The sequence below is a fragment of the Malus sylvestris genome, chromosome 3, assembly GCF_916048215.2.
Source record: "Malus sylvestris chromosome 3, drMalSylv7.2, whole genome shotgun sequence".
NCBI lineage: Eukaryota > Viridiplantae > Streptophyta > Magnoliopsida > Rosales > Rosaceae > Malus > Malus sylvestris.
In genome coordinates this window covers 10,882,075-10,953,593 of record NC_062262.1, presented here as the reverse complement: position 1 = coordinate 10,953,593, position 71,519 = coordinate 10,882,075, and the positions used below count along the sequence as shown (strand labels likewise).

Genomic DNA, 71,519 nt, shown 5'->3' with positions numbered 1-71,519 from the left:
TTTTCCAAAGTTGGATTACTCGGCGGACCCGCCGGTGCAGACGGTGATCGCGAAGGACGTCCACGGCGAGGTATGGAAGTTCAGGCACATTTACAGAGGGACGCCGCGGCGGCATTTGTTGACTACTGGGTGGAGCACATTTGTGAACCAGAAGAAATTGGTGGCTGGGGACTCCATTGTGTTTCTGAGAGCCGAAAATGGCGATCTCTGTGTTGGGATTCGGAGAGCGAAGAGGGGATTAGACGGCGGTGGAGGAAATGAAGTGGCTTCTGGATGGAACAACAGCCACAGCAGCGGCGGCGGCTCTGGAGGTTGTGTTCTGCCTTACGGCAGTTTCTGTGTGTTTCTGAGAGAGGAGGATAACAAGATGAGAAATGGGGGTGGGAATTTGAGCCCCAATGGGAATATGAGAGGGAAGGGGAGAGTGAGGCCTGAGAGTGTAGTTGAGGCGGCGACTATGGCGGCGAAAGGCCAGCCGTTTGAGGTGGTTTATTATCCGAGGGCGAGTACGCCCGAGTTTTGCGTGAAGGCATCGGCGGTGAGGGCGGCAATGAGGGAGCAGTGGTGCTCGGGAATGAGGTTTAAGATGGCTTTCGAGACTGAGGACTCTTCGAGGATCAGCTGGTTCATGGGGACCGTTTCTTCTGTTCAGGTTGCTAACCCGATTTGTTGGCCTAATTCGCCTTGGAGGCTTCTGCAGGTATTTTGTTCTTCTGTGATTTTGTTGCTCAACTTGTATTTCTTTTTCGAGTTTTGTTTGTTAATTTTGTTCTCTTATTCTGATGTTTGTAATGTTCCTTTAGCTTTTTTGGAATCTTGGTAGGACTAACACAAAACTGATTCATAGCATGTCAAATCACAGTGTCGTTGGATCACGAACCGATTAGAGTTTTAGTCGGCTCATCTGCCTTAGATTTTCGTCTCCCCAGCTTACTTTTGTGAGTTTCTACATTCTTGTCTTCCGGTATGTTTCACTGACCACCCTCCTCGTGTTATTTGGCGGTGAATGTGGTCTGAAGCACCAACTTTTGTGGTTGTTAGTGGAATATATCCCCTTCTGCTGATGTTCCTGAATATTATAACACACTACTATGTCCAATTCACCTGCCTAATAGCCAGGATCTCATCGTTCGTAATTGAAACACAGACATGGCATTGTCGTCCTTACGGTCTAAAATTGGCACTTTGGGAGTTGAGAACTCACTTGGTAGTTCATATTTTGCTCGGGCACAGTATGAAGTATGAACTCTATATGGAAGGAGACTTTTAACTCTGATCTCAAGTAGAATAATTTACTTCAGTATGAACTCCAATGTCTACAATGTCTGAATAATTTATGTGTTCTAGACTCCGTTCTTTTATACGTTCCTCACTATTGTTGATTTGTTGCAGCTATCTCCGTTCTGTTGTATATTTAAACAGTGTAACCTTGTTGAAATCCTGCCATTTAATCATCTGGCTTGACATTGATTGACAAACCACAATCTTACAGGTGACATGGGACGAGCCAGATTTGTTACAGAATGTGAAGTGTATCAGCCCATGGTTGATTGAGCTAGTATCAAATTTTCCCATGATCCACATGTCACCCTTCTCACCACCAAGAAAGAAGTTGCGTCTCCCGCAACACCCAGATTTTTCTCTTGACGGGCAATTAACATTGCCATCATTTTCAGGCAACCCACTCGGGCCCAGCAGCCCCTTGTGTTGTTTACCCAACAATACTCCTTCAGGCATACAGGGAGCCAGGCATGCTCAATTTAGAATATCTTTATCAGATCTCCACCTTAACAACAAACTGCGGTCGGGGCTGTTCTCATCCAGTTTCCAGCGGTTCGATCAGAGTTCTAGAATCTCCAATGGCATTAGAGCAGGCCATACAAGCAGCAATGAGAACCTATCTTGCTTGCTAACAATGGGGAATTCTAGTCAGAACTCGGAGAAGCCTGATAATGTTAAGAAACACAAGTTTTTACTCTTCGGTCAACCAATACTTACAGAGCAGCAGATTTCTCGGAGTTGTTCAAGCGAAGCAGTTTCACAACTTCTTCCTGGGAAAAATTCAAAAGACGGAAGTCAAGACAAAACTAAGTTTTTCTTTAACGGTTCAGAATCAGTACTTGGGCGACAGGTTTCGCTAGAAAAATCCACCAGTGCTGGGTTCTCATGGAACAAGGATTTTCAAGCTACTGACTTAGACCTAGAAACTGGTCATTGCAAGGTGTTTATGGAGTCAGAGGATGTGGGACGGACTCTTGACCTCTCGGCCCTTTGTTCCTATGAAGAGCTATACAGGCGGCTGGCCAACATGTTTGAAATAGAAAAACCAGAGATGATGAGCCATGTTCTTTACCGAGATGTAACAGGTGCTGTTAAACAAACTGGAGTTGAACCATTCAGGTACCAATTTTTATCTCCTTGTCTTAAAGATCATCGTATGCTTTTGAACTCCGCCTAAATTGGTTTTATATGCTATTGTATTAATTCGGTTTTTTTTCCTTCTACTTTTGAACAATGCAGCGATTTTATGAAAACGGCAAAAAGACTGACTATTTTAACACATCCAGCCAGTGAAAGTATTGGAAGGTAAGCAATTTTATGAAAAATGATCTCGCTTTATATCTACGGATCTTTATTCCAACGCATTCCTTCCTTTCGAACATCGCGAAACTTTTCAAACTAATTTGAACTACATAAGATTAGCTTCTTATGTTTATCATACATGAACAACCGATAAACTGAAAGTTGGAAAACTATTTTGCAGGACGTGGATTCGAGGAATGCAAAATGCAGAAAATGGACTGGGAGCAACAAATAAGACCGGTCCTTTGAGCATATTTGCTTAGTATAGACTCTAGTATGGCATCTGAGACTAGATGCTTGAGAATACTGAATGAATGTTAGGAGAAATGGGATATCGAACTCCTCTCAATTTTATTACAGTGTTATCTTAATTATATTTCTTGTGTTAAGTGTACATGCTCTTCTCAATATCAATAATATTGCCTAATGTTTTGGTGAAAATTATCTACTTATGAAGATCTTAGCAATTATATGCATTTAGGAAAGCCAACTAAATGCTTTTTAAACGAGATAATGCATCCACAATAGAATTACTCGTGCTTGCATCTTTTTGAGTCGAACCATTATAAGGATTAGAATTCTCTCTTCTCCCCTCACATTCTTTATTTTGTCTTTCTTTTTCTATAAAAAAAATTAATATAAGATGTTGACGTGATAATCCTTTAAACAGAAGGGAGGGATAAAAATTTAAAAGAAAAGATGTACTATGACTTTATCTTTATATAATACCAATTAAATAAGTTATTATTAAAGAACAATTGGGGTTATTTGGCCTGCAATGTGATTAGGTTTCTCATGTGGATTCGAGGTAAAGCATTATGTGGCTGTTGGGATTCTTGAAGACAAATGATGAAGGCACAGCGGCTGCTTGTTGGGATTCGTTTTGAGGAAAGCCAGGTGCTGGGCTGGCTTCCATGATATTATTATGCATGTTGTTAAAGCTTGAAGCCAAGTACTACATGCATGTGAAGTTGTGAACTGGATTCCAACAAATGGTGCATGGACAGATAGACTGTCTACACATTACTTCTAACAAAAAAATCAAGTTATTTAAGATTAAGATGCTCCATTTTCCAAAACAAAAACCGATAAAACAATGTGTTTATATCTCTCTTTATTTAGGTTTTAACATTTTTCACTTTCGGACATGACTCATTAGCAAGCCAAGCACTTATGTTTAGATTTACCCATTTGTATCTGTATTGTGTTCATATCAATTCACAGACATATCAATACGCATAAAGATATTAAAATGAGAAAATTTATCATTCTATTAATATAATTTTGGTTGAACAGTGCTAATGTGAACACATTAGGTCCTATATTCATGCGAATTTCGAACCGATCCAAAATTGTAAACCCTATTCCAAGCCACTTCCAATGGTTACAAACTTACAATGTTCGACGTACTGATTTGGTGGGACGGAATGATTGAAAAGGGTGAAAGGCCTTTAGACTTGACGAATTGGCATTTAGTTTTTGCCTTTATAGAATTGACTTTTGCTGTTAACATTTGCGTTGACAAGATTAATACGGAACAGATCCTCTCCAGATCTCCTCCATCAAGATTTCTGAATTAAATGATCCAGACATTCCAAATTTCATCCAACAGCCTACCTGTTTTGACTCTTTAAAAGTTGTGATAATTTTTTGCCGTTGAATGAAATTTGAAAATCCGGATCATTTGATCTAGAACCTTGATGAAAAAGATCCGGAGATGATCTATTTCCGATTAATACAGCCACTTTCCTACACTTTTGGTGTTTCTTTTAGTCAAAAGTGTCTACATTTTTGCCTTATTATTTGGTCCAAAGAATAAAACTAAACTTAATAAAATATCACAAATCATTAACAAGTTATAATCTTTCTTTTCTTCTAGTGGTTCAAATATAATAAGTATTTTTATATAAAATTCAATTATTCTGTTTGTTGCGTATAGTTTGCTTCTGTGACTTTTATCCGCTGTACTTTGTGTGAATTTTTTTTTCTTGTAAACATTTTTTGATGTGATATTGAAGTATATCTAATTAAGGGTGTAGTTCGTTTGGTAACTGAATTGAACGACTATTGAGCGACAATGATTGCTACAGTAAAAATTTGAACTGATACTGCACCGCCAGAGTGACCAATGTTTCTAACCAAGCAAATGAGTAAGCAACATGTCACTTAAATCGTATAGTTTAATTATACCTAGCTGCTTGATTTATAAGAAAAACATAAATTGGAAAAATCACTTTGATACGAGCTTAGTAAAAAGCTAATTGAAAAAAGAAAAAAATTGAACACTCAATGGATTTTTTATTGTAAATTATAATCTCGAGCAGAAATAAATATTTCATTCAAACCACAGAAAATAAAAGTTTCTACACGTTAAGTTTCAATTTATGCACAAGTAAGATAGATCGCATTAGCAAGTCCGACGGTAATAATATAACCACTCAATGATACGAATTTTATTCAATATCTAATCGTGGCAAAATGAATTTTAACATTGGAGCTAATTTTTTTTTCATCAAAATGAATTTACCTAGCGTATTGAAATGCTGTGAGGGCATGGGGATCTGAAACCCCAGAAACATGACATGCTGCCTGTAATTTGCGTCTGGTCAAATGTCATTGCCAATACTCAGTCTCAGTATTCACGGGTTGAATTTATTTATTATTTTATTAATCCCAACAAAAAAAGGTACAAAAACCAAAACTATTAAAAAAAAAAAAGGGAAAATGCACGAGCCCAAAGCAACGTACACGTGCAGTGGACCCAAATGACAATTAAGGTTGGGGATGATGACATCAGAGGCACGTGCGGTCCAACACTTGTGTCGCCTTTTTGATGGCCGGGCCTCCTTTTCGGCTAATGGAATGATTTGAATATGGTGGGATTGTGGATTGTGGGTTGGGATTGGGATTGGGGTTGGACTCCACCCAGCCCTCTTCCTCCTCTTTTTGCTTGTGAATTCACTGAAAACGATATCATTGGTTTAAACTTATACATGCACACCCAAAAACTCAATGCCCCTATGTGTTTAATTAATTTGAGGTTAATTACTCTAGTTAAGTAGGGAGTGTGAGCAAGTGTTGAATTATTTTGGTGGATATAATATTCAACTATTATGCTTCTTGGGTTTAATTATCATCTTTCTCCATTTGATTTAGTATACTGTAACTTAATTAGAGTAACAATATCACTTGATATAATAGCTTTTTATAATATCGCTTATAATAAATAAATAAATAAAATAGTAGAGAATGTGAAGGATATACCCTGGAAAAAGTTCGTGGGATACCAATATGGTGAGATCATATAAGAATCACACTCCTACAGTGGGCTAGAAAATTTGAGTATGATACCAATATCTTGAACTCATGAGTTCACTATATTAAGCTTACGAGTTGTCTTATATTGAACTCATGACTTTCGCAATTATAAACTCACACTAGTGTAGTATTAGTAGTGTTATAAGTATGAAACACAAGTTGCCTCTCAAAATTATTGTTAAAGGCCTTGTTGAAAATTTCTCAACTTAATTAGAGTAGTAATAACAACAAAGGAGTGTAATTTAAGTAACCAATCACTTGTATTATGATACTTAATGTACTGAATCCTGTTCACAACATAATGAGAAATCTATCGAAAGTAAGAGTCAAAAAGTCAAATGGTCAAAGGTTGGCTTGGAGGAAGAGCCAATTCGTGAATTATACGTGCAAAGACATAAACATGTTTAGAAAGTGTTGATGCACAAAACTTGGAGGTTTTGGAACAACGTAAATCCGACCGTGAATCTGCAAGAAAGTAACGAACACAAGATGTATCGTGGTTCATCCCAATGTTTGGGCTACGTCCACACTGATATTGATATTGTTTCACTATAACTGTATGTATGGATTACAGAGTGTTGTTGTGTTTGTGAGGGTATTGCCCTCTGTTGGGTTCACAGAGGAAGATAGTTGAGAGAGGGATGCTCTGAATATGAGAGCCTCTGTTTGGTGATATGAGGCTTGAGGATTGTAAGGGTGAGGAGTCCCTTTTATAGACTAAGGGCTCCTCACTTATTACATATTTGCCCCTTCATTTATTACATAATTACACTTGAGTCCCCCGAGTATTTATACGAGGTCTAAATACGGATGCCCCAAGTATGGTACAAACAATAGTCTCCCAAGTCTTCAGTCAAGAGAATCTTTTGGCTAGAGACTTGAAATTCAATCCATGTATGGGCCGAAGTAACTAGATGTCGTCTAAAACTGATACTCGATATGAGGCGGTGCCCAATCTGAAATGATGCTCAACTAGAAGTAGCACATGTTGCGAGACTGCTCTGCTTGTGGCTTATGTTGCCTTGGTTGGCTCGGCTTGTGGCGTTGAAGGTGAGGGAGTCCCTTTTATAGAATAAGGGCTCGCTTCTCAATACATAAATGATGGGCTAGAGTTGATGCTCGCGGTGAGGCGGTTGCTCAGCAAGCGGCAATGCTCTCTAATGATGGTGAGGGAGTCCCTTTTATAAAATAAGGGTTCGCTCCTCAGTACATAAATAATGGGCTAAGTCTCCCAAGTATTTTTCATAAGGCCCAGTTGCGAAAGCCAATATATGGTACATAGTGTAGTCCCCCAAGTCTTCAGTCAATATAGTCTGTTGGCTGGAGACTTCAAATTTAATCCATGTATGAGCTGAAGTGGCCGTTGTTCAGGGCGGTCTTTGTATACCATGCACTGAAACTTTGTAGGTGAAGCTTTGAAGCTGGAGCTTTTGTAAATGAAACTTTTAAAGTTAGAGCTCTCGAAGCTGAAGCTCTGTAAATGAAGTTTTCGAAGCTGATTGACATGAGTGATGCTCATGGATGTTGACATGAGTGATGCTCATGAATGTTGACATGAATGATGGTCATGAATGTTTATGTATGATTAACATGAGTGATGGTCATGAATGTTTATGTATGATTGACATGAGTGATGCTCATGTATAATTTTTGGAGTACTGGACGTACTTTTGATCACCTAGTTGGTGATAATAGCAGCAGGCTGCTGAATAATTTTAGAGTACTAGACGTACTTTTGATCACCTGGTTGGTGATAATAGTGGCAAGCTACCGAATAATTTTGGAGTACTGGACGTACTTTTGATCACCTGGTGGGTGATAATAGCGGCAGGTGGCCGAATAATTTTGGAGTACTGGACGTACTTTTGATTACTTGGTTGGTGATAATAGCGGCAGGTTGCCGAATAATTTTAGAGTACTGGACGTACTTTTGATCACCTAGTGGGTGATAATAGCGGGTGAACCTTAAGTGGAGGGATAGAAGTTGGAGTTTGAAGCCATAGGGCCTGGCTTTTTTGGGCATATGGGCCTTCGCCCTCCACATAACATTTCAGCCCACTATTTTGGGCTCGCCTTTTTTTTAAATTTTTTTTTTATGATTGCCCTCTGGTGGGTTTATACAGATGTCTACAAAAGATAAGAAAAGTAAATCACATCATTTAAAAAAAAAACTGCTGCAGAAGGTGGGTATGGCATATGGTTGGATAGTGGGATAGCATGTGCAGCTGGCAGTTGCGGGGGGGGGGGGGGGGGGGGGCAGGACCTGCTCGATGGGTCGCGCCCATAATTCCTTTCTCTCCAATCATGCCATCACCACTGCAATTATGTCTGCTTCTTTTTATCTTTTTTTGCTTTCTGCTTGTGCTTTTGTTTTTGTTTCTTTTTTTCTCTTTTCTTTTCTGCTTTGTTTTTGCTTTTGTTTCTACTTCTTCTTTTCTCTTTTCTTTTCTGTTTTTCTTTTGCTTTTGTTTCTGTTTTCTGCTTTTGCGACATGTGAGCACATGACTGCACCCCTCGGGGTTTGATCATTGGTCGGTGCTTGGTCTCCCATGCCCGGTGGCGGGTCTGTAATCGGATCCGTACAAATGACCTTGATGTAGCGGAGCATGTCGAAGATGTAGTGGAGAAGAGCGAATAGGAAAAAGCCCTGGCGGCGGATTAGAATGGAGAGGAGGTTCCAGACGATGCGCTGTATTAGGGTCTGACTCGGCTGGTTGAACCGACCATCTGTTTTGGAGCGACCGTCCACTAGCTCCCTTTATCCCTAATTGAATCAACATCCCGATTGTCCACCAGCTCGTATCGATCAATGAAAATGGTGGCCTTATCGGGCTTGTGCCTTAAACAGAGCAGCAAATGCGCTTTCTCCAACTCTGACCTCGAACACCCCCGTCGCAACCCAATCAAAGCATAGTAATCCACATTTCCTGTTTCCCCCGAAGCCACCCTTTGCTTCAATTGCTGTATCTTGGTCGTCAACAAACACAGCTTTCCTGGAATCTCCCTGTACCTCACGTTGTGCTGCTTCCACGCCGGCCCCAGCAGCTTCCGATCCTTCAAGATGGAGTTGTACAAAAGCTTCAAGTGCTCCAGGTCATGTAGGCAATCCGCCCCGCTGCCCGGAAAGCAGAGGTGCGCTGCATGTAGCACTCTGCCAGGAATCCCTGTGGAGCTCCGCGACGGCAGTCCACAATTTTAGAGAAGTGGCAGATGGCCTCAGAGTAAAGGCCTACGTTGAGGGTAGCGATTGCGATGGTTTGGCGGTGGATGAGGATCTTAATGTGGGTGAGGAGATGGGTAACGGTTTCAGACTCGGATAGCATTCGAAGAGGCAAGGCGAGTGTGTTGGCGAAAGAGAGCATGTCGTTGGAGAGATTGAAGCTGGACAGAGAAAGCATTTCGTTGACGGAAGAGACCTGGTTCTAGGATTGCTGATTTTTTAGGGGTTTTTTTTTTTTATTGGATTAGGGAATTTCCTCTCCTCCTTCTCTGTCACAAAAAGAGTGATTGTAACTGACAAATGATGGTAGAGAGAGAGAGTATATGGTCTCTTGTTTGAAGAGGTCAAAGAGATCAAAAGCAAGAGCGAGGCAGATAGAGTTTTGGTTGTCTCTTGGGTTTGCAAATTCACGGTGGTGTGTGGTGAGGTCTCACGGTGGTGAGATGAAAAAATGAAAGAGAACCAACATAGTTTTTCGTGTCGATTCCCACAGACGGCGCCAAATATTGATGCACAAAATCGGGAGGTCTTAGAACAACGTAAATCCGATCGTGAATCTGCAAGAAAGTAAAGAACACAAGATGTATCGTGGTTCACCCCAATATTTGGGCTACGTCCGCACTGATGTTGATATTGTTTCACTATAACTATATGTATGGATTACAGAGTGTTGTTGTGTTTGTGAGGGTATTGCCCTCTGTTGGGTTCACAGAGGAAGAAAGTTGAGAGAGGGATGCTCTGAATATGAGAGCCTCTGTTTGGGGATGTGAGGCTTGAGGATTGTGAGGGTGAGGAGTCCCTTTTATAGACTAAGGGTTCCTCACTTATTACATATTTGCCAATTCATTTATTACATAATTACACTTGAGTTCCCCGAGTATTTATACAAGGTCTAAATACGGAGGCCCTGAGTATTTATACGAGGTCTAAATACGGAGGCCCTAAGTATGGTACAAACATAAAGCATTCAAATATCTAAGTTTTTGGTCTAATAAGTTTTTAGTTCCAAAACCCGTATATTATGGGATCCCAGTTTCATGCATTGGGATATGAAACTGTCTTAATGGATCATTAACGTGTGAATAATATAAATCAAAATACAATCCTACAAATCACTTAGAACACTCCTAGCAAGAAATATTTCTCATAAAATATCATTTCATAGAAAAATAAATCAAAAACAATCGAACAAACCCCACGGCTATGATTTGTGACATTATGCGTTTGTTTGAAAATACTTTTAAAATGACTAAAGCACTTTTATATCAACAAAAGCGCCTCTAATTTTGAAGTGCTTAATAAAAGAAGCACACATGCTTTTCTAAGAAGCACTTCAGTTTATTAATAGTTTCAATGTGTTTTTATAAAAGCTATTTTATTGAAAAAACATATCCAAACGAGTTATAATTTTTTCAACCGTATTTAATTGGCGTCATTCAAAGAATAGGGTTTTATGACATTTTATTCTTCGCATTCTTTTATAATAATTATTATATGTATTTCAAGTTTTCGGATAGATCCGGAATCATTTTGAGAGAGTAATCTGAACCATTTTATTGGGGCTTTGCTCAAGTCTTACGGTTTAAGATTTCATACGTCGTGTTGTAAAAACTGACAGTAATGCTCTTTGTAAAAATATGTATTTCAAGTTTTGGGATTGAACTAGAATTATTTTGAGAGTGGTTTCATTAGTTTTCAGTTTTCAATTATTTGGGACTAGGTGAATAAAAAAAAAATTGACAGTTCATCAAGAGGTTGTTACTTGTTATCATAACCGTCGATTTCTTCGACACATATAGATAACTAAACGGTCACCAAATCAAATAAATTTTTCAAGAGTTGATTTTAAATGTTGATGAAGAGAATTTGTGGTTCCTATCATGAACGGAGCTAGAAATTTTCTTTAGTGAATGAATCCTTAACCTCTAGCTATACAATGGATGTAGACACAAACGTAGAGTTGATGTAGAGGCATAATTGTGTAATATGTATTGATCCATCCTTTTCACGTTTAGTACATACATAATGTTAAAGTAAATGTAAAAATATAGAGAATAAATTGAATGATGACTTTGAGGTACGACTTGAATCGTTTCCTTAAAATGTTATTTGCCCCCACTCGAATGAGTTTGCTAAAGGGTTCTTGGCAAATCACTTCCAGGATACAACAAAGTATGAAATGTTCGATTAGCAAAACCGAATCGTATTCCCTTAGAAATAACTAGAAAGAAATTGTATGAATGTGATGGAGAGAGAAGAGAGAGCAAAGAAATTGTGTACACAACAAATTTTTGAATGATTCCTCTTCTACTAATGTTGCCAATATATACAGAGAGAGAATTACACCCTTTAGGCACATCCTTTGATTTGAGTATGCCTTTTCACCATGAGATACAACTCATTGCAGTAGTATGTCCAATGGACATATCTGATACAAAACACCTATTACCCAAAGATCATATTTGCTAGGAGAAGGATTACACTTGTTGACCATGAATCATGTCTTTTCGGCAATAATCAAAAGATCCAGTGTTCAAATTGAAGAGATGTGATTGTTGGGTCAATAACACAATCCCATCCACTGTCAAACAACAATATATATTACAACAATTCTTTCTTTATAATTATCACAAGCATACCGATATAATCATGCGTACAATAAAGGTGTCTTTCGAATTAAACCTTTAATTAGTGTAAGTAATTCAAAGTTATAACGAATGCGATGGTGACCTAAGTTTTAAACCAACTATTCTTATGTTAAAATGTGAATCACTACACACATGACTATGTCTTATTTCCTTAAAGAAATTTCTGAACTCATTAAGCACTATTATGACCTTGTGTTTCATCTTGGTTTCATGAACATTTACAAGAGAAAACCCAACTCTTGGTAGAAGCGGCACCACTTCTTATGTTCATATAGATGAGGTTCATTCCCATGTCCCTGCTACTATAGACATAACTACAAATAACCTCATTAAGAGATAAAATTCATCCTCCTAAACGTAGCAGTCTTGCACTGATCATCCTGAAATGAGCTATACATTAATTTTCAGTGCTTTCACAACCATTTATCAATAACTTGTTATTACTCATTAAACTTTTGAACTAGTGATGTTCTAGAAAAAATCGGGTTACCATTATTGGTGGCTAATTTTCAGTAAAAGGGTTTTAGCCCCATTCCACTAGATGTACTAACTACCAAATCTCTTGAAAATGATTTCGTTAACGGATCCGCCAAGTTATTACTTGATTTAACATAAATAATATTAATAACTCCACCATTTATTAATTGCTTGACATATTCATGTCTCAAGCTAATATGTCTACACTTTCGATTGTATTCCTTATCGTATGCTCTAGACAAAGTAGCCTCACTATCACAGTATAAAGAAATAGATGGCATTGGTTGTGGCCACAACTCTATTTCCAATAACAAATTTCTAATCCATTTCGCTTCTTTACCTGCTGCCGCTAATGCTATAAATTCAGATTCCATAGTTGAATGTGCTATACATGTTTGCTTCTTTGAAGCCCAAGAAATTGATCATCTGGTAATTGTAAAAATCCACCCTGATGTAGACTTATTATCATTAGCATTAGCACTTGTTATCCAACTTGCATTTGAATATCCTTCAAGTACTGCTGGAAACTCAGAGTATGTTAAACCCAGGTTAATAGTTCTTTTAAGATAACCAAAAATTCTATTTATTGCTTTCCAATGAGCAGTACCTGGATGACTAGTGTATCTAGAAAGTTTTCTTACTGCAAATGCAATATCTGGCCTGGTACAATGAATGTCATACATTAAACTTCCGATTACACTAGCATACTTAAGCTGTGCAACGAACTTACCAGAATTATTAAGCAAAGTTTCACTAGGATCATAAGGGGTATTTGCTTCTTTTATTTGTATATGCTTAAACTTAAGAAGCAATTTTTCTATATAATGTGACTGACACAAAGCGTAACCCCTACTATGCTTCTTTACTTCAATTCCCAAGATAATATCTACTTCATTCAAGTCCTTCATCTTAAATTTTGAATTTAGATACTCTTTAGTTTTAGATACACCTTTCATGTTTGTACCAAAAATTAGCAAGTTGTCAACATATAAACATATAACAACACCATAATCATTTGTGAATTTAGAGTACATGCATTTATCAGCATTGTTATGTCTAAATCCATATGATAAAATGACAAAATCAAACTTTTCATACCATTGTTTTGGTGCTTGCTTCAATTCATATAACGACTTTACTAATTTATAAACTTTCTTTTCATTCCTAGGGAGAACAAACCCTTCTGGTTGTTTCATGTAAACTTCGTCATTCAAATCACCATTTAAAATTGTTGTTTTCACAACCATTTGATGCACATGCAAATTATACAAAGATGCCAATGCAAACAATATTTTAATTGATGTGAGCCTAGCTACTGGTGCATATGTATCGAAATAGTCTATTCTCTTTTTCTGCTTAAAGCCCTTGGTAACTAGCCTGGCTTTAAATGTCTGAATATATAGACTCGTCTGTATTGTATTTTCTTCTAAACACCCACTTACAACCTATTGCTTTTGATCCTAGGGGCAAGTTTACTAAAACCCATGTTTGATTAGATATTAATGATTCAAACTCATCATCTATAGCCTTTTTCCAAAAGGTTGCATCTCTTGAAGTCATTGCTTCGCTTAGACTTTTAGGATCATCCTCAACATTAAACAATATGGGTATTTTCTTGAGAACCTTTGTTCTATTTCCTTCGACTAAAAATACAATAGATTCAGATGAAATAAAATCAGAGTCTAGAGTCTTTTCTTTTCTTACCCTTTGGCTTTTCCTTGGTTCATTAACAGTTTCAGACTGTTTTCCTTTCTCACCTTGAGAATGATTAGTAGCCGGATTAGAGAAAGGTGTTTGATCATTCTCTTTTCCAGACACTAAGTAGTCGTTATAAAATTTATTTTCTATAAATTCAACATCTTTAGATTCAACTATTGTATTTGAGTCTAAATTAAGCAACCTATATGGCTTTGAATTTTCTACATATCCTACAAATATGATTTTAATTCCTCTTGGACCCAACTTGGATCTCTTAGGATCGAGTGCCTTATAAAAAGCTACCCCATACTCTCAAATATGACAAATTTGGTTTTCTTCCCTACCAAATTTCATATGGTGACACATGTGTCTTTGTAAATGTACTTCTATTGTGTATATAGCATGCAGTAAACAATGCTTCACCCAATAAATATTTTGGAGTATTAGCATTAATCATTTCAATGAGTGTCCTATTTTTTTTTTCTGCCAAACCATTTTGTTGTGGTGTATAGGGTGCAATTCTTTGATGTATAACACCACGCTTTTCACAAAAAATATCAAATTCATGTGAAAAATATTCATCACCTCTATCACTACGAAGACATTTAATTTTCATTCCTTTTTAGTTTTCAACTTCATCTTTATAGCACTTAAAACACTCAAAAGCTTCATCTTTATTAGACAATAAATACACATAAGTGAACTTGGAACAATCATCTATAAATGTGATAAAATATCTTTTTCCTCCTTTTGTTAAAACACCATTAAATTCACATATGTCAGAATGTATTAAGTCTAATAATTTTGTATTTCCTTCAATAGTTGGAAAATGTTTCTTAGCCATTTTCGCTTGAATACATGTTTCACATTTATCATTGTAATCATCATTGCAAGCAATTAAACCAAGTGGGCACATGTATTTTAAAGATCTAAAATTTACATGAGCTAATGTAAATGCCATAAATGAGAGGAAAATTCAACAATATAAGCAGAAGAATTCACTTTATTATTAATACGCAGTTTAAAAATCCCATCACAAGAATACCCCTTCCCAACAAACATTCCATTTTTCGATATTATTAATTTGTTGGACTCTAGAATAGTCTTTATACCATTCTTACATAATAAATTTGCAGACACAAGATTCTTTCTAATTTCTGGAACATGTAGTACATTAAGCAACCTCAATTTCTTCCCAGAAGTAAACTGAAGTTCAACGGTTGCTTTTCCTAGAATTTTGGCAGAATTATGATTCCCCATTAAAACCTCTTGATTGTCCGTTGATGCTTCGTATGTTTTGAATTGTGCCTTGTCATTGCACTCATGTATAGTAGCCCCTGAGTCGAACCACCAATCGGATGATTTTATTGCCCATACCATATTCAATTTGGTAATCATGCCAATATGCATAATTGATACCAGTGCAACTATGTTATCAATTCCAGAATTTTCCACCATATTTGCGCTATTGGTCTTATTGGCATATTCTTCACTTGCTTTCTGTGTCTACAATCACGAATGTAATGACATTTCTTTCCACAATGGTAGCAGACACCATTTGCATTCTTTTGATTGTTATTGGAATTGGTCTTCTTAAACTTCCATTTGTCAATTTTGACTTTGAAGTTCTTTTTGTAATTGTTTCCTTCGACAATGTGAACTTTGAAGGAATCTTGGTTTGCAAAATTCTTATCACGATTTCGAGTTTCCTCTTCAATTTGAATATCCTTTTGCAAATCCTCTAAACTAATATCTTCCACCATGTGTATAAGTTTCTTTCTATAATTACTCCATGTTTGGTGTAATTTTGCCATAATAGCCCCAACTATCATAGGATCTGGAATAACTATTTTAAGTTCACGAAGCTTTGAGACCAAGACCAATAATTCATGAACTTGGTCTAGGATGGGTTTGTTATCAAACATAGTGAACTCATAATATTTGAACATTAAAAACTTATCGGTAACTCTTTTCTCTGTTGTGTACTTATGTTCAAGTGCTTCTCAAATTTCCTTTGGAGATTGAACGTGTGCGTACAATTCATATAAGCGATCAGATAATGTGTCCAAGATGTGTCCTCGACATACCAATTCATCTTCTTCATGCATCTTTCAATCGACAACTAATTTGTCCATGTCTGTCACTTGGTTCACGAATAAACTCCAACTTCGGGTCCAACACATATATGACATTTAGATCACTATGCATAAAACGCATCTTGTCCTTTCATCGGATGAAATTTGATCCATCAAATTTGTCTAGCTTGTAGAGATTTTGATTGATAATCTTCAAAGCCATGTTATCGGACTTGTTCTCCATGACGAAAATAACACTTTAAGATTGTTAGAGTAAATGTAGAAATATAGAGAATAAACTGAATGATGACTTTGAGGTACGACTGTAATTGTTTCCATAAAGTGTTATTTGCCCCAACTCGGATGAGTTTACTAAAGGGTTTTGGCAAATCACTTCCAGGATACAACAAAATATGAAATATTCGATTAGCAAAACCAAATTGTATTCCCTTAGAAATAACTAGAAAGAAATTGTATGAATGTGATGGAGAGAAGAGAGAGCAAAGAAATTGTGTAGACAACAAATTTCTGAATGATTCCTCTTCTACTAATGTTACCAATATATATATATATATAGACAATTACACCCGTTAGGCACATCGTTTGATTCGAGTATGCCTTTTCACCAAGTGATACAACTTATTGCAGCAGTATGTCCAATGGACATATCTGATACAAAACACCAATTAACCAAAGGTCATATTTGCTAGGAGAAGGATTACACTTGTTGGCCATGAATCATGTCTTTTCGGCAACAATCAAAAGATGTAGTGTTCAAATTGAAGAGATGTGATTATTGGGTCAATAACCCAATCCCATCCTTTGTCAAACATATATATATATAGATAGATAATGTATTCTTAAAATATTCAACACATTACAAATACGTGATTTGGTATTCAAGAACTAATTGTGCTTGGACAATGTTGTGTTAGGCTGGGTTAGCCCGAATACCTATTTGATTGAGAGATACATATAATTTTAGTATTGAACTAATTGTCAGTAATAGTCAAACAATTTAAGTTCACAAAGTAGAATACATTTTGGATTATGAGATTGATGTCACCAATTTGAGATGTGAAGATACCATAGATTGTACAGGCAACGGGAGAACCCCAGTAGTATCACCTTCACCAGATAGAAATTAGATGTAGTATTAAGACACATATTAGGTATACAGTAGTAATAAAGATGATCCGTAGCATGGTAAATAACATATAAAAAACTTGAAATGAGAAGAACAATTCAAATGACATACCGGCATGGGAATGAGGAAGCCCGAGAACAAGTTCCGGAAACTCAAGAAGAATGACATAACAATTGCAGCAATTTGATGGCCAGCAGGAGTCAGGGCAACAACCATCATTCCGTATATAGAGTAGTGAAGCACAAGAAGATGAAGTAGTAGAAGTACAAAATCTTCTCCACCTTGAAATTGTACCCGATCATGAAAAATAGAAGGCAGGAATAGACAAAGGTTTGGATTGCAGCGGAAATTGTCTCAATAGCCACCTATAACACCAATATATATATATGTCAATAAACAAAGATATAAAATTACAATGACTATACAAAAACAAGCACATAAACGAGTATGGATGTCAATATCTTACCTGAACAAATGCATAAGGCAACTTTGGATACATTCTAGTTGCCCTTTCATGATAGAAAACAGTTCGTGCTCCAGCAACCACATATTGCACAACGGAAGCATTGGTAGCTCCAAGGAAGATAATGGCGGAATAGGTAGCTCCCAAAAGATTGATTAGGTCTTGTTGTTTGTGTCTGTTCACAAGAATATATAAAGTTAAACATTGCATAAGTAGCAATGTATGCAACTAAATCACATTTCAAAGAAAATGTGTACGAAAGATGTAGATGATAATAAAGTTCTTAAACTTACATTTGGTCTCCTTTGCCCCAGAATATGACACCAAATAATACTACGATGCAGATTGTCATGAAAAACCTAATGGCATTGTGTCATGAGTTCCTCCAGTATGACCAGTGTTGTTTCCAAAAGCATGTGTTGCATTGTGTTGCAAAGCTTTGGAGTATTGGGTGGGGAAGTAAAGATCACTGGAGCCTGGTTATGGAGTGCTTAGCTCCTTGATAAGTTCTTGATTTCTCCTAAACAAACGAAACAAAAAGGATGAAAAAAAATAATTAGCACACACAGACGAGTGGAATATTGTAAATGAATAATGAAAATTTTCTCACAGTACGCATAATAATGGAAACTACTCTAGCATCAAGACCTGATGTCAGCTCATCAATGAAAATGATGGAAAGTTTGGCAACCAATTCTTCAGCAATAGTGAGCCTCTTTCTCTGCTCAGTTGAAAGTCACAATTGTGCTTGTACAATATCGTGTTGGGTTGGGTTAGCCCGTATACCTATTTAATTTGATTGAGAAAATACATATAGTTTTAATATTTAGCTAACTGTCAGTAAAAGGTGGACCAAAGAAAGCTGAGTTTGCCAACGTGAAAGAGGCGACAAGTGCCTCATTTTTTTGGAAAAAGTAAAAAATGGGAAATGATTTCTTGAGATTTAGAGGGATTATGAGAAAACAAGATAATTTTTATTTTTTTTACCAACCAGCGGTGTGTGTGAAAAAAAAAATACCTTCGCTTTTTTATTTCTCCTTGATAAGCTCTTGGTTAAACCTGAACAAACAAGACAAAAAGGACAAAAGAAAAATTAGTATGCACAGACAAGTGGTTGACAACAATAGAAATGAAGAGAAAACGCATGCCTTACCTATAGAGATCAGAGTTTGCAAATATTTAGGCAAAGTCCACGCCATTTTGAGCATCAATGGCGGCCGAGTTGACCTCCAACATCCAGGTAGTTGGATTGTAACCCTTCTTTGATCTTTGCAACCCCTAAAATACCCTGCAAGATAATTTGTATTAGTCAAACAATTTGAGTTCACAGAGTGGAATACATTTTGGATTACATGAGATCGACCGAAGTGATTCAAGTATAAACTTACCTCAAAGTATTCAACAAGTTTGTAAGACTGGTAACCTAGAGGATGGCATAAATCAACTTCCTCCTTTTTTCGAAAAGCTGCAAGGCTAAATGAAATCAATGTGAAATATTGTACATGAATAATGAAAAATTCTACCTATTAAACGGATTAAAAAGTTAGTTTGTAACTTATCAAAAGCTTAAAAAATGAGAATGCTAGGCTAGTGAATTGTGCAAACAACAGTTCATCATGTATCCACAGTGTTTCTCACAGACACATAATAATGGAAACTGCTCTAGCATCAAGACCTAATGTTAGCTCATCCATGAAGATGATAGAAGGTTTGGCAACCAATTCCATAGCAATAGTGAGCTCTTTCTCTACTCAGTTGAAAGTCACAATTGTGCTTGTACAGTTTCGTGTTGGGCTGGGTTAGCTTGTATACCTATTCGATTTGATTGGGAAAATACATATAGTTTTAATACTTAACTATCAGTAAAAGGTGGACCAGAGAAAGCTGAGTTCACCAAAGTGAAAGGAGCGACGAATGCCTCATTTTTTGTAAAAAGTAAAAACAATTGAAATGATTTCTTGAGGTTTAGAGGGATTATTAGTAAACAAGATAATTTCTATTTTTCTTACTAGTCAGCGGTGTGTGTGAAAAAAAAAAAACAAGTATCTTCAGTTTTACTGGTGTACATAGAAAATAGCATTCTTTCAACTATTTGATTTTGTAGTCGTGATGATTGCGAAACCCACAATCAGTCAAATAATTTTACAATAAAACCCTTGATTATACATGTGGAAAAATAACATGTTTCGGCATCTTGCATGGCGGAGCATGTTTTTATCCCAATTTAATATCGCATCACACATCGTATGCGATAAATTTGACTACCACATGCATGGTAGGACCTGCGAGTCATGTGACTTTGGGGAAATTAGTGTGGTAGTACATGAAAACCCTAGTTTCATGGGATCTACCCCTCGACATGGGAGCCGGCTTTGCATCCACCTCTGCTTCCACTTTCACCGCATCTCCAAGAGGTTATGAAGTACGTTCGGGCTGTTTTTTGTAGTATTATCGTGGGTCTAATAACCTCATTTATTCTTTCGTTTGTAAGAAGATTTTATTAAGAAAAATTGTACAACGGATGTAGATGCAAAAGTAGATACATAACAAGTACATGTTATTTTACTCCCCCCAAAAAAAGTACATGTTATTGGTATTCAACAACTAATTGTGCTTGTACAGTGTTGTGTTGGGCTAGGTTAGCATGTACATCTGTTGCATTTGATTGAGAAAATACAGATAATATAATATTTAACTATCAGTAAAATGTTGGCCAGAGAATTCTGAATTTGTCAAAGTGAAAGGGACAAGTGCCTTGTTTTTTTGTGAAAAGTAAAAAAGCTGAAATGATTTCTCAGGATTTAGCGGGATTATGAGAAAACAAGGTTTTTTTATTCTTTAATAACTGGTGGTCTGTGCGGAAAAAAAAAAAGTATCTTAAGTTTTCCTAGTATAAATAGAAATAACATTCTTCTAACTGGGACAGAGATCCAGCCGGATCTCACCCCACCAAATCTTAAGGACACGGAGATCTGGACCGTTGAAATTTGATCCAACGGCTACAAACATGGGGCTCTTCTAAAAGTGATAATAATTATAGACAATGAATCAAATTTCAAGAGTCTGAATCTTTGGATCCTTAGGTTAGGACTTGGTGGGGGAAATCAGGCTGGGATCTCTGTCCTTCTAACTGTTTGATTTTGCAGTCGTGAGTCACCCCGACACCCACAATCAATCAAACAATTTTACTACAAATTCTTGATTATATTTTTTATTAGACAGTTCATAGAAACAGTGATTCACCAAATGAGAGTTAAACGTGCATTTGTCATTGGATCACTACGCATCTGAATGCCACTTTAGTTCCCTAAGACATATACGTTTAAACAGAAAAATGAATAACCTAAGAAATTTTTAAGATGCGTCCAAATGTGATAAAGAAAATACCATAATACATAAAATCTTTTTTCTTTAAGAAAAAAAAAATTGGCTAAAATACTTATTATTAGTTAATTTCAATTGAAAATACTTACATTAAGAGTTTTAGAGGATTGATGTTCAACAATTAGTGAGTATTTTTGCTAATTCTTTGAGGGGAAGACACAACAGAATCTAAGAGCACCAAATATGTACAAGGACAAGAAAAGATGATACATACTGATGTCGTGGTCACAATTGAAGAGACTAGAAACCAAACTTTGTTCACAAGTAACTTCTGATTTTCTCATGAGAACCCATTACAATGCCTTTTTTTCTAGGGAACTTTAACGAAAAGCACCCGATACTATTCACTTTAACGAAAAACCACATTTTTACACTAAAAAGTCAATCCTGGTACTATTCACTTTACTCTTTATTTTGTCCTTATCATTAAAACTCAAAGTTTTCAAGCCCTTTTCATTAGTTTTCCTTTTTTTCTATGGGTAATTTAATAGTGCAGCCAAGAATTATACCGTTAGGGTTCAATCTTAAATATCTATATGGTTAAACGGAAAAGGAAAAAAATTACAAAAACTTATATAATAACGCAAAATCATAGAATGAAAGGCCATTGAAGACATTTGCACATGTATTACTTATATTAACCACTATATTTTTAATATGACATAGGGAAAAAAAAGTCACTAATAAAAGACCCCACCAACATACAATAAGTCACCAAAGTAACATGATTAGACATATAACTCGTTTAGAAGTACTTTTAAAATAACTAAAATTGTTTTTACTTTGTACCACAAAATTCTAGAGAACAACTGTTTTTGTTTCTTAAAAAAAAAAAATCTATTTTTCCATCCATAACATATAGAAAAAAATATTAATTAATCTTATATATAAAGCCAACAGCCCAATGAATAGTGTCTTTTGAGGTCACAAGTTTCATAAAAATTAATTGGACAAAAATACCCCTCAAGCAAAAAACTTCAAAAGCAATCCAAAATAATGTAGGGATATTTTAGTCATATAAACAATATTTTTTTAATAATTAATTCTTTTTGTACAGTTTGTTTTTTATTTTTTATTTATAATTAGTGCTTCACAATAGGCCAGAATTAATGTGATTCAATCAGTTACTTATTAAATATTATTTTCTTGTTGCAGTCCTATTAGATTAGGAACGTGATTGTGTAAATCCTAGTGTATCCAGGGATATCTTGGAATATTCTCTAGGGTTAGATTTTATCCTATTAGAGTTGTAATCCTATTGGGATAAGGAATTTACCTTCCCTACTACTATAATAAAGACACAATGGGGTGGAATAGAACACACCTCACAATTAAACATCTCTCACTTCTCTCTCTCTATGTGCATCACCCCATCTCTCTGGCCTCCATAATTGTTCAGTAAATTATGCATACAACACGTTATCAGCACATTACTAAAGAGAGTTTGATCTTCAATTAGGGGAGTATTACGTTTAAATCGTTCTTTTTATGATTAATTTATTATTTTATTAATTTGATCTACATGCTATTGATTCAATTTAATTTTTCTATGTTGAACATAATACAACGCATTGGAGATGCAATTCTGACTTTTCGAGAAAGATCTTCTACAAATTCAAAGGCTTTTATTGTTTTCTGCCAATTAGGTACACTTAAAATAAGGAAGATATTTGAAACGACCATGAAGCATGAAAATATTCCCCATAATGCATGAGCCCCCTACATTTATATTTTTCTTCCGATATATATATATATATATATTGTATATGTTCATATATTTGTCAATATATATACGTTCATGCATTACACAATTATAAAATTGCTATGTGGAATTTGTGAGTCAAAGAATCAAAATAAAATAGAAGCAATTTTGGGTATTTTTAAACCCTAACCGAAAAAAAAGGGAACAAAGCAGCCCTTATGGGCTTGCCCCTGATCCCCTTTGGGTTCTGAAAACCCTAAACATCGACAAAAAAAAAGAAAAAAAAACCCCCAAAGATGTGGCTTGAAGCTGCGTTCGCACCAAGCCAAACCAGACAACTCAGCTTCTGAGCCAAGTCCAACATAAAAAAAACACATACGACGTCGTTTTTGGTGTCGTCTTCTTCATCACCACTTGGGCTTCAACCTTTTTTTTTTTGGGTCTATTGCCCTCTCGACCCACAGCCAGCCTGGAGCTGGGTTGATTTTTCCTAACAGTCGACTTAGGCTTCTTTTTGTTTAGGCCTGCACCCAACTGTTGTTGGGATGCCTTTTTGTCTCGTCAGCCCATCTCGTTGCAGCTTGCAGATTGCACAATACACATGGGCTGCCCATGTAACCTGCCTAAGCCCAATATGGGCTTTGTTTTGTTAAGGCCCTCAACACAGTTTCTTGGGCCTATTTTCCCATATGGCTTGCAGCCCACATTAAAATCACATATGGGCCTAGACAATTTTCATTATTTTTCTTTTACAATCGACCTGAATGGTCCCGATCTATTAAATTGCTTAAAAGTAACCAGCAGTCCATTAATCTGACTAGACATCCAAAATTATTGGCATGAAGCCCACTTTTAGACATTAACGATTCAATATTTTACTTCTTTTCTTTGAACCGTTGACTCCCTTTCGTAGTCTCAAAGCACTCACACTTGAGTTCATGAAACAACCCAAATCCACTACACTTAGTCGTATATTGTATTATGTGTTCTTACATGTACCTCTTTTTATAAACCAGAAGTTCATAACTAAACTTGAAACTGTAGTTTCGAATTTAGTGCCTTTAAAACCTCGATACCTCTCAGCCGAATTGCTGGGGTACCTTTCTCTCGCAAGTGTAGTAGTAATCAGATTCGAGAATTTGGTAAACTTCTGTTCTTCACACTGCTGTTTTGAAAACGAGTTAGAAACAAGGAAGGACGAGAAACGAATTCTCCAGTCAAAATTCGATCAGATTTATAAACTTCATAATCATATTCATTCATGACGTAATCATGGTGTGCTTCAAGCAATATCTCGCATGATCAGACTGTCCGTATGAGCGAGCCAAAGAGCTATGAAATCCTTGTTCGGAAGGTACTTCCGTTTGTAATGCTTTGGGCATAATGTTTCGAATGAAGAGCGTGGTGAAGACTTATTCAGCTATTCCATGGCATTGTTGGCTTCAATTATTTCTTGACTTCTTGATAGTCAAGTGGAGATTCACGTCTTGTACCTACATAAAGTGGTTTCAGTCAAGAAACATCGTGAAATCGAACTTGTTACGGTTCGACAATCCACTGAATGGAGGGAACAAGATTGTGATTGGTGCTATGGAAAATAAAATATCTATAAGCATCAAAGTTAGAACATTCGGGTTCTAAGACATGGTTTTACATGAAAAACGTCAAGTTTTCATGGGTGTATTGTTTTATGAAAACTATAGACCCAGTTTCGGCTGAAGTTTACTGAATGGTGGTGCCCTGCTTCAGTAGGGATGCACCGAAGGGCATGCTTTGTTTCGGTAGAGGTGCACCGAACGAAATTGCTCTGCTTTGGAAAAGGCCTACCGAACAGACTTATCCAGCTTTGGTTAGAGCCTACCGAACCCAAATCTGGGTTTGTCTCTCTCACGATCCAATTTTGAGTTTGTTTTTACAACATATTGTAGAATCAGGGTCTGCCAAGGTGTGGCATCATGCCTAAAGTATGATCATTGGCACCAAAGACCTAAAACTTCAAGAATATGGATAATATTCCCAAACCTTAACTTTGCATAATCTACATCCGTCTTGATGGAATAGATCATTGATTATGCGCTTGTTCTTGCCCCTACCAATGTCGTTGAGGAGTACCATTTTAATAGTCAATATGTGAGACTAATTTTGCTCCACCAAACACCGTTGGAAAAGTAGAATTTTGACGCCTTGTTGGCTGAATCCCCTTAGTAAACCATTTGCTTTGTGAACACTTTTTTTATGTTCTTGGATTCACATTTGGTGTTTGTTTAAGTTATGAATAATGTTATCAATATTGTCCTCGAATATGAGTTATTTGAATCATGTTTCTTGTATACATGTGACCGAATTCAATTAAATACGTGATTAGGTATGAATGTGGGAAAGTTAGTTGTCTGGATGAATGCGATACTACACACGCTAACATTACACCTAAACTATATCTCTAGCAACGACTTAAGGTCTATCCAACCTGATTAAGAGCATTGGCATGCTCCTCATTTTATGAATGGTATTACATTACCATTTAAGAGACCTTATATTCTCTTTGTTCCGGACAAACGTCGTTGAGTTTTAAGGATATTCGAGATGACAATGATCATAAATGAAACCACTGAAGAAAATAGAGTTGCATATCTTTGCACTACCTCCAAAAATGAGCTTGAAGTTTTTCTTTGGGGCCAATGGGCTATCTCACAACTGGTAACATGCCACATGTGGCCGACCTGAAACCGAGTGATACGAGCAGTTTACTTGCTTTGGCACGACCATTTGGGACACTTAGGTTGAATAATGCTCTGACGCATCTCCTTACCCGAAGTAAGGGTCTTATGCCTACAAACACACTTTGCCAAGCTTACTCATTAGGGAAATTGATTTTCTAAATCATCCATAGCAAAGATACGAAACAACCCTCTTTTCACAATGGATTCAAAGGAATATATGTGGACTAATCCAACCAAGATGGAGACCATATAAATAGTTATGGTTTTGGTTGATGATTCGACAAATTGGTCACATGTTTGTCCACACACAGTGCTACTAAACCTCATGCCCGATTAGAAGGGATCACCACCTTAATTATCCCGTAAAGTCTGGAAGACAAGATAACATTGGAGAGTTTATATCGATGATTTTTGATAAAGTATTGCATGTCTCTTAGGTTTATAATTGAACATCAAATTCCCATGTTCACCCCAAAACAGCCTCGCATAGTGATCATAAAGCGTAATTTAATTGATCGCCTGAACCTTGATGAAAGCACCAAGCTTTCGATTTCTGCCTAGGGCTATGCAATCTTGTACGCAACTATGTTGGTCTACCTTAAGGCCCCTTGCCACCCAACCATTTTCGACGTTACAGTTATTGGTTACTGGGTACGAATCTGACGTTTCGTATTTACGCATTGTGCATTCCATGTGCCAAGTTGCGTCGCCACAACGTACCAACATGGGTCCTCAAAAAAGGATGTGAATCTTTGTCGATCATGATTCTCCTTCGCACTAGCTCTCTTAGAGCCTTTGCATGCGATCTCTTTACCGTTCATTTGTGGATTGTCATTTCAATTAGACAGTCTTCCCGCCATTAGGGGGAGATAAGAATGTCAACGTTCCTATATAACAACAGGAATTTGTGTGGACATTGCCCACTATGTCTCATCTCAATCCCCGTCCTGCACAAGTGTGATAAGTAAGTGCGATGAATTCTAGCTTTCAGAATGTTGCTCCAGACGCATTCCTCTGATCTAGCTAAAGTGACAAGATCATATACCAGCTGAAAACATTCCTGCAAGGATAGACATACTTAATTGACATCGAGTCAACATCCCCGAAGGGTGGGCACATCCCTGTTGGATGGTCTGGTACACCAGCAAATAGCTAATCAATCTGTCTTGGCTTGAAACACGACATATCACTTGGTTAATAGGATTTATTTATCTAGAAAAGGAAGTCACGACACAACAATGAATCCATACTCGATCGTTGTTTTAAATCATTTCCATCTCATGAGATTAATCCGGATTACTCCCGAGACTTGAAGTTCTTGGTCCAGTATACTGGTTTAGATGAGATAATGGAATTGGAATGAGATTATAATTGATGATGTTTTCACTTATATGCTAGCTACCAATATAAATGAAAAACGACGATATTGAACCGTGTTCTATTGATTAGTGTCAACGTAGAACTGATTGGACAACCGAAATTACGATCCAGGTTAAATTCCTTACCAAAGTGTGTTTTGGACATGTCGTTCCTACACTGCCCAAGGTAACCATGTTGTGTTATAAGTGGGAAAGGAAGCCTATTGAGATGAATGAAATAATGCAATATGGTGCGCGCCTTATGGCTCAAGGTTTCTCTTAAACGCCCTGTGATTGACTACAACATTATGAAATGTGGTTAGTGTTTCTCCATGTGGATATGGATACAGAGATTTACATGTAAGTTCTTGAAGAATTACATGGATTTATTCAAATAGTTCCAAACTACGGAACACCCTCTCAACTCGTTTAAGGCGTTCACTTACGGATTGAAGCAATTCGGCTGATATGGTATACCCGCCTAAGTGATTATTTGATCAGTTATGGATACGAATTATGCCCTTGCGTGTTAAACTATGAAGTATAATTCTGAATTGCTAGAGTTACAGTTTATGTCAAATGACATGAATCTCACTAAGACTCTAGAAGAGCTTGAGAAAACTATCTCGCACTTGAAGATGGAATTTGAGATGAAGGATCTTGGGAAAACTTGTTTATGCCTTGACTTAAAGTTCAAGTGTTGTTCTGACGGTACTTTGATTTACCAGTCGAACTACACCCCGAATGTGTTACCTTTTGAGTATACATATGATCTTCCATATGCTATATGCAAATGAGACCCTTAAAGAGGTTATGAAATCTGAAGTTCCATATCTAAGTTCAACTTTACGTTTGTTGTCCTTAGCTCATTGCAATTAGATAGGACATTTCCTTCCCTGTTGATTTATTGGTAAAGATGCAGCATCGTGCCTATACGCAACCACTGAATTGGTATTAAGGACGTTTTTCCACTACCCTGAAGGTACTACGGATTTGGGTTAATCCCACCGCATCTTGAGTGGATTCGACCCCCTTGATCCTCGGAATGATTCTTGCCTTTTTGTTATGTTGACGTTGGTTACTTATCAAACTCGCACAAGGCATATCTCTGAATGGTTATGTCTTTACCATTAGGGATATCGCAATATCTTGGAGGTCCACGATATGACCTTAGTTGCGAAATCTTCGAAACGTTCCAAGACTCACTCCACTTCACTACGCAACACGTAAGACATTGTTGAGAGCTTTTGTTGAGCATATTCGAAGTACTTGCTGTTTTCATCCATCGTTGAGTCTCGACGACGATTCATGAAGACTATGCCGCATGTATCAACCCAACCAAGACATGATACATCAACGAAGTCAACACCAAGACATATTGCGTCTATATCAGCAAATCATCAAGAGATTGAAGTCGTGTAAGCCGATCTTAGACAAACTTGCCGACCTCTACACGACATCACTGTTGAAGTCAACTTCCAAAAGCTTGTCCGATGAATTGGTATGCCTAATTATTCATATGCAAATGCTTGTAGTTCTCATTCGGATGTTCTGTCAAACTCAAGGGGAATATCCAAAAGTATACTCACTTGATCTTAATGTATTCTTTTTCCCTACGATTAGGAGCATTTTTCTCACTGTATTTTGCTACCTAACTAGGTTTTGACGAGGCACCTATTTTGGGCTGATCATACCCTTGTGAGCTCTTCTACTTGTGTGTAGATGACGTATAGTTTTGACTTAATGCAACTTCTCACTTTTCTTCTTAGTCTATATGTTTTTCTCCCACCTTGAGTTTTACCATAACGAGGTTATGTGAGTTTTACCTTTTATGAATTCTTCCGTTGTTTTGAGACTCATATTCGCTCATTGTGCCGACGACTTCATCAACTGTACTTACTTCATCGCTGAAAACCTGTGCAGTCTTATTAGATGAGAAATGTGATTGTGTAAATCCAAGTGTATATAGTAATATCTTGGAATGTTCTCTAGGGTTAGATATTATCCTATTAGAGTTGTAATCCTATTGGGGTAATGGATTTACCTTCCTTACTATTAAAATAAAGGCACAATGAGGTGGAATAGAACACACTTCACAATTACATATCTCTCTCTTCTCTCTCTTTGTGCCGCACCCATTCTCTCTAGCCTCTATAATTGTTTAGTAAATTATGTCTACAACATTTCTCTATTTGTAAACACATTCAAAATATTTTAAGAGACACATAGTAGAGCTTATAAAAAAATTATTTCGCACTCGCATAATAATGTGATTCAATTAGTTGTCAAATATATTTTTTTTTAATTTTTTTTTAATGAATCATAGGGAGTAGATTTTTTTTTTTCTTTTAATATAAATGACCTTGCTAAAAAAAGTTTGGTAACTTGCTTTGTAACTTGTAATATTATTTTTGAACTTTTACTTCGACACTCTCGATCTTAAAATTTTGGAACTGGATCTCTTCCGAATCCAAAAAATCTGAGCCCAAAGATTAAATGATCCGGATCATTGAAATTTGATCAAACGGCTACAAACAGAGAATCCCTCTAAAAGTTATAATAATTATTGCTGTTAGATCAAATTTCAATGGCTCGAATCATTTGATTATTGACCTCAGTTCCCTTGTGTCCGGAAGGGCCAAGAACATATCTAGGAGTTACAAAACTATTAGTGGGGCCAAGAACATATATAGGAGTTACAAAACCGATTAGACCCTATGAGTATCAATGTTTTATGAATCAAAGTGTTCATTAAAAGTTTTCGACAAAAAAGAAAAGAAAAGAAAAAGTGTTAATTAAATTAAAAGCATATAACAAGTAAAGTTGTCCCCAAACCAAAATACATGAGAACTTGTTTAGTTGATCGAAATAGTTTACATGCTAATATCATTACATCTTCTTAAACGAAACCATTTATTTCTCAATTAGTTGTGCACGAAACACAATTACGCAACGTGGAATGGAACGCACAACATACACGTAACGCACTTTCCCCCAAACCTGCAGAACGCAAAATCCTAACTGACCACCCAACAATATAATCCAATTCAATTAACCGCGACAGACCACGCAACGCCAAACGACGACGTACCATTGCGATTCAGTTATAGTAGAGCTCGAGGCCCATGCCGTCGTGGATCTCGTAATCCTTGAGAGTGATGTGATCCTTGTAAATGTTGTACCATTTCTGGATTCGGATCTTATCGGGTCGGGTCCCGGTCTGGGCCGCCACCAGCTTCTTGAGGTCGCCGATGGTGTCGTCCTCGTTGCATTTCACCCGGACCTTCTTTCCCAGCCTGTCGTTCAGCACCACCTCGATCATCTTCTCTCCGCCGCAGCCGCCGCTCCGTCGTATTCTCCTCCTCCGATTGTAGGCTGCGAAGCCCTGAGGCTGACAATGGAACCGCTGTGAGCGCTTAAATACTGAACGGGAGGATCTGGAAGGTTCTACAATGTACCAGTAAGGGTATGCTCGTCTTTTTGCTCTTTTGATTCTATTGGAATTTGGAATTGTCATGCACTATTGCAATTTTCCTGGGCTAACTACATTTTGATGTTCATGCTATTTTTACTTTTGGGCGTAACCCCGTATTTTTGCTTTTTGCTGTTTTGGACTCATGATTTTGATCAAAACATTTTTTTTTTCCATTTATCAAACACAATTTTTACCTTGGCTTTTTTTTAAAAAAAAAACTGCTTTTAAAATACTTTCAGCAATATCAAACCAACCCTTAGCTATAGCAATAGCAATTTTTTACTTTTGCACACCAAGAATAGTTCTTTCTTAATGGCTGAGCTGCAAACCATCACAGGATATCCCAATATTTAGGGACGAATTTCAAGCTCGTATTCTACATTGCATGTCCTGAGTTTGATTCTTGATGCTGATGAATCACACAATAGTGGCCAGAAAAAGGCTGGAATATCTCTGTTAGTCTTTTTGGTCCTCGAAAAGGTAGATTGCCATGACAAAGTCACCAACTAAGATTCATGTTAACTCTGCTCACTAGACCACCACGTAACTTGTAACTTAAAATATGACTCATCATATAGGAAACCGAGGGCGATAACTAAATAGAGTATCCAAGGATAAATTTGTTGCCCAAGAAATGATGACAAGGTCATACAATGATATTGTTATTACTGTAACATCGGTTTACATGGTCAATTCACTGGTACTAACAAAAATAAAGGGGCGCTGATGATCAACCCTTTTCAGCCCAACCGTAATCCATTTTCCCACTTCCTCAATCTGCGGTAACACAAGTTCATAAATTTGTGGCTTCTAGAATTTTGCAGCATATTACGACCTAGATCAGACAAGGGACTCTTCATCTGCTCAAAACTACAACATTTTGTGTCTCATTGACATTTTCACGCAAGTCCATAAGCTTTGGAATCGATCGTAATGTGTTTAAACATTTGGCCATAAATTTCAAACCTGCTATCCTTCGCCAAGCAACCAAATGAGAGCAATTCCACAACCATCTTACGAGTTTAACTCACGTAAAATGGCAATCAAACCGACACATACCCTTACGGTTGGTGGAAACGAACCAAACCGAAAAGGCAATGAATACATTGTATCACTTTGCTTTGCTAATAAGAAAAATTCTATCAAGAGCGAGACGAGGCACTGACCATCAAAACTGCGGTAGATACGTAGACTCACAACACCTAACCAATTTATACTTAATGAGTCCGGATTCCACAATGATACGGATCCCACATTACGAATGATTCCAGCGAGATACGAAAATCGAAAACATTTTTGGATCTGGGACATTCCCATATAACCGGTATCAGGGAGAAACCAACCTTTAAATAGTAAACAATGAGTAACAATAAATAAACAGAAAATAACCATAACACAACCTACCTTAGGAACAAAAATATACTGTACATGACTGCCACTGCTGTAGAAGCCGCTGACACTGCCAACTGAAAATAGGCCCCTGGCTTTCAGACCCAATTTCAGGTTCAAACAGCTTTAAGAAGGATCAACCCACCATTCACTCCAAAACAGCCACTTCCTGATCAACCCTCCAGTAGTTGGCGTCATTGAACTCCTTATTTGCAGCCTCACCATCGGCAGGGTTCTCCTTTTCTAGCACCTTCGGCATAATGTTTTTCTTCAATGGCCCTGCCTCCCCTACTATGCCCTCTTTAAGAGCCTGCTCCATAGCCTTCTCAGTACCTTCCAACTCCACACCGACGAATTCAACATCCTCTTCAAACAGTGACGGCACAGCAGCTGACCTCTGGCTCACATCACTGCCCGCTGACCCTGCAGTAGAAGCAGTGGAGGATGGAGGCGAGCCATTTGAAAGTGTAGATTCTCCACTTGAGTGCAAACTAGCACCAACATCAGATGCCACTACCTCGGCAGTGGAAGGATTGACAACCGAGTCATCATGATCCTCAAATGGATTTACACTTGCACCGCCGAATTGCAAATCTGAAGCTTCACTCCATCCCACCCATTCAGGCAAAGGCCTGTCTCCATACATGTCATCATTATCGGATGTCTCAAATCTGAAGAAACCCCCCAATTCATTGGATGCACTTGTCTTCTCGCCATCTGGGTTCACGTTTCCACTGTTGCTAAATCCATTCATAAGGTTTGTGTTGGAACTGGATGTGCCATTGATGGAATCTTTACTTCCGGCCAACTCATCATCATCCCCTACCACAACTTCATCATCACTACTGATATTACCGCCATTCGCAGTCCCGTTCAAGTTTACTTCTTCCATCTCCGACAGTGATGTGCCCACAGGTTCATCACCAATTCTATCATCTTGGAATGCAAACCAGTTGGAATTTGTGAATAAACTGCTGCTGCATTCAGGATTAAAACCATTCAGCATCCACATTAACAATATTCTACACCAAAACTTATAATACACAACAGATGAGCCAATTCTAAATTCTCATACACTTGACACTTCCAACAATATCAAGCACTTGCATTACAACCAGAGAAAATTTATAAGACAAACAATTTCCAACCTAGGTACATCACTCTAAACATATACAATATGATATACATATGACATCACTACTAGAGATATAAATTCATAGACGTCAAATGCCAGCCTCGTGAAGCAATCAGTTGAACATATTTAATACATTGCAAGGACATATACGATGTTATGCATGTGATACTCCACCTTGAACAATGGAAGATATGAGAATACAATAAAATCTCTTTTTAGCTTTTCTAGCTATATTGTGGTATTATAGGTCTACAAGTCAAGCTGATGGTGCAACTCATTATACACCTAACTGCTTGTTGCACTTGAGGATTGCATGCAAACCATCAAGCCTAAGAAGCCTTGTTAATTATTTGTTTCATTTCAATCCATATTGTCTTGGATTGACTTTTTAGAGGATACCTAATTTTCTAGGCCATCTTTTTACCTACATAAGAGCTTAAGAAAAATCGACATTTTTATAAACCAAAACGAATTTGAAACCCTTTTCTCCACTGAACCCCAATTTCAAAGTTTATTTTTCTTCACACAAACAGCAGTACAAAACTAAAGGTTACAAACCTACCTTCCTTGGTCATCACCAAGACGCAAGGATGATATGACCACTTCAGCAGATTCATCGTCAAAGTAGACATCCTGCATGTTACAAATCAAACCCACTCATTTCAGAATGTAATTAAACCAAAAATAAAAAACAATTAAAATTTGCTTTCATGGGTTATCTTGTTTCTACTTCCAACCTTTTACAGAGCTTACTCATGCTCAAGGTTCTAAAGGCGTTAGGTGGTAGTCGGGCAGCGAGAGGGGCCTAGGCCTTTTTCTATTTTAATAAATTTATTATATATTATGAGACATAGGTATATGAGTAAAATTTTAGATTCTGTTGGTTTTGTACCATTTTCTAACCCCATAAGTTTTGTTGGGCCTTTTATTCTCATTAAACAAATGGAAGGTTCGGCCTTATTTTCCTAGTTTTAATACAATTGTCGCCTGCCTAAAATAAAAAACCCTAACTATAGCTGCTAAACCACTGCCGCCGTCAGCCATCCCGCCCACCGTCTGCCCAAGCGGCCGCCTTATGCGGCCTAATAGCCTTGCCAATTTAATAAACAATTTCAGGTTAATCGCGGCGACCGCTTTTTAGAGCACTGCTCATGCTTCGATAAGAATAGTTACCATCAAGTACTATACATCAAGTAAGGAAACATCAGTGATAGAAACGAAATAATTACCTCATCATCTCGATCATGAGCTCCCTGGTCCTGTAATGCAGAAAATTCAAATCATTAGCCCAACAAAAAAAGTGGAGGAAGAAGAAAAGAAGAGGACCGAGCAAGCTACCTCTCCCGCGTCCTCATTCTCATAAATTTTGTATCTAAAAGCCTGGCTTAGATTATTTGCTAGAGCTGCTACATCAAAATTTCTGTCATTCATGTCATCCTCGTCGCTATCCCTTGTCCTGTCTTGCAAAGCAGTTGGGCGACTGTGTGTGACAAGGATAAACATAAGTGAAGTTGAGATCCAACAAAATGAGTTTGATAACCACATCGATCATTTAATAAGGCTCAACAACTATAAGCAAGTACTTTGTGTACCATGAATATATCATCACATAACAGAAAATAAAATCAAGGACTACATACTAGATATGAAATGGTATACTTAAGTTCATAAATATAGATATATCGATGAAGATATTGAGATTCATATCAAATAGCGATTTTTTTACAAGAATTTATGGAAATAAAATAATTTATATGGAATTTACAAACAAAATTAAAAACATCGACTAAGAATACATCAAAATTAATAGAGAAATAGTAAAATTCAACATTATGAATTCATAATATATTTTCTCTTTATGACCGAGTAAGTGAGAAGAAAATATAAAGTGAAACAAAAAATATAGAAACGAATGTTTTAAAAATTAAATAATAGAGCAAACGTGTGAGTCTGTAGTATGTGACAAGAGATAGATATAGCTTTACAACAAAAACATTCAATAATTTAAAAGAGGGGCAAAGTCAATATTTAGGATATTTTCTTCACACAAAAGGCAAATAAAACATTCTGAATTAAGGATGCTTTAGCTGGTTAAGACTATTAAGAATAGCTTTATTGTTTGCATAGAGTAGAGTTCAACTGATTTATTATAATAACCGCAGTGTGGGGCAGATGAAGAGGCGTCCGACAAGAGGGACAAAGAGGACTTGAGGGGAAATAAAACATCAATCTTATAATTGCAAGACTACACCCAAAAAGGTCGTCATCCTAACCTAACTGGCAACTTTGTTACTTTGAATTGAATGCTATATAAACTTGAAAATTATGGTAATTTATACATCATGGTCCCTAATCATACTTGAATAATGTACATTTCAAAACAGGTCGTCATCCTAACCTAACTGGCAACTTTGTTACTTTGAATTGAATGCTATATAAACTTGAAAATTATGGTAATTTATACATCATGGTCCCTAATCATACTTGAATAATGTACATTTCAAAACAGATATATGGAACAACATACCCGCAAGCCCATCGATAAACATTTTCAACTGCATTGCGCCCCTGCAAAACTGTTGTTTGCCACTCATTCCATTCGCTATTTTCCTAGAAAAACAAGCCAAGAAAAGTTTTATTAGAAAAAACACCAATAATAAAAATTCTGTCAAAAACACTTAACACCCACTCAAGTATCCCAAAATGTGATAACATCACTATCTTACCAATATAGAGAGGTAAATGACAATAAATTTGAGTTGATAATGTAGATGCAGACTTTACAGCAAAGATACGACATGAAATATGGTAGAATTGCTTCACAGAGAAGTCATCTTACTATAAAAGTTACAAACAATTAAATATGATCACTGTCAAAATCACAAATAAGAAAAAAAGCCATGATCCATATATGTATGCTTCTTGTAGTAATTTAAATTTCAGACCTGCAACCTACCTGAAGGCATGCCTGAACACGGCTTTGGCTGTTTCCCAATTGAATGAGCTTATTAGAAATTCGTGTTATGTGCCCAAGGTTTCCTGCCCGTGGTGCTGATTTTCCGGCAGCAGGTACTGTTGGCTACATAATCAAGGAAAAAGGCATTATCAGAGTTTGAAATAAATCAACAAACAACTAGAGGTAGTCACTGATATATGGTTACATGCACTGCAAAAATCTAAACTCCACTCAAGTATAACCATGCTCTCCCTTTTATAATACACCTCATCCAACAAAGGAACTAGAGGCAGTACAAACAAATGTAGAATGTTGAGCATTTAAATTTTTCCTACAACATTATTATGCACAGTTAAAGAAGTAGCGAAGATATCCATTTCTCTACCTTATTAGCATCACCAGATAGAATAGGATGTTTATCTGTTTGAAGGAACTTTCCAATTAAATCACACTCTCGAAAAAGATGGTCAACAATGGCATCACTCTTGCTTTCCAAGCATGACGATATTATACTATCTACATGATGATGCAAGGAACTATTGTACGGGTACCTGCATTAATTAAATAAACATATTAGGATACTAGTAACAGGTAAGTCATTCACAACAACAAAAGAGAAAAATTGTCCCTTAACAACCTATCCTCAGGACTCACTAATTCAAAATAAAAAATTGAAGCAACAGCTTACTCAAAGAAAAGATCAATAACCCGTTGGATGGTTCCCGAGCTAACCAATTCCTTTTCTGCCTCTTCATTGCCTGATCTCAGTAGAACAGCAATGAACTCCACAATCTGAAATAAATTGCAGAACAGTTTAGAAATGGCAAATTGACAGTTACAGTATTCCAATAATTAACAATTTTCTCATTCTATAAATTAGGGAGGAAAATTCATTCAACACGTAACTTATTATCAAATATAAATTCTGCCAGCAAGAACTGAATTAAAAAATCCATCAACAATTTAGTACATAAAACAGCCAGAATACTACTAAACTCCAGTAGAGGTAAAAAGAGAAACCAACCTTTAAACGATGCTTTCCAAGTGGAGGCCTCAACTCTCCGTATGTTGTTGGCAATGTTTTCTCATCCGATGACACATTCAAAAGCATAAGCAAGTCGCCTGGACAAACACTTTGAATCTTAAAATTTCAACAATGAAACAGTTCTTTTTCTTTAAGGCAGCTATAATGAAAAACTTGCACCCATGACTGAGTAAACGTATCACTGTACTGACAAATCCTAATAGCCCTCAGGTTCTGTACTACATCAAGGCTCATCCTTAAGTCCTTACCTTTTTGCATTGGTAATGGGGACTGAGTAAACGTATCATTGTACTGACAAATCCTAATAGCCCTCAGGTTCTGTACTACATCAAGGCTCATCCTTAAGTCCTTACCTTTTTGCATTGGTAATGGATGAGTTAACAGGACATTCAAGATGATATTCCTTGGTGAATGCTTTTCGCAGGCGATATAGTGTTGATAGATGAAACTCAGGAAGGGGTAAATGCCAAGCTTAACCTTTGGAGAGAAGTGTTGGAATCTAAAGGTCTTCGCCTAAGCCGATCAAAGACAGAATATATGGAGTGCAAGTTCAGTGCAAATGGAGGCCAAAATGAGTTAGGGGGAGGATCGGAGATTAGGAAATACCAAAGAGCGACCGCTTTCCCTGCCTAGGATCTATCTTGCAAAAGAACGGAGAATTAGATGGAGACCTCAACCATAGAATACAAGCTAAATGGATGAAGTGGAAGAGTGCATCCGGCGTGTTGTGTGACTGCCGTATGCCACTGAAGCTCAAGGGAAAATTTTATAGGACGGCAATAAGGCCGACGATGCTGTATGGCACAGAATGTTAGGCGGTGAAACATCAACACATACATAAAATGGGTGTAGCGGAGATGAGGATGCTTCGTTGGATGTGTGGGCACACGAAAAATGATAAGATTAGGAATGAGGATATTCGAGGTAAAGTAGGAGTAACTGAAATTGAAGGAAAGATGAGAGAAAACCGGTTACGATGGTTTGGACATGTGCAAAGAAGGCCTACTGATGCTCCGGTTCGAAGATGTGACTACGGGACAGAGGTTCAGGGCCAAAGGGATAGAGGAAGACCTAGGAAAACTTTGGAAAAGACCCTAAGAAAAGACTTAGAGTACTTGGATTTAACAGAGGACATGACACATGACACAGAACCGAGCACAATGGCGTTCTAGGATTCATATAGCCGACCCCACTTAGTGGGATAAGGCTTTGTTGTTGTTGTATATGAGCCTTCGTCATATCCCAAAGCCTTGTCATATTTCAAAGCCACTGGGAGGTTCAATGGATTACATCCACCTTCCATGCACCAAACCCTAGGTATCCCCTACTACTTTCAAGAAGCAACAAAAGGTCAAGTTATATTAAAATTTAATGGCAAAGTGAAGATTCAGCATTTATTGTTGAAAAAAATGCAACTGAAAAACTAAACAATGATGTAACTACAGCAGAAATATAATCAGCGGAATAAAATAAACATCAGCAGACAAGAAACAATAATTATACATGCAAGGCAGCTCGAAAAACGTACATTTTTACAATTTTTTTAACATAATTATGGCAAGAGATATTTGCACTCACCAAGTTTTGGGAGCATTGTACTGACAGTATCTGGATTAACAGGGATTGGAGACTCGTACATATGTTGGCTCCGAAAAGAATGGAACAAGGGAGAAGAAACTGCTGATCTTTTCGGATCCAACAAAGAGATGCAGACCGAAAGCGAGTGTACAAGACCAGACTTTGAATGTGAATCTTCCAATGCATGACCAAATATTCTTGTAACAAAACTGCATAAAAGTATTTAAGAAAACTAAAAACCAATCCAAATAAAATGTACCAAAACGTAATAAATACTCAAGCCAACCAAAACAGTGTTCTGATCACAAACCTTGGACTGGAAAGTTTGTTGGCTAGGGCCGATGGAGCATTTCGAGTTATAGCAGAAAGTGTTTCTGCTGCATTAGCATGAACTTCAGGAGGATTCTGGTCCAAAGTAAAAAAGAATGTTGTTAGATGTAGAATATGCACCAGGGCTGCTCTAAAACTACATTATTTGACATTTATTCCAAACTTCTTAAGCTCATAAAAAAGTATGTTACCATTTAGTGTTTTCTCCAATTAAATTTTTAAGTTCAATTGCAGTACTCTCTCTTTTGTTATTAATTTCTACCAAAAACAACAAAATCACGTAGAACTCCAAGTAGAAAGGCCAAAGGCATACAGTTAAGGTGACAAAGTATGCAATACTTCTGATTCTGTGTTTCCTGGATCTAAGGGGCAGCATCTTTTATGTAACAACTAAAGCAGTGCACAGAGGCAAAAGTAGGCATACACAGGACACATGAGCATTCAAGTAAAACGGATATCCATTAGGTTATATTGTCAACATATCTTGTTCTCAACTAAAGGTATCGCTAACTGAGGAAGTAAGACATTGTTACCATAATGACTAAAGAAACAAATTGTACCCTGGTGCATGCTTAATGGCTATGGCAAAACAAAATGCTTAAGTAAGTAGTCACTAGTCATATATGTTTCATAAATAAGTAGATACGGAAAGAAAAAATTCTATAGATAAACAAGAATCTAATCTTCCACGTACATTTGGGCTCAACTTATCTACGATCATTTCAAGCAGATTACTTTCAGCTAACCATTGCATCACATCAATAAAATTGGGATACACATGGTCATCCGCACCAACAAGTCGAACCAAAACCTGTGCCATGAAAACACCTCAAATTGAATTCCAAAGAGGATCCTACAAGAAAAATGCCAAAAACTTTGAACTCGATTCAAATTCTTAAATACCTCCATGATGGACGTAATTCCTATCAAATCAACTAGCTGACGGAAAACATCCTGATGGGCCTGCAGACACCAAAGATTGTGAATCAAAAACATATACACAAACAGAAAAGGGGTATCAGGATATCACCCATATTTCACAGCTAAAACAGTTCCCACAAAACTTTGTTTCCAAAACCATGGCATCTAGACTTAGAAGAGCATTCAATGCAATCAGATAAATGTGTGATAAAGATGCTATTGCTGGTAATGCAAAGATGCAACAGGTCCAAGGGCAAAGTACTGTCCCAAATTGATGCAATGAAGAAAACCAAATTGCAGAAGTTCGAAAATATGAAGATACGCTAACAGAGTTACTTACTTGAACATAATTCATAAGTGGGACTGTCTTCCGCATCATTAGGCATACAACAACCTAAAGTTCCCAAAAAATTTGTCAAGGACCCGTTTTGAGACGAGATCAAGCAGGACAAACGATAAATATCCTAAAAAAATACCTTGCTGAAATACCCAGCCAGCGGGGCACTATGAGGACGATTTGGTTCCAAGAAGGAGAAAAGTAAGTTCATTAGCTGCAATCACAAATTAAGCATATGTCAAGACTAGACAAGATTTTACACGCCAAATTCCTTAATCAAGATTAAGATATAATCATAAATACCTTCTCTTCATCCACCAAAGTCTTTAAGATAACATCAATTTCACATGTAAAAACCTCACAAGCAATGAAGGGGAACCTATAGATCATGAGGAAGAAAACATTTAATCAAATAACCAAAAGCAAAACTCAAAAAAAAATTAAAATCTCAAACATTTTGGAGAGAAATATATGAGTATAAATAAAAAATGTCAAAAGTAATGCTTTATCAAGATGAAATAATACTTGAAGGCTCGTTTGCTTTCAGCATCCTCAGGAGCTTCTTCAACAATATAACGCAATAATTGCTCCACCTGGTCTCTATCTCGTAAACTGTAAACATAAACTTACACAAGAGTATCAGTTATTCATCCACAATCAAGTTCCATATTACACAAGATATCATCTATGTATAATTCCTCAAAAAATTCCCAAAAACTGTAAGGAAAGCCAACAAATTCAGGTAATGAGTTTAATATATATACAGGAGGGAACTTTGATAATATCAGTAGCAGTACAATCCGTAAAGAGAACATCAATGAGACATTACAAATTAATGAGACGAGTGTTTAAGGCTTTGCACTCTTGGATGATCTCTTCTTCGTCCAGAAGCTCCTCTAATGTAAAATTTTCCTTGTCTAGCACTGTCTCCACCTGTACAGGAGAACAACAACAAGAAAAAAGAACTAATAAGAGGCCATAAAAACAGGAGTATCACAGTCGCAAACAAAGAATCATACGTGAGCTCAATGCACTTAGAACTACAGCAGTCAAACACTGTTACTCATGGTTTATAGCTGGCCAAAGAAAAGGCCAGCCTCCAAATCTAAACCCCATAAACCAAAAACTATGAACTTCAAAAGTAGTTCTTTCCCACTACTTCCATCGGTTTCTGAGCAACCAAACAGACGATAATCACACATCGCAAAATTACCAAATTTGAGCTCCCCCACTTCAATCACAATCTTAATAGTAAAAGACCCCACTTATCCAAACCCCAGCAAATACAGGCGGTAAATCGCATATCCCGGAATTACAAAATTTTTAGCTACCCAACTTTAATCTCAATCACATTAATACCACTCTTAGAAAGGAAATCCAACCAACGGAAAATACAGCACACTAATATCTACTTTCCATTCAATTTCGGAAACTAATAAAGCTACGTCCGATCAGCCTAAACCAGTTTGTAACAAAACCCAATTAAACAAAATTAATTAGCAATTAACTCCACACCAGCTAAACTTTAAAATTAGCAAATTGATCAAGCAGAACACCACACCAGTCAATTTCGACAACAAGCATCTGAAATTAGGTTTCGAAATTACAGAGATTGGGAAAGATAGAGAGTTACAGGCGATGAGGCAGAGAGAGAAGTGAGCTTCCAAAACATGGTGAAGAGAGAGAGCAGAGCTGGGAAGTGAGAGCTGGCTTAGATCTGTAAACCCTAGAAGCAGCAGCAGCACCACCACCAGGAGGAGAAGAAGAAGCAGAAAATCTAGGCCGTCGCGGGAGACGTGGAGATTTTTGGGAGCAGGCGAGGAGGTCGGTGGATTTGGAGCTCGAAAGCCGAAACCCTAGTTTTTTGAGAGATCGATGAGGGAGGAGGGAGCAAAAGCCGTGAAGATCGAGAGACAGAGAAAATGAGGCCCAAGAAAATAATAAGCGCAAAAAGGGTAATCGGCTCGTTGGCTTATTTGGGTAATTCCCGAATCCCGACTGCTGATGGGGGGGGGGGGGGGGGGGGGGGGGGGGGAAGAGAGAGACGCACAAAGGACTAATGGAGGTCAAATTAACAAACTTTGTGAGAAATTCGTCATCATCCGTTTTTAGCATGTCGTTTGATATGCAAATTGTTGTGTCGTTATCTTTGATTGTTTTATGGTTCGCATTGAGTTTTGATTAATTCCACAAGTGGTGAATTACCGTGGTTGATAAGATTTTTATCTTTAATTTATTACAGTTTGTATTCAAAACAATAATTTGATCAGTAAATTGAAATTTGATATAAATTCTCCCTTCTTATTGTTTTGTTCTCTTTTTCACTCACTTTTTTATTGTAATTATTAGTTATGATGATTCATGAATTACTCTCAATTGACTGATCACCAAAAGAGAAAAAAAATTAATTTGAATAAAGAAATATGATGATGATGTGTGTGACAATTTATGGGTATAAAACACTGCAATTATATATGACCACATATTGTTGGTTAGGGATGATGGAGATATTTGATGTTAGTGGTTGAACTATATTATGTGGCTCTTTCTTGTCTTACAGAAAAAGACATAAATATATCATAAAATTACAACTACTAAGATGAACTAAAATAATTTACTTTAATATATGAACAACCATAAAAGGAATTATAAACCAATTTCTACCAAAACTATATATGCACAAAACTTTATATGGGCATATATACTTATGGTAAAACTACCTACATGCTGATTTTAAAAGCTGTTGTTAAAGGTCATTACTTTTAGAATAAGCAAGATATTTTATTTTTACCAAACATTTTTTTACTGCTGAACTTTAAAGTGAAGCAGATTTTAGTGAAAAAAAACTATATCAAACTAGGCCATAATATCTTCTTTGAGTTTAGGGTTTGTATAGAGGAATATAATTGTGATCATTAAGCACGACATAATTTTATGAGACATGTATTGACATTATGTTTTTTTTTTTTCATTGAACTAGGAAATTCAGTATATATAAAAAAAATATTTAAAATAACTATAATTGATGACAAGGCAATTTGTTCATGGCAACTCATATTTTGTTTGGCTTTTAGTCACTAATTACCCAAAACAAAAGTCTTTAGACATAAAGTTTTAGGGCGGTTTCCTTAGATGGTATGGGAATATGAAGGAAGGAGAATGTGTCGAATTTCAACGGGGTATGAGATAGACAATCCACCTAAAAGTTGAAAGAACTTACCCAATTTGGTTAGCTCATATATCACTCATCCTACAAAGTCATGGCCTATTTGGTTAAGTTGATAGGACCATCACCTGCCTATCCAAAACAGTTCAAGGCTCAAATACTCGCTTAAGCACTAGAGTTTGGACTTTTTGCTTTTTGCAAGGAGATTTTGCTAGATATGGTAAGTCCCTAAAGTATTTGCCTAAGTTGATTTCCGCAGCCAAGGAGACTTGTCGTCTCCGACTACCTTGATAAGATAAATGTCATTCTTGATGATACGAGGATTGCTTACATTTCGACCGAAGATGATCAACTCGTTATAATATGTTGAAAATTATAAGGAAAAGCATTTTAGAGATTTGATTTGGTCTAAATTTCCTTGTCTTGTAGACAACGGTTTGATTTGATTTATTTCCTATTATTACTTCTTTGTAATCTTATAAATAACTCTATATAGTTTGGGATCTTAATCTATTTAAAAAGATAAATTTAAAGGTAAAATTAACAATGTCAAGATAGTTTTTTGTGTAAGACGGCAATTTGCTATAATTTGTTGTTCAACATTCAGTGACGTATTTTTTTTTCAAGATAATAAAATTTCATTAATGAAATAAAATGAGGAACATTTATCGATCAGGAATACTATTTCAAAATTATAAACATAGCAGAAAAACAATACAAAACCTACCAGCATAATCACATCTAACCAAAATGAAAGATTACGCTCACGAGTACAAAAACCTTTTATCTCTTTTTGATGAACTTGCAAAGACGACGCTCCTTCGGCAAAGAAGCCTTGCTACAAGACATCACGAAGATGCTATTATAGTCCTTTTCTAGGCAAACAGACAACGAAACAACAACCAAACTAAAACAAAAAAATGGACACAACACAAAACAAACTCTTTAGAGGCACAATTCCTCAACTACGGGAGACACATATCTAAACAACATGAAAGATAAGCTCACAAAGCATAAACCCTATGAGTTGGACCCATCATTTGAAAAGTTTACAACGACAAGAAAACATGAATGTGAATTCCTCAAGCCACTGCAATGACCCCATGAGGAAAAGATCGCACCTCCCTTTGGTGATCTTAGAATAGTCGACAAAAAATATGCTATGAGTCACCTTCAAAAAACGTCAAGTTTACTCTACATAATCATTGCCAAGCACATAAATCACAAAATCACTACCTTAGATGTAGATAATTGTCGCTCTAAGATCTTGGGTTGAGCAGTAAATCATAATCGTTAAAAAAACTCTTCCCTAAAAGAAAAAGTAAGCACAACTACAATCACAAAGTTTCTCTTCAATTTAAATGGGAGAGCGATGAAGACCAAAAAAGAGGAAATAAAAAGAAGAGGTAAAAAATAATAGCGGCCAATTTAAAGGCTAAAGGCTGCGTTTGGCGGTAAAGTTTTTCTTTGGTTTTTTTTTTTTTCCTCTAGCGGCTAGGGTTTTGTTAGTGAGGTGGTTTGGTAAAAGAATTTTTTGTTTGTGACAATCAATCTGCCACCCATCCTCATGTTAGTCTCGTCCTCTTCACCTAGTGACTAAAGAGATTTTGATATTAACAATCAAGGTCAAAATATTAAAATTACATTCATTTAATCTCAACTCTTATATTAAATTCAAAGGTGAGTAATCGGCACCGTATTTAATTATAAACGACTAAAATAACATTTCATATGAGATAAACGGATAGTAACAATACGTGACGTCACGATATTTAGAGTTTATTGAAAATTTACTCAACCAATTAACTAAATCCCTGTACTGCAGTCTGTAGTGGTCGCTCAGCAGGGTATTTCAACAAGACCAAAAACAGCAGCGAGAATGTCAAAATCTCTTTTGATCCACCCGTCATGTCATAACACAGCGCAAAGTCGCTCGCAGCTTCTTACCCTGAGACCTGAGATAAGCCCCCATTTGATCTCCTGGTTCTCCATCTTCCACTCCGATTTATCAACAAGTTTCTACTCCCACAACCCCGCCGAACCCAGATCCCGCAACCACCGTGCTCCTTCGATTTAACCCCCAGCTCCGATCCACCATCGTTGACTGATTAACGACGATGGTTCGGTCCAATTGAAGACCCAGGAGGAGATGAACGTGAGCCATGGGTCGGTTCACCCAGTTGAAGATGTACCCACCACAGACGGCGCCGGCCCGAACCCACCCCGGGTCCGAATGAAGGATCTTCCTGGCATGCCCGGCACCCCGGGCGGCCTCGTCTTGCGCCTCGCCCAGTTCTTCTTCTCCGCCGCCTCGCTCGTCGTCATGGCCACCACCTCTGACTTCCCCTCCGTCACTGCGTTTTGGTGTGTAGCCGCCACAACTGAACCCATATCTTCTTTTTCAGCTTATTTTTCTCTAATTCTTTTAATTATGCTTTAATTTCCGTCAGGTAACAATTAGGTTTTTTGGTTTGTTCTGTTATGTGCGTGGTTTTCAGCTACCTTGTTGCAGCTACTGGTTTGCAGTGTTTGTGGAGCTTCTCGTTGGGCGTTGTTGACGTTTATGCCCTTCTAGTTGGGCGTTCCTTGCAGAACCATCGAGTTGTGTGCTTGTTCACCCTTGGTGATGGGGTAAGATAAATAGAAATTGGAAATAATTTTTGCAGATTTCGGCGTTTTCAACAATTTGGAGAGGTGGATCTTGCTTGTTTTTGTTTGGTTTTATTTTTCTACATTCAAATTGAAGCATTTTCGAGTTTTCGTTAGCATTTGTGAATTTACTTGTAAATCGCTGAAAAAGTTATTACCTTCCTTACGAGCTGTATAACGTTTTAATCAGTGGTATTGAATCTAATTGGTGCTGTCCTATTGCTAGTCACTGACAGTGCAAAAGCATAATGGATCTGATTCTCAGTCTAAATGAAGTGGTTGACAATCAACGGCTTTATCTTGTTTAGGAATCAATGGTGGTTTCACCTTACTCTCTCATTAGTTTGAGTGATATATTCGTGATAACTTCGGTTGTAGGAAGAATTTTGGGTCAGTACTTGGTCTATTTTGCAGGGTCCTACTTTGTTTTATGAATGTTAACTTGCTATTCCTAAGTCACGATTAGATGATTATATTGGAAACTTAACTTATGTATGAACTTGAAACAATCTTTATATTATAGTCACTCGGAGCATTGATACAAAAGTAGATGCCCCAACATAGTTGATCAGTGAACTTCTATGGAAAGGAAACCTCTTTATCAAGTTCATGCCTGAATTACCTGAATATTTGATTTGTCCTACCCAGTGAAACCATGCTAAACAAAATTTGCAAATCCATGTGATTGTACTCTCTGAACTTGCTCAGGATATTCCTGTCGTTGTTACTGTCAACAGTTTTCCTTTTGTTTGCATAGAAGTCTCAGTTTGATTAGTTACCTGTTCCCCATGGCTGAAACAATCTACTGTTATTTGCGGCAGGTGACATCCACTCTTACATTTGCTGCAGCTTGTGCTTCTGCAGGCATCACAGTTCTTATTGACAATGATCTTAGTAGCTGTGCCCACAACCATTGTGCACAATTTGAAACAGCTACAGCGATGGCTTTCATATCTTGGTTCGCTGTGTTACCATCTTTTCTCTTGAATTTCTGGTCACTGGCATCTCGATGAATGCGTGTATAGTGAAAAAACACTCAAGAAGAGGATGATGACATGGGCCATGTTCGAATGCTAGCCAAGCTTATTGTGTTTTGCATGATTTTTCTTGCCTGTCATGTACTGCAATGTGCTTAGATTGAAACTTGTAGTTTTGTGTGTATAGTTGCTTTGACATCAAATATTCGGGGTCGTGAATGTGGGTTGGTTAGTTATATTGTCTACGAGGAGGTTGAGTTGTTTCGATAATTCAACTTGTATTGTGGTGAACAACTAAACGTTTACATGAAGTTTGAAGAGATGTATGTTTTCATGTTCTAATAGATTCTGCTCTGCCATCAAACTCTTGATGCGCCTTTCTTTCCGTTCTCCTTTATTGCATGTACAAGTGATTTGGGAAGGAGGAAGAGCTGCATTTGATCTTTTTAGATATTTAATGTCAGATAGGATATTCATCATTCTTTGTGCTTGACTATTTGGCGGCATTGCCTTGAATTTTGTTTATAAATATTGTGGTTGACTATTTTGCGGAGCCGGAGAAGAAATTCTACCATCGCAAGCGCCAACCGTGCCGTTTAAGTACAACGAAATAAAAATCATATTCACAGTAAAAGGAAAAAAAAAAGGGTGTGTGCATAATAGCTTCATACACATCATTTTAATTTGTGATCATCGGATCGACTGAATTAAAAAAGATTAAAAGATAGAAATTAACAAGGAATGTGTGAAAAGTAAAAAAAACTGTATGGATAACACATTCCTATAAAAAAAAATAAAAATAAAAAATCTATTTCCCTATTTTTATGTAAAGAAATACCGCCAACACCAATAACGAGGGTTAAGAATCAACATGTAACAGCATAAAACGAAATTTACAAGCAATGATGCCAGGATTTCTCCGTCGCGAGAGACTTAAACATGTGATCATCTGATTGTATATAGGTCTCCGATGGTTTGAACTCTTGGCAAATCATTTGGCGGTCCAAGGAAGGAACCATGCAGTCGATGCAGAATAGTGAGGACATTTCATGCATTTCACGCGTCCTTCGTTAACAAAAAAAAATTGTTGGTAAACTCCAAGACCTCCCGTTTGCGCATCACTGAACATTTGGAAATGGGCGGTATACTTTCTCTGCATTTGCAACAGGATTCTCAGCTATGCTTCTAAGGGCTGGTTTGATTTTGCTGTGCTTTGAAAAAAAATTGTTTTCTGCTGTGCTGTGAGAATAAACTCATTTTTGTTACTTCACGTTTTTAGTTTTTTTTTATCAAAAACTGTGAAAATAAGCCTCTTTTAAGTGTTTACCAAACACCTTTTTGAGCTCAGTTTTTTTTTATACTCACTTTTTATAAAAGCACCTCAGTACCAAAACAGCATTGACTCTGGATTACCGGTTTCCGACTTTCCTTCGAGATCCCGTTTGACACAAGGCAATCAACACATGTGTGGCCAGTGGCCAGTGGCCAGTTGAGAACATCTGAGCAATATCAAAGTCTTGGAGACAACCGAAACTAGTGTCAATTTCAGTTTCTGCGAGAACATACAGCGCTTGTCGCTAGTTCGCACGCATAGTCTTTCTTTCTTTCTTTTTGTTTTCTTGTTTTTTAAAAATCTCGATGGTACAAGGGTACAAGGGAAATTTTATTAATAACAAAAAAACAAGTTATATCTAGTCAGGTGAGACATAAACCTTACCCCTTAAAAAACAGATACAACAAAAAAGAATACACAAAAAAGAAGGGGGACATAAACCTTACCCTTCCAGAAACAAAAACAAGCATGATATAAAGAAAAGAGGGGGATATGAAACCTAACCCCTCTAAAACCAAACTTAAAGGTCTAAACTTGCAAAACAAGTCGAACAACACCATAAAGTCAAGGAAAAAAAAAGTGAGACAAGCCTGGATGCTGAGATGAACATAAATTTGGGAAGCGATAGCCAGGCAAGGCAACATAGTATGAAAACAAAGCAGTACGAGCCGCCGACAGAGGAGAATCATGCCATGTTAAAGATGGAGAAGAAAAGCCCATATTAGCAAAATTGTCTGCAACAAGATTTCCTTCGTGATATATGTGAGATGTGTAGAAAGACATTTTCCGAACACTATTAAAAAAATAGACCATTGCATAGAAAGTTCGCATGCATTGTCAATCCGCACAAGTTGGACAAAAAGACACCAGGGGCGATTAAGCTCAAATCCAGCAACTGTCCACAGAACAATGACTGAAGTGCTCAAACTCTTGTGGACAAGTGACTCGGTTGACTAACTCTCTAAGCTTGCTGCCCCTAGGAGGAGGGAGTTTTTTCGCGATCTGTGTTTGATCAAAAGTAGTCAGTCACTAGTGAAAACAATAATTATACTCAGAAAAACATGTCAACTGAGTACAATGAAGAGCTTGGCTTTGCTGATTAAGTAGTAACTAACTGAATCATCCGGCAGAGAAAGGATGTATCATAATTTAGGTTCAACCAAATCGGTGAGACACTTGCTATCCTCGAATATCAGATTGTTCTTCTCGTCAAAAATCGCTACCCCAGCCCCGGCCAATTCCTTCCCATGTTAGTACCACACCAAACCTTTGCAATACAGCTTCACCCACTCACTCATGCTTGAGTACTTGAGTTTGTATTAAATAAATAATATTTCCGACTGCAGAAGTTAGCTAGAGCAATGTTCCTCCCTCAGCACTCAAGTTCGTATCCTTTCCCCATAGTTTAGATGTACTTCGTGGGTTTTAATGAGGGAAACAACCTGCGATGTGGCACATATGTCATCTTTTAATACTAATGAACATGCATGGTTGGAGTAGAAATTTTATCGTCGACCTTCACTTAATTCGTTAGTATGGTATTTTTTGGTGCTGCTAACATTAGATTAGCATGGTTGTTATCTTACGATGTAATCAATGTTTTTGGTCTCCATATGTTTGGAGGGGAGTCGAGCTATCCTCTTTGTCTCACATACTTACTGAGATATGGCGCTAGAGTCTCTCCTCACTTCTGCTGTCGAGGGAATGCTGAAAAAAGTTGCTTCTCTTGCCGCTCATCAAGATTTCGGCATGGCCTTGGGATTCAAGGATGAATTATCGAAGCTCAGCAAATCATTCTCCAGGATTCAAGATATCTTAGCTTGTTTCCAAGCAAGCACAAGGTCGAGGCAAGGCAGTCGAGGAGTGGGTGAAAGAAACTTAAAGATGTAGCTGAGGATGCTGATGCTGTGTTCGATGAGTTTCAGTACGAAGATCTCCGGCAAAAACAAATTGTAGCTACAGCAGGTTTGCATCAAAGAATTAGAGGGAACAGAGAAACCAACGCATTCTCTGGGAAGGATGAAAGAATCGTTGGAAGGGAGGAGGTAGCGACAAATATAGTTACAGCACTGGTCAACTCTAACAATCAAGAAAATCTTTCGGTTATGGCCATTGTGCGAATGCCGGGTCTGGGAAAGACAACTTTGGCCAAGTTAGTGTACAACGAAAATGAGATCAATCGACAGTTTGATAAGCAAATATGAGTGTGTGTTTCCAACACCTTCGACGTCAATAGAATTTTAAGTGGGATCTTAGAATCTCTTGTTATGTCACAGGGTCCATAAGTGTCCAATACTAAGTCTGCCATGCATCGATATTGCTCCCACTTAACCACCTAAACACACTCCCCTGGGTGGTATCAAGTCCAATGAACCTTAGGTGTGAAGTTTTATCTCAAAAAACCTCGGTGTAATTATAAATGGAACACCTATATTTAAAACTCAGATTGTTGTTGTATGTCTTTGATGTGAGACTCTGTTCACATCTATCTTGGCTTGTATCAAGCCAACCTTATACACCAACATCTCTAAACCATACAAGACTTGGGATCAAAGGTCAGGATGAACTTCTTAAAAACCTCCGAGAAGAGATAAAAGAAAGACGATATATTCTCATACTTGATGACGTTTGAAACGAAGATCCTTATGAATGGGACATTTTGATGAGTTGTATGTCAAAACTTGATTTTGCGCCATGTAGCTACATTATTGTCATAACCCGTAGTGCCAAAGTTGCATCAATCACACAAACACATCCTGATTTAGGTGTGATTTGGAGAATAAGAAAATCAATGCTGGTGCATCTGAAAGATAGAGCATTTTGAAGAAGTTAAGGCCGCGGGTTTATAACTCTAGTTACATAATTACAACGATGTTTACAATTCCATTACTACATGTGTTGATGCATAAAACCGGAGGTCTTGGAACAACGTAAATCCAACCGTGAATCTGCATGTAATGTAAATAACACAAGATGTATTGTGATTCACCCCAAGGTTTGGGCTACGTCCATACTAATTGTATTGTATTTCTCTGAAAAGTGAGGGAGAGAGAGAGCTCTGAGAGTGAGAGCGTTGAGAGGGTGAGGAGCCTTAGGAATTGGCATCCCCTAATTGTGAGGGTGAAGGGTCCTTTTATAGAATAAGGACTCCTCACTTATTACATATTTGCCCATTCCTTTATTACATAATTACATTTAAGTCCCCCGAGTATTTATACGAGGTCTAAATACGAGGCCCTAAATATGGTATAAACAGTAGTCCCCTAAGTCTTCAGTCAAGAGAGTCTTTTGGCTGGAGACTTGAAATTCAGTCCATGTGTGGGCCGAAGTAACTACATGTTATCTTGAACTGATGTTCGATATGAGGCGGTGCTCAATCTGAAATGATGCTCAACTAGAAATAGCACACGTTGAGAAGCTGCTTGGCTCGTGGCTTATGTTACCTTGGTTGGCTCGGCTTGTGGCGTTTGAAGGTGAAGGAGTCCTTTTTATAGAATAAGGGCTCACTCCTCAATACATGGATGATGGGCTAGAGTTGATGCTCTCTAATGATGGTGAGGGAGTCCCTTTTATAGAATAAGGGCTCGCTCCTCAATACATAAATGATGGGTTATGAGTGATGCTCGCGGCGAGGCAGTTGCTCAGCTGGCAGCGTTGCTCTCTAATGATGGTGAGGGAGTCCCTTTTATAGAATAAGGGCTCGCTCCTCAATACATAAGTAATGGGCTAAGTCCCCCAAGTGTTTTTCATGAGTGCTCTCTAATGAAAGTGAGGGAGTCTCTTTTATAGAATAAGGGCTCGCTCCTCATTACATAAATAATGGGCTAAGTCCCCCAAGTATTTTGTATTTTTCATGAGGCCCAGTTGAGGCCCAATATATGGTACATAATGTAGTCCCTCAAGTCTTCGGTCAATAGAGTCTGTTGGCTGGAGACTTAAAATTGAATCCATGTATGGGCCGAAGTGGAGGTTTGTTCGGAGGCGGTATTTGTATACCATGCACTGAAGCTTTGTAGGTGAAGCTTTGCAAGTGAAGCTTTGAAGCTAGAGCTCTGTAAATGACGTTTTTGAAGCTGATTGACATGAGTGATGCTCATGAATGTTTATGTTGATTGACACGAGTAATGCTCATGGATGTTGTCATGAGTGATGCTCATGAATGTTAACATGAGTGATGCTTATGAATGTTGACATGAATGATGGTCATGAATGTTGACATGAATTATGGTCATGAATGTTTATGTATGATTGTCATGAGTGATGCTCATGAATGTTTATGTATGAATGACATGAGTAATGCTCATGTATAATTTAAAGTACTGGGCGTACTTTTGATCACCTGGTTGGTGGCATGAAGGAGAGTACAGGTTGTACATTTCATCACCTGGTTGGTGGCATGAATGGCTAGTTGCCAATTGTTATTAAAGTACGGGTTGTACATTTCATCACCTGGTTGGTGGTAATAGCGGCATGTTGCCGAATAATTGTGGAGTACTGGGCGTACTTTTGATCACCTAGTTGGTGGTAATAGCGGCAAGTTGCCAAATAATTGTGGAGTACTGGGCGTACTTTTGATGACCTGGTTGGTGCTATTTTAGGTTTATGAGCCTTCACTCTCCGCATAACATTCCAACCCATTTATTTTGGGCTTTGCTTTTTTTTTTTTTTGCTATTATTACCCTCTGATGGGGTTTATACATATTACCCTCTGATGAGGTTTTTATACAAATGTCTCCGAAAGATAAAATAAATTACATCATTCTGGTGGGGTGTTTATTCCTTGCTTTTGCTTTCTGCTTTTCTTGATGCTTTTCCACCACTCTCTTTGTCTCTTCACCTGGCAGACAAAATAAATCGTAATCATAAGAAAATTTTTGCTTTTCTTCTTTTCTCTTTCTCTTTTCCTTTTCACTTTTGCTTTGCACCTATGTCTTTGCTTTTCTCCAGACATCCCTTGTTTTTCTTTTCCTTCTTTTTTTGTTCCCACTGCTTTTCTCTCTGTCTCTGTCTCGGCATGGGTCATGTAAATTATTGAAATAGATGGGAAATTAGAATCTCTCCCCTGAAGCTCTGTGTTGTTGTGTTGCCATGTCACCTGCTTCACGTACTTCTTCTTCTTCGCCTAGTCAATCCGTTTTCCTGAGTTAGAAAACACTAAAGCCCGCGCCGACACCGTGGAAGACAGAGACAGCGAGTTGGAAAGTAGCAAAGCCGACGCTGACGCAGTGGAAGATAGAGACCGTAGTTAATTAATTTTTTCTGCTTTTTACTGAGACACTCAGAGGTATCTTATGTTGTGAATTTCGTAGGAGTCTTTATATGTGATGCTATATTCTACAACCTCTTTCACCCGTTTGCTTTGAGGCATCCATCGTGGTTTTAAACATCAACCTTTTCTTTTCCGGCAGAGTTTCTTTTGGGATTGATTCGGCGGGCTTCGGCGTTTGAGGGTGGATTTAAGACTTGGTTTTGGGGCAGCTGCAGGAGGAGCAGGAGATAGATATACGAAGAAGATGGACTGTCAGCTCTAGTGGCGTCGAAGACGGAGAAGTTGAATCGGGTCAGAGGTCTTTTGCCTGAGCTTGACTATCGCGACTGGGGAGGGAGAAAGGGATAAGATCAGCATGATCAATCTTATTCATTAAGTTGACGTCAGGGAAGGGCGTCGGCTCTTCAAACGAGGGCATATAGAATGGACCCTCAGATTCTAAAGCGCTATGAGAATAAAGCTGCTGAAAGTTAAACAACAGTGTTTGCCGATGTTGCTGCTGAAACGTTGACGACGGCGTTCCCAAGGCTGGGGTTGACGATGGTGTCTCGTATGGGGACGACGAAGATTGATTTCCGAACCTCGTCTATCGTTGTTGAATGTAGAAAGGGAGAATGATGTAGCTCAGGTTGCTCAGTTGTTGGATGTCCTTGGGTTTTGAAGTAAAAAAAAACCTTCGAGGCAGCTGAGCAGGTGTATCTTTCTGTGCTCGGAACTTGAGCTTGTGCATGGCGGGGTAGGTGTTGGCAGATGAGAAAGAAGAAGCAGAGCAGGGCGGAGGAGACCTTCAGAGTTTTGGTTCTCATATTTTCTGCTTTTGGCTTGCTGGGTTTTTGCAGATTCACGGCGGAGGTGAAGAAATGAAAAAGAACCGACACAACTTTTCGTATTGTTTCCCACAGACGGCGCCAAATGTTGATGCACAAAACCGAAGGTCTTGGAACAACGTAAATCTGACCGTGAATCTGCATGTAATGTAAATAACACAAGATGTATCGTGGTTCACCCCAAGGTTTGCGCTATGTCCACACTGATTGTATTGTATTTCTTTGAGAAGTGAGGGAGAGAGAGAGAGCTCTGAGAGTGAGAGTGTTGAGAGGGTGAGGAGCCTTAGGAATTGACCTTCCCTAATTGTGAGGGTGAGGGGTCCTTTTATAGAATAAGGACTCCTCACTTATTACATATTTGCCCATTCCTTTATTACATAATTACATTTAAGTCCCCAGAGTATCTATACGAGGTTTAAATACGAGGCTCTAAATATGGTATAAACAACATGTATACAACCAAATTTACAATCCTATTTATATGTATATACTAATCAGCATTTCTGAACTTCCTTGATGAACGTGATTCAAAAGACAGTTGTTCTCTTAATGCATCATCAAACTTTGTTTGGCAAATGTAGAACATTCAGGAAACATATACTCACCACCAGCATCAAAATATGTTCATTAAACATTTCTATGCCATTTGAAGTGCCAATAGTATGAGCTTCTTGTATTAGTACATTTATTTTTGGCATAACGTGCAAAAAATTTAAAACCTCAAGCAACAAATTGATAGCCGGAAGAAAAAATTTAACATGCTTAAATAAAACTAGCATATGCCCCACACTTTGTGAGTGAAAATAATTTTTATTTTTATTTTAAAATGGGAAGGAGAAAGGGAGAAAAAGGAATGTCGATTAGAGAGAGAAGTTTTATTTTTTATATTTTATTTTTCAAAATTGGAGGATGTTTGTAACATCCCACATCGTCCAGGGGAGATGATCCCTTAAGCCTTATATGTACATTCCCACCTCCAATTAGCATGATGCATTTTGAGAGCTCACTGGCTTCGGGTTCCGTAGGAACTCCGAAGTTAAACGAGAATGGGCCAGAGCATTCTCAGGATGGGTGACCTACTAGGAAGTTTTACTTGGGTGAGTTCCCAAAAACAAAACTGTGAGGGCGTGAACTGAACCCAAAGCGGATAATATTATGCTACGGTGGAGACGAGCCCGGAATGTGTTGGGGCATGGGCCGGGATGTGACAATGTTAGGATCATCCTTGGGTGAAGCTTTCAATAACACTTAAAATGTAAATAAATAAAGAAAATGAACACTAATCGTACCACAGAAGTGCAAGTTTTCAAAACCTACAATTTGTAACTAATGTGCAATCTTTTTTTTTACTGAAATGAGTGTCAAAGCAGTTTTGAAATACTTCCAAAACAGATACATCACCCATCTAAGGTAGGAAAACAGGAAAAAAAAAATTGATGAAATAACAATTAGACCACGGGTTCCTTTTTTCTAAAAGAACTGTGATAATGAAAAGAAAAAAATAGGCCCTAATATTTTGTACAAACGAACATCTGTTTATGATCAAGAGAGAAAACCAAAAAATTCTACTGAGTTCTATAATGATGAAAAATGAAGCAAATTTAAGAAGGTTTGTTATCACATCCCGACCCTGGTCCCCACCACATCTCGGACTCGACTTCGTCATGGGACAATATTATCCGTTTTGGGCCCCGACCACACCCTCACGATTTTGTTTCTGGGAACTCACACGAGAACTTCCCAGTGGGTCACCTATCATGGGATTGCTTTCGCGCGAACTCGCTTAACTTCGGAGTTCCAATGGAACCCGAAGCCAGTGAGCTCCTAAAAAACCTCGTGCTAGGTAGAGATGAGAGTATATATATAAGGCTTATAGGATCCACTCCTCTGGACGATGTGAGATGTTACAATCCACCCCCCTTAGAGGCCCGACGTCCTCGTCGGCACACATCCGGCCAATGATTGGCTCTAATACCAAATTGTCACATTTCGACCTGGGCCCCCACCACATCTCGGGCTCGACTCCGCCATAGCACGATATTGTTCGCTTTGGGCCCCGACCATGCCCTCACGGTTTTGTTTTTGAGAACTTACACGAGAACTTTCCAGTGGGTCACCCATCATAAGATTGCTCTCGTGCGAACTTGCTTAACTTCGGAGTTCCAATGGAACCCGAAGCCAGTGAGCTCCCAAAAGGCCTCGTGCTAGGTAGAGATGAGAGTATACATATAAGGCTTATAGGATCCACTCCCCTGGACGATATGGGATGTTACATTTGTACTGTTGTAATGAGCAAGAATTTGCTCAAAAGCTTAGGATATATTGGAACGTATCCAAACAATTATACATTTGGTCAATTCACTAAAACAAATCTAGTGATTTACTGGTGAAAATAATTTTAGAAAGAAGGAATTGATTGAAAAAGAAAACTTATTGCCTGCGTTAAAAGAACTCAATTACATTTTTACATTTTTAAAGTTTGACATTAAAATAAATTATTGATTACAAAAAATTTTCATTTGGCCAAATTGATTGAAGAGGCAATCTAATTGCTTGCATTAAAAGAACGCAAGAAATCTTCCGTCCCAAAAAGTTTGCATTATTGTAGCAAATCTTCGGTAATTATTCAAATTCGTAGATGCATTAACCAAAAAGGACTTGCAAGGAAGCCACAATTCTTATAGGTACCGTTTGGTACGTGGGACGATGCGTTCTGTCCCACGTTTGCTGCGCTTAAAACAGGTGGAATGCGCTGTTCTACGGGACGAATTTTAGGTGAATTTTTGTTCCGCCTCATCTCCTGGAACGACTCGTTCCACATCCGTGGAACACAAAATTATAACATTTCTATCTCCTTCTTCCTTCTTGTTTTCATCCGAGGGTATCTTTACTTCCTATCCGTTCCATCCCGTCCTGTCTCGTCCGGTCCCATCTGTATACCAAATGATATCATAATGCACGCAATTAAATGCAAGACCCAGTTTGAGAAGTTTGAATTCACTATCAAAGTAAAAATATATCCCAAGTATAATCGTTATAATACACAGAGTTTGGTGTAGAGAAGTTTGATTATATAATGGTTAAAGTACACACAAAATTTGGTTTCCATGCAAAGAGTTTACGTTTGGAAGCTTGTACATTTTATATTTCAATATATAGAAAACTTCATTTTAATCCTTAAAAAAGATGAGTTTTAGATTATAACCTTGTGTAAGATTAAAATCCAATTTTAGTCCCTAATACATTTAATCATCTCATTTATTAGTTATATTTTGATGTTTTATTTATCTTTTTATTCTTACTTTAATGTATATATTACATTTAAATTTAATTTTCATTAGCATATATCCAAGCTATAAAGGATATGTATGAAGGAGCAAAGACTGCCGTAAGAACTCATGAAGGACAAACCGAAAGCTTTCCCATAACTGTAGGATTACATCAAGGCTCATCCTTAAGTCCTTACCTTTTTGCGTTGGTAATGGATGAGTTAACAGGACATATTCAAGATGATATTCCTTGGTGCATGCTTTTTGCAGACGATATAGTGTTGATAGATGAAACTCAGGAAGGGGTAAATGCAAAGCTTAACCTTTGGAGAGAAGTGTTGGAATCTAAAGGTCTTCGCCTAAGCCGATCAAAGACAGAATATATGGAATGCAAGTTTAGTGCAAATGGAGGCCAAAACGAGTTAGGGGTGAGGATCGGAGATCAAGAAATACCAAAGAGCGACCGTTTTCGTTACCTAGGATCTATCTTGCAAAAGAACGGAGAATTAGATGGAGATCTCAACCATAGAATACAAGCTGGATGGATGAAGTGGAAGAGTGCATCCGGCGTGTTGTGTGACCGCCGTATGCCACTGAAGCTCAAGGGAAAATTTTATAGGACGACAATAAGGCCGGCGATGCTGTATGGCACAGAATGTTGGGCGGTGAAACATCAACACATACACAAAATGGGTGTAGCGGAGATGAGGATGCTTCGTTGGATGTGTGGGCACACGAGAAAGGATAAGATTAGGAATGAGGATATCCGGGGTAAAGTAGGAGTAGCCGAAATTGAAGGAAAGATGAGAGAAAATCGGTTACGGTGGTTTGGACATGTGCAAAGAAGGCCTACTGACGCTCCGATTAGAAGATGCGACTATGGGACAAAGGTTCAGGGCCGAAGGGGTAGAGGAAGACCTAGGAAAACTTTGGAAGAGACTCTAAGAAAAGACTTAGAGTACTTGGATCTAACGAAGGACATGACACAGGATCGAGCACAATGGCGTTCTAAGATTCATATAGCCGATCCCACCCAGTGACTTGGATTTTCTAAGTCTCCAACCGAGAAGTTTTCCTCACTCGGGAAATTAAGGGAACACTACCCCAACCTACATGCTCCACTCAGAAAGCTTCAACATACAAGCTTCAACAAAAGAAAATTCAAAGAACTTAGCGAAGAAGGCTTTGGTGTATTTAACACAATACGTTGAAATGAAGGAAAGCTTATTTATTGATATCCCCGATAAGCTACAAATATGTACATATACATGAGTCAAAATAAACACACAAGAGGGAGCCTTCACAAAGGTTGCTTAGGAGAAGTCTCAGCAGTCGGTAGAGCCCCAGAAAGAGAAGGCACCGGAGGGGGATCATTTGGAGCCTCAGTACTGGACAGAACCCTAGAAGGAGGAGGCATCAGAGGTTGATCATTCGGAGCTTCATTACGCGGTACAGCCCCAGAAGACGAAGGCAATAAATGTCTTTGGAACAAACCCACAAATCTCTGATGATCAAGTAAAACCTGACCATCAGTTTCCTTCATCTGGTCAAGCTTCCTCTTCATGTTTGTAGCATAGTCATGTGCGAGCCGGTGCAACTGTTTATTCTCATGCTTGAGCCCTCTAATCTCCTGTTTGAGACTCATCACTTCAGCCGCCAATGATTCAACTTGGCGGGTTCGAGCAAATAGGCGTTGGGCCATATTAGACACAGAACCTGCACACTGAACACTGAGAGCCAGCGAATCCTTAACAGCTAACTCATCAGACCGTTTGGAAAGTAGTCTGTTATCTTTAGGAGTGAGAAGGTTCCTGGCCACCACCGCAGCGGTCATATCATTCTTCATCACGGAATCCCCAACGGTAAGAGGACCAGTAGGGGAGACGAAGGATGGGTGCCATATGTTGTCTGGAGAAGGCGGGGCTGCCTCTTCAACAAGGTTCAAGTCAAAACGACGGTCGGAGGGGCCAAACATTTTCAAAGGTGTTGAAGAGAGAAGAGGTCGGACAAATCAAGATCTTAGAAGTGCAAGAATGAAGCTTCTACTGGTGGAGATTCAAGTGTGCTTTGGAACTTAATGCCAGCCCCTATAAAAATCTGCACTCGACGGAGCTTCAGAAATCGAAGAGGCGCCTGCTCAGAAATCGAAGAGGCGTTTGCTTTCTCAAAAGCTGGGCTGCTTAGAGATCACGAGGGTTGATCTCAGAAATCGAAGAGGCGTTTGCTTTCTCAAAAGTTGGGCTGCTCAAAGACCACGAAGGCCGACCTCAGAAATCGAAGAAGCGCTCGCTTTCTCAAAAGCTGGGCTCCCCAGAGACCACGAGGGCTGATCTCAGAAATCGAAGAAGCACCTACTTTTCCAGCCTTGTCAGCACCTGTCACATGCACACTCAGCTTTGCGGAAATTATGGGCATTCTGTCGAAGACTTCTGGGGAAGTAGAAAACACATGAATCTAACTGTTCAATCACCCACTTCCCACACGCAACAATAGCTCATGGGTACCACAGATAACTTTGCCAAAGTTCTCGGCCAAAGTTGAGCACGTGAAGCTTGCAGCTCCCACTACATCGTTCTGACCAAGAAGGGTAAAAGAATAGCAAAGAAACAGCACTAACAAAGTTTAGACCCATAAATTTTGAAGGTCTAGCTACCATATTATTACCCACAAGGGTAAAGGAACAGTACCACTGCTGGATAATTGGAAAGTCCCTGTGTGTCAACCTCTGTGCTTCGTGGCAAGGTAGACTAGCAAACATGCCCAACTTTTACTCACATTCGAGAAAACACTCCCAACAAGATTGCTTGCTCCAAAATTGAAGAGGCACCGCCCTCCGAATCTCGAGAGCCAGACTCCCAACATGATTACTTTCTCAAAAATCGAAGAGACACTGCTCCCAGAATCTTCGAGAGCCAGACCCCCAGCATGATTGCTTTCTCAAAAATCGATGAGGCATCGTTCTCCGAATCAATCGAAGAGGCGCTCGCTTTCTCCAAAGCTGGGCTGCTCAGAGACCACGAGGGCCGATCTCAGAAATCGAAGAGGCACCTACTTTTCTAGCCTTGTCAGCACCTGTCACACGCACACTCAGCTTTGCAGAAATTATGGGCATTCTGTCGAAGACTTCTGGTGAAGTAGAAAGCACATGAATCTTACTGTTCAATCACCCACTTCCCACACGCAACAATAGCTCATGGGTACCACAGATAACTTTGCCAAAGTTCTCTGCCAAAGTTGAGCACGTGAAGCTTGCAGCTCCCACTACATCGCTCTGACCAAGAAAGGTAAAAGAATAGCAAAGAAACAGCACTAACAAAGTTTAGACACATAAATTTTGAAGGTCTAGCTACCATATTATTACCCACAAGGGTAAAGGAACAGTACCACTGCTGGATAATTGGAAAGTCCCTATGTGTCAACCTCTGTGCTTCGTGGCAAGGTAGACTAGCAAACATGCCCAACCTTTACTCACATTCGAGAAAACACTCCCAACAAGATTGCTTGCTCCAAAATCGAAGAGGCACCGTCCTCCGAATCTCGAGAGCCAGACTCCCAACATGACTACTTTCTCAAAAGCGAAGAGAGGGTAAAGGAACAGTATCATTGCTGGATAATTGGAAAGTCCCTGTGTGTCAACCTTTGTGCTTCGTGGCAAGGTAGACTAGCAAACATGCCCAACCTTTACTCACATTCGAGACAACACTCCCAACAGGATTGCTTGCTCCAAAATCGAAGAGGCACCGCCCCCCGAATCTCGAGAGCCAGACTTCCAACATGATTACTTCCTCAAAAATCGAAGAGACACTGCTCTCCGAATCTCGAGAGCCAGACCCCCAGCATGATTGCTTTCTCAAAAATCGAAGAGGCATCGTTCTCCGAATCTCGAGAGCCAGATACCACATACCACTTTTTCAAAGTGCTCTGACAGAGTTAAAACATGTGAAATTGGCAGCTCCCACTACCGTGCTATGACCAAGCAGGGTAAAGGAATAGCATTACTACTTGTTGTTAGGGAGACTCCTATATATTTCGACCTCCATCCCCAACGGACAGGCAGACCTGCAAAAATGCTCAACCCTTCATCATATCTGAGAGGGCACTCCCAACGAAGCCTTTCGAAATATTCAGCTTTCTTTCCCCCCGATAATACCTCTGCAAACAAGCTATACTAGAGCAAGAATATCTCATATCATCAGGGTTAAAAGCAAGAGTATCCCATATCATGCTTTTTCCCTGTCTTTTCCTTTGGCCTTGTTTTTACCTGCAAGACAAGGAGAAAGAGAGCAATCAGTCAGCACTTGGAATCAAGCTTCCAGCCAGGAACTGACTGCCTGGAACCCCTTACCTGATTACTTACCTGGCATTGCTCTCGAGTACTCATCTTCAACATCTTATGTTTCCAGGGAAGATTCCGCATCTGCTTGAGGAACAGATAGGGCAAGTGTGAAGGATACAAGGAAGCATGTGGAGACAAGCGTATCAGCACACGTGCCGATACATCCATTACTCTGTCAAAAGCAAAAGTATCCCATATCAGCAGGGTGGAACGTACTCTAGATTTGATGGACTTGTTTTGACCCTCAAATTCTTCAGTCGGCCTTATACTCTGGAGGAAACCAGAAAACCCTCCAGCTCAGTTCAAGAATAAGCCTGTGGAAAGTTACTTCTTCAAAAGCAAAAGTATCTCATATCATCTCTTCTCATTTTTCTTCTCTTTATCCTTCATGCTGCTGCAAGATGGGGAGAAGGTGAACAATCAGTCGGAGCTTTGATTGCTTACCTTGTCTGTCACCTCTTTCAGCAGACCCCCTAGCTCGGCGACTTGGGGGACTCCTACTACATGGTTTGTATCGCGCTTGACCAAGCCTGAAACTACAAGTAAGCTTCAAGTGAAATTGATACATTACCTTGTGCATCTCCACCAGTTAAAGATACCACCCTGGATGGAGGAAGAGTACTTCCAGAGAAGATGCCACATCTACCTATGAGACAGAAAAGGCAAGTCAAGACGACACCACACTCCGATACTTAGAAGTTTCGTGATTACGAGATCATTCTCCCACAATATTTCCTAATGTCATTTGTACTAAATCATTCACTTGTACTCACTAAAGGAGAGCTTGAACCTATGTACTTGTGTAAACCCTTCACAATTAATGAAAACTCTTCTATTCCGTGGACGTAGCCAATCTGGGTGAACCACGTACATCTTGTGTTTGCTTTCCTATCTCTATCCATTTATATACTTATCCACACTAATGACCGGAGCAATCTAGCGAAGATCACAAAAAGCGACCGTTTTCGCTACCTAGGATCTATCTTGCAAGAGAACGGAGAATTAGATGGAGATCTCAACCATAGAATACAAGCTGGATGGATGAAGTGTAAGAGTGCATCCGGCGTGTTGTGTGACCGTCGTAGGCCACTGAAGCTCAAGGGAAAATTTTATAGGACGGCAATAAGGCCAGCGATGTTGTATGACACAGAATGTTGGGCGGTGAAGCATCAACACGTACACAAAATGGGTGTAGCGGAGATGAGGATGCTTCGTGGGATGTGTGGGCACACGAGAAAGGATAAGATTGGGAATGAGGATATCCGAGGTAAAGTAGGAGTAGCCGAAATTGTAGGAAAGATGAGAGAAAATCGGCTCCGGTGATTTGGACATGTGCAAAGAAGGCCGACTGACGCTCCGGTTCGAAGATGTGACTACGGGACAGAGGTTCAGGGCCGAAGGGGTAGAGGAAGACCTAGGAAAACTTTGGAAGAGACTCTAAGAAAAGACTTAGAGTACTTGGATCTAACGGAGGACATGACACAAAACCGAGCGCAATGGCGTTCTAGGATTCATATAGCCGACCCCACTTAGTGGGAAAAGGCTTTGTTGTTGTTGTTGTTGTTGTATTTCATTCATCATAATATATTTCAAATGTTTACATTTGGGCAACTAATTTTTTATAATATATATTCCGATAACAATTTTGTATATTCTTCATTTAGGTACATTATAATACGTTTGAATATTTCGGTATATCTATCGATACAAACATATAAGTACATTAATTCATATAATGCATTTCGGTATGTACATTTTGGTACACACATTTGAGTATTGACTATTAGGTACATTAATTCTGTTGATGTACAAAACCAGAGGTCTTGGAACAACGTAAATCCGACCGTGAATCTGCAAGTAATGTAAATAACACAAGATGTATCGTGGTTCACCCCAAGGTTTGGGCTACGTCCATACTGATTGTATTTATTTGAGGGAGAGAGAGCTCTGAGAGTGAAAGCGTTGAGAGAGAGTGAGAGGGCCTAGGAATTGGTCTCCCCTAATTGTGAGGGTGAGGGGTCATTTTATAGAATAAGGACTCCTCACTTATTACATATTTGCCCATTCCTTTATCACATAATTACATTTAAGTCCCCCGAGTATTTATACGAGGTCTAAATACGAGGCCCTAAATATGGTATAAATAGTAGTCCCCCAAGTCTTCAGTCAAAAGAGTCTTTTGGCTGGAGACTTGAAATTCAGTCCATGTGTAGGCTGAAGTAACTAGATACTATCTTGAACTAATGCTCGATATGATGCAGTGCTCAATTTGAAATAACGCTAAACTAGAAGTAGCACACGCTGCGAGGCTGCTCAGCTCGTGGCTTATGTTGCCTTGGTTCGCTTGACTTGCGACGTTTGAAGGTAAATGAGTCATTTTTATAGAATAAGGGCTCGTTCCTCAATACATGAATTTGAAGGTAAGGGAGTCCTTTTTATAGAATAAGGGCTCGTTCTTCAATACATGAATGATGGGCTAGAGTTGATGCTCTCTAATGATGGTGAGGGAGTCCCTTTTATAGAATCAGGGCTCATTCCTCAATACATAAATGATGGGCTAGAGTTGATGCTTGCGGCGAGGCGGTTGCTCAGTAGGCGGCGATGCTCTCTGAGGGAGTCCCTTTTATAGAATAAGGGTTCGCTCCTCAATACATAAGTGATGGGTTAGGAGTGATACTCACGGCGAGGCGGTTGCTCAGCTGGCGGCGTTGCTCTCTAATGATGGTGAGGGAGTACCTTTTATAAAATAAGGGCTCGCTTCCTCAGTACATGAACAATGAGTGCTCTCTAATAAAAGTGAGGGAGTCCCTTTTATAGAATAAGGGCTCGCTCCTTAATACATAAGTAATGAGCTAAGTCCCCAAAGTAATTTTCATGAGGCCCAGTTGAGGCCTAATATATGGTACATAATGTAGTCCCCCAAGTCTTTAGTCAATAAAGTATGTTGGCTGGAGACTTCAAATTGAATCCATGTATGGGCCGAAGTGGCGGTTGTTCGGAGGCGGTATTTGTATACCCTGCACTGAAGCTTTGTAGGTGAAGCTTTGCAAGTGAAGCTTTGAAGCTAAAGCTCTGTAAATGAAGCTTTTGAAGCTGATTGTCATGAGTGATGCTCATGAATGTTTAATTGACATGAGTGATGCTCATGAATGTTTAATTGACATGAGTGATGCTCATGAATGTTTGATTGACATGAGTGATGCTCATGGATGTTAACATGAGTGATGCTCATGAATGTTGACATGAGTGATGCTCATGAATGTTTATGTATGATTGATATGAGTGATACTCATGAATGTTTATGTATGATTGATATGAGTAATGCTCATGTATAATATGAAGTACTGGGCGTACTTTTGATCACCTGGTTGGTGGCATGAATGACTAGTTGCCAAATTAGAGTACGGGTTGTACATCTCATCACCTGGTTGGTGGCAATAGCGGCGGGTTGCCGAATAATTTTGGAGTACTAGGCGTACTTTTGGTTACCTGGTTGGTGGTAATAGAGGCGGGTTGGTGAATAATTGTGGAGTATTGGACGTAGTTTTGGTCACATGGTTAGTGCTATTTTGGGCTTGTTGGCCTTCGCCCTCCACACAACATTCCAGCCCATTTATTTTGGGCTTTGCCATTTTTTTTCTTTTTTTTATTACCCTCTGATGGGGTTATACAGATATCTCCAAAAGATACGAAAAATAAATTATATCATTCAAAAACAAGAAAAGTAAATCTCATTCTGGTGAGGTTTTTATTCCTTGCTTTTGCAATGTGGGTGTTTATTCCTTGCTTTTGATTTTGTTTCCCGCAGCTCACTGGATTGTTTTTGCCTTTCCTCTGCACCTTTGTTGCTTTTGTTTTTGTTTCCCATGTGCTCTCCTCGCTCCTTCTCTGATTTTTCTTTTCCACCACACTTCTCTCTTTTACTTTTGCTTTCTGCTTTTATTATTCTGTTGCTGCTTGATCTCCTGTAAAATGTAACAGCTGCCTGACAGCCTTGACACCACCCACTTACTTTTCTTGCTTTTCTTTCTGTTTCTTAACCCTGTAAAAAGTTTGAAAGCTGTTGGTACACTCATTCGCTGTGTAACCCAAAAGACATCAGCTTTCTTGGTCATATACAACCCCGGATCTACAAATTATCGATTTCGCTCTTTGACGGCGCCAAATGTTGATGCACAAAACCGGAGGTCTTGGAACAACGTAAATCCGACCGTGAATATGCAAGTAATGTAAATAACACAAGATGTATCGTGGTTCACCCCAATGTTTGGGCTACGTCTACACTGATTGTATTTATTTGAGGGAGAGAGAGCTCTGAGAGTGAAAGCGTTGAGAGAGGGTGAGAGGGCCTAGGAATTGGTCTCCCTTAATTGTGAGGGTGAGGGGTCCTTTTATAGAATAAGGATTCATCACTTATTACATATTTGCCCATTCCTTTATCATATAATTATATTTAAGTCCCCCGAGTATTTATACGAGATCTAAATACGAGGCCCTAAATATGGTATAAACAAATTCAATATACTATATTTCGGTACATACATTTTGGTACATACATTTAGGTACATTAATCCAATATAATACATTTCGGTACATACATTTAGGTTCATTGTAATATATTTTTGGTACAATCATGTAGGTACAAATATTTCAGTATAAAAAAGTCAATTTTATATATTTCGGCATAGTCATTTCTGTACACTTATGTATTTATATATTTTTGTATCACAAATTTCTTTTAATATTTTCTCATTTATGTTCATTTATAATTAAAGAACTAAATATGTGCATATTAATAAAATTAAAATTTAATGTGGAGAGATTAAATAAAAATACACATTAAATAACAAAAATTGAATATAAATTTTGATAAAAGTACATTTCAAGGGATTAAATTGAATATGTAATATAGCACCAGATTTTTTTTTAAATTTTAATTTTTTGCAAGGACTAATGTTCAAAAACCCATAAAATCTAATGGAAAACTAGGGTTTAACAAAAATATTATCTTATATGAGGATGACAAATCTAGCTTTCCATATAGACATTTTTTTTTCTTTTTCCCATAACTGTAGGATTACATCAAGGCTCATCCTTAAGTCCTTACCTTTTTGCGTTGGTAATGGATGAGTTAACACGACATATTCAAGATGATATTCCTTGGTGTATGCTTTTCGCAGACGATATAGTGTTGATAGATGAAACTCAGGAAGGGGTAAATGCAAAGCTTAACCTTTGGAGAGAAGTGTTGGAATCTAAAGGTCTTCGCCTAAGCCGATCAAAGACAGAATATATGGAGTGCAAGTTCAGTGCAAATGGAGGCCAAAACGAGTTAGGGGTGAGGATCGGAGATCAAGAAATACCAAAGAGCGACCGTTTTCGTTACCTAGGATCTATCTTGCAAAAGAACGGAGAATTAGATGGAGATCTCAACCATAGAATACAAGCTGGATGGATGAAGTGGAAGAGTGCATCCGGCGTGTTGTGTGACCGCCGTATGCCACTGAAGCTCAAGGGAAAATTTTATAGGACGGCAATAAGGCCGGCGATGCTGTATGGCACAGAATGTTGGGCGGTGAAACATCAACACGTACACAAAATGGGTGTAGCGGAGATGAGGATGCTTCGTTGGATGTGTGGGCACACGAGAAAGGATAAGATTAGGAATGAGGATATCCGGGGTAAAGTAGGAGTAGCCGAAATTGAAGGAAAGATGAGAGAAAATCGGTTACGGTGGTTTGGACATGTGCAAAGAAGGCCTACTGACGTTCCGATTAGAAGATGCGACTATGGGACAGAGGTTCAGGGCCGAAGGGGTAGAGGAAGACCTAGGAAAACTTTGGAAGAGACTCTAAGAAAAGACTTAGAGTACTTGGATCTAACGAAGGACATGACACAGGATCGAGCACAATGGCGTTCTAAGATTCATATAGCCGATCCCACTCAGTGACTTGGATTTTCCAAGTCTCCAACCGAGAAGTTTTCCTCACTCGGGAAATTAAGGGAACACTACCCCAACCTACATGCTCCACTCAGAAAGCATCAACATACAAGCTTTAACAAAAGAAAATTCAAAGAACTTAGCGAAGAAGGCTTTGGTGTATTTAACATAATACGTTGAAATGAAGGAAAGCTTATTTATTGATATCCCCGATAAGCTACAAATATGTACATATACATGAGTCAAAATAACCACACAAGAGGGAGCCTTCACAAAGGTTGCTTAGGAGAAGTCTCAGCAGTCGGTAGAGCCCCAGAAAGAGAAGGCACCGGAGGGGGATCATTTGGAGCCTCAGTACTGGACAGAACCCTAGAAGGAGGAGGCATTAGAGGTTGATCATTTGGAGCTTCATTACGCGGTACAGCCCCAGAAGACGAAGGCAATAAATGCCTTTGGAACAAACCCACAAATCTCTGATGATCAAGTAAAACCTGACCATCAGTTTCCTTCATCTGGTCAAGCTTCCTCTTCATGTTTGTAGCATAGTCATGTGCGAGCCGGTGCAACTGTTTATTCTCATGCTTGAGCCCTCTAATCTCCTGTTTGAGACTCATCACTTCAGCCGCCAATGATTCAACTTGGCGGGTTCGAGCAAATAGGCGTTGGGCCATATTAGACACAGAACCTGCACACTGAACACTGAGAGCCAGCGAATCCTTAACAGCTAACTCATCAGACCGTTTGGAAAGTAGTCTGTTATCTTTGGGAGTGAGAAGGTTCCTGGCCACCACCGCAGCGGTCATATCATTCTTCATCACGGAATCCCCAACGGTAAGAGGACCAGTAGGGGAGACGAAGGATGGGCGCCATATGTTGTCTGGAGAAGGCGGGGCTGCCTCTTCAACAAGGTTCAAGTCAAAACGACGGTCGGAGGGGCCAGACATTTTCAAAGGTGTTGAAGAGAGAAGAGGTCGGACAAATCAAGATCTTAGAAGTGCAAGAATGAAGCTTCTACTGGTGGAGATTCAAGTGTGCTTTGGAACTTAATGCCAGCCCCTATAAAAATCTGCACTCGACGAAGCTTCAGAAATCGAAGAGGCGCCTGCTCAGAAATCGAAGAGGCGTTTGCTTTCTCAAAAGCTGGGCTGCTTAGAGATCACGAGGGTTGATCTCAGAAATCGAAGAGGCGTTTGCTTTCTCAAAAGTTGGGCTGCTCAAATACCACGAAGGCCGATCTCAAAAATCGAAGAGGCGCTCGCTTTCTCAAAAGCTGGGCTCCCCAGAGACCACGAGGGCCGATCTTAGAAATCGAAGAGGCACCTACTTTTCCAGCCTTTTCCAGCCTTATCAGCACCTGTCACACGCACACTCAGTTTTGCGGAAATTATGGGCATTCTGTCAAAGACTTCTGGGGAAGTAGAAAACACATGAATCTTACTGTTCAATCACCCACTTCCCATACGCAACAATAGCTCATGGGTACCACAAATAACTTTGCCAAAGTTCTCTGCCAAAGTTGAGCACGTGAAGCTTGCAGCTCCCACTACATCGCTCTGACCAAGAAGGGTAAAAGAATAGCAAAGAAACAGCACTAACAAAGTTTAGACCCATAAATTTTGACGGTCTAGCTACCATATTATTACCCACAAGGGTAAAGGAACAGTACCACTGCTGGATAATTGGAAAGTCCCTGTGTGTCAACCTCTGTGCTTCGTGGCAAGGTAGACTAGCAAACATGCCCAACCTTTACTCACATTCGAGAAAACACTCCCAATAAGATTGCTTGCTCCAAAATCGAAGAGGCACCGTCCTCCGAATCTCGAGAGCCAGACTCCCAACATGACTACTTTCTTAAAAATCGAAGAGAGGGTAAAGGAACAGTACCATTCCTGGATAATTGGAAAGTCCCTGTGTGTCAACCTCTGTGCTTCGTGGCAAGGTAGACTAGCAAACATGCCCAACCTTTACTCACATTCGAGAAAACACTCCCAACAAGATTGCTTGCTCCAAAATCGAAGAGGCACCGCCCTCCGAATCTCGAGAGCCAGACTCCCAACATGATTACTTTCTCAAAAATCGAAGAGACACTGCTCCCCGAATCTCGAGAGCCAGACCCCCAGCATGATTGCTTTCTCAAAAATCGATGAGGCATCGTTCTCCGAATCAATCGAAGAGGCGCTCGCTTTCTCAAAAGCTGGGCTGCTCAGAGACCACGAGGGCCGATCTCAGAAATCGAAGAGGCACCTACTTTTCTAGCCTTGTCAGCACCTGTCACACGCACACTCAGCTTTGCAGAAATTATGGGCATTCTGTCGAAGACTTCTGGTGAAGTAGAAAGCACATGAATCTTACTGTTCAATCACCCACTTCCCACACGCAACAATAGCTCATGGGTACCACAAATAACTTTGCCAAAGTTCTCTGCCAAAGTTGAGCACGTGAAGCTTGCAGCTCCCACTACATCGCTCTGACCAAGAAAGGTAAAAGAATAGCAAAGAAACAGCACTAACAAAAGTTTAGACACATAAATTTTGAAGGTCTAGCTACCATATTATTACCCACAACTGTAAAGGAACAGTACCACTGCTGGATAATTGGAAAGTCCCTGTGTGTCAACCTCTGTGCTTCGTGGCAAGGTAGACTAGCAAACATGCCCAACCTTTACTCACATTCGAGAAAACACTCCCAATAAGATTGCTTGCTCCAAAATCGAAGAGGCACCGTCCTCCGAATCTCGAGAGCCAGACTCCCAACATGACTACTTTCTCAAAATCGAAGAGAGGGTAAAGGAACAGTACCATTGCTGGATAATTGGAAAGTCCCTGTGTGTCAACCTTTGTGCTTCGTGGCAAGGTAGACTAGCAAACATGCCCAACCTTTACTCACATTCGAGACAACACTCCCAACAAGATTGCTTGCTCCAAAATCGAAGAGGCACCGTCCTCCGAATCTCGAGAGCCAGACTCCCAACATGATTACTTCCTCAAAAATCGAAGAGACACTGCTCTCCGAATCTCGAGAGTCATACCCCCATCATGATTGCTTTCTCAAAAATCGAAGAGGCATCGTTCTCCGAATCTCGAGAGCCAGATACCACAGACCACTTTTTCAAAGTGCTCTGACAGAGTTAAAACATGTGAAACTGGCAGCTCCCACTACCGTGCTATGACCAAGCAGGGTAAAGGAATAGCATTACTACTTGTTGTTAGGGAGACTCCTATATATGTCGACCTCCATCCCCAACGGACAGGCAGACCTGCAAAAATGCTCAACCCTTCATCATATCTGAGAGGGCACTCCCAACGAAGCCTTTCGAAATATTCAGCTTTCTTTCCCCCCGATAATACCTCTGCAAACAAGCTATACTAGAGCAAGAATATCTCATATCATCAGGGTTAAAAGCAAGAGTATCCCATATCATGCTTTTTCCCTGTCTTTTCTTTTGGCCTTGTTTTTACCTGCAAGACAAGGAGAAAGAGAGCAATCAGTCAGCACTTGGAATCAAGCTTCCAGCCAGGAACTGACTGCCTGGAACCCCTTACCTGATTACTTACCTGGCATTGCTCTCGAGTACTCATCTTCAACATCTTATGTTTCCAGGGAAGATTCCGCATCTGCTTGAGGAACAGATAGGGCAAGTGCGAAGGATACAAGGAAGCATGTGGAGACAAGCGTAACAGCACACGTGCCGATACATTCATTACTCTGTCAAAAGCAAAAGTATCCCATATCAGCAGGGTGGAACGTACTCTAGATTTGATGGACTTGTTTTGACCCTCAAATTCTTCAGTCG

At 38.7% G+C, this 71,519-nt stretch overlaps 5 protein-coding genes and 1 long non-coding RNA gene across 9 annotated transcripts in view; 3 read left to right on the top strand and 3 right to left on the bottom strand.

Annotated features, from left to right (window-relative positions):
* Nucleotides 1–3,725, top strand: part of LOC126615947 (auxin response factor 18-like) — a 4,768-nt gene extending 1,043 nt beyond the window's left edge. Inside the window, exons 1-5 of one of the 2 annotated variants that reach the window (XM_050283880.1) lie at nucleotides 1–700; nucleotides 1,493–2,400; nucleotides 2,521–2,586; nucleotides 2,765–2,823; nucleotides 3,372–3,725. The exon at nucleotides 1–700 is cut by the window's left edge and continues 1,043 nt beyond it. In XM_050283880.1, the coding sequence (XP_050139837.1) occupies nucleotides 1–700; nucleotides 1,493–2,400; nucleotides 2,521–2,586; nucleotides 2,765–2,823; nucleotides 3,372–3,433 (1,795 nt within the window). In that variant the 3' untranslated portion in view covers nucleotides 3,434–3,725. Of the gene's footprint in view, nucleotides 701–1,492; nucleotides 2,401–2,520; nucleotides 2,587–2,764; nucleotides 3,025–3,371 lie in introns of those variants that run through there. The other variant, XM_050283879.1, reaches the window with a different exon arrangement.
* A 13,132-nt stretch (nucleotides 3,726–16,857) lies between these two features.
* On the bottom strand, nucleotides 16,858–18,175 carry LOC126615955 (pleiotropic drug resistance protein 2-like). The gene is made up of 4 exons (XM_050283899.1): nucleotides 17,923–18,175; nucleotides 17,633–17,804; nucleotides 17,278–17,531; nucleotides 16,858–17,147 (listed from the first exon to the last, which is right to left on the bottom strand). Exons 1-3 carry the CDS (start codon nucleotides 17,979–17,981, stop codon nucleotides 17,382–17,384), a joined length of 381 nt encoding a protein of 126 aa, XP_050139856.1. The 5' UTR covers nucleotides 17,982–18,175; the 3' UTR covers nucleotides 16,858–17,147; nucleotides 17,278–17,381.
* Nucleotides 18,176–29,633: 11,458 nt separating this feature from the next.
* Nucleotides 29,634–30,208, bottom strand: LOC126615954 (ubiquitin-like protein 5). The gene has a single exon (XM_050283898.1). It carries the CDS (start codon nucleotides 30,113–30,115, stop codon nucleotides 29,894–29,896), a length of 222 nt encoding a protein of 73 aa, XP_050139855.1. The 5' UTR covers nucleotides 30,116–30,208; the 3' UTR covers nucleotides 29,634–29,893.
* Nucleotides 30,209–31,595: 1,387 nt separating this feature from the next.
* LOC126615946 (uncharacterized) lies at nucleotides 31,596–41,967 on the bottom strand. Of its 3 annotated transcripts, none has more exons than XM_050283876.1 (19): nucleotides 41,593–41,967; nucleotides 40,789–40,892; nucleotides 40,485–40,571; nucleotides 40,263–40,338; nucleotides 40,099–40,173; nucleotides 39,963–40,016; nucleotides 39,605–39,664; nucleotides 39,396–39,512; nucleotides 38,682–38,776; nucleotides 38,372–38,580; nucleotides 36,773–36,870; nucleotides 36,437–36,540; nucleotides 36,134–36,299; nucleotides 35,749–35,871; nucleotides 35,320–35,402; nucleotides 34,131–34,272; nucleotides 34,022–34,051; nucleotides 33,355–33,425; nucleotides 31,596–32,634 (listed from the first exon to the last, which is right to left on the bottom strand). In XM_050283876.1, exons 1-19 carry the CDS (start codon nucleotides 41,629–41,631, stop codon nucleotides 31,806–31,808), a joined length of 2,562 nt encoding a protein of 853 aa, XP_050139833.1. In that variant the 5' UTR covers nucleotides 41,632–41,967; the 3' UTR covers nucleotides 31,596–31,805. The 3 variants fall into 3 exon arrangements, with proteins under 3 accessions (XP_050139833.1, XP_050139834.1, XP_050139835.1); XM_050283877.1 differs by having other exon boundaries at nucleotides 31,596–32,631; XM_050283878.1 differs by having other exon boundaries at nucleotides 31,596–32,628.
* Nucleotides 41,968–45,003: 3,036 nt separating this feature from the next.
* LOC126615953 (CASP-like protein 5A2) lies at nucleotides 45,004–47,136 on the top strand. Its single transcript, XM_050283897.1, has 3 exons — nucleotides 45,004–45,489; nucleotides 45,624–45,756; nucleotides 46,596–47,136. Exons 1-3 carry the CDS (start codon nucleotides 45,275–45,277, stop codon nucleotides 46,785–46,787), a joined length of 540 nt encoding a protein of 179 aa, XP_050139854.1. The 5' UTR covers nucleotides 45,004–45,274; the 3' UTR covers nucleotides 46,788–47,136.
* A 10,716-nt stretch (nucleotides 47,137–57,852) lies between these two features.
* Nucleotides 57,853–62,623, top strand: LOC126615957 (uncharacterized). Its single transcript, XR_007620954.1, has 2 exons — nucleotides 57,853–60,036; nucleotides 60,734–62,623. It is a non-coding gene; the product is annotated as an uncharacterized LOC126615957 (long non-coding RNA).
* The last annotated feature ends 8,896 nt before the right edge of the window (nucleotides 62,624–71,519 follow it).

Excerpts from the sequence above, each read along its gene's own strand:
- LOC126615953 (XM_050283897.1), top strand. The coding sequence starts at position 45,275 with ATGAACGTGAGCCATGGGTCGGTTCACCCAGTTGAAGATGTACCCACC. Across the intron at positions 45,490-45,623 it reads CCCTCCGTCACTGCGTTTTG|CTACCTTGTTGCAGCTACTG; the intron begins GTGTGTAGCCGC and ends CGTGGTTTTCAG. Across the intron at positions 45,757-46,595 it reads TGTTCACCCTTGGTGATGGG|GTGACATCCACTCTTACATT; the intron begins GTAAGATAAATA and ends TATTTGCGGCAG.
- LOC126615946 (XM_050283876.1), bottom strand. The coding sequence starts at position 41,631 with ATGTTTTGGAAGCTCACTTCTCTCTCTGCCTCATCGCCT. Across the intron at positions 40,339-40,484 it reads GAAAGCAAACGAGCCTTCAA|GTTCCCCTTCATTGCTTGTG; the intron begins GTATTATTTCAT and ends CATGATCTATAG. Across the intron at positions 35,403-35,748 it reads GTGTTCAGGCATGCCTTCAG|GAAAATAGCGAATGGAATGA; the intron begins GTAGGTTGCAGG and ends TTGTTTTTCTAG.
- LOC126615955 (XM_050283899.1), bottom strand. The coding sequence starts at position 17,981 with ATGACAATCTGCATCGTAGTATTATTTGGTGTCATATTCTGGGGCAAA. Across the intron at positions 17,805-17,922 it reads TGGGGCAAAGGAGACCAAAT|ACACAAACAACAAGACCTAA; the intron begins GTAAGTTTAAGA and ends TCTTGTGAACAG. Across the intron at positions 17,532-17,632 it reads TGCCTTATGCATTTGTTCAG|GTGGCTATTGAGACAATTTC; the intron begins GTAAGATATTGA and ends TTGGTGTTATAG.
- LOC126615954 (XM_050283898.1), bottom strand. The coding sequence starts at position 30,115 with ATGATCGAGGTGGTGCTGAACGACAGGCTGGGAAAGAAGGTCCGGGTG.